At 56.9% G+C, this 62,405-nt stretch overlaps 3 protein-coding genes across 26 annotated transcripts in view; all 3 read right to left on the bottom strand.

Annotated features, from left to right (window-relative positions):
- The window catches only part of CELF5 (CUGBP Elav-like family member 5), a 77,756-nt gene extending 72,295 nt beyond the window's left edge, over positions 1 to 5,461 (bottom strand). For 21 of the 23 annotated variants that reach the window (XM_030936005.1, XM_030936016.1, XM_030935999.1 and 18 more), the window contains exon 1: positions 5,133 to 5,277. In XM_030936005.1, coding sequence (XP_030791865.1) covers positions 5,133 to 5,277 — 145 coding nt within the window. Of the gene's footprint in view, positions 1 to 5,132 lie in introns of all 23 variants that reach the window. The other 2 variants (XM_030935998.1, XM_030936014.1) reach the window with 1 other exon arrangement.
- A 13,504-nt stretch (positions 5,462 to 18,965) lies between these two features.
- NCLN (nicalin) lies at positions 18,966 to 44,538 on the bottom strand. 2 transcript variants are annotated; one of them, XM_030935169.1, is made up of 15 exons: positions 43,184 to 44,538; positions 36,848 to 37,038; positions 36,145 to 36,289; positions 33,262 to 33,356; positions 30,106 to 30,186; positions 27,333 to 27,436; positions 25,119 to 25,207; positions 24,807 to 24,946; positions 24,276 to 24,454; positions 23,051 to 23,138; positions 22,699 to 22,737; positions 22,462 to 22,625; positions 21,293 to 21,346; positions 21,076 to 21,154; positions 18,966 to 20,915 (listed from the first exon to the last, which is right to left on the bottom strand). In XM_030935169.1, exons 1-15 carry the CDS (start codon positions 43,365 to 43,367, stop codon positions 20,856 to 20,858), a joined length of 1,692 nt encoding a protein of 563 aa, XP_030791029.1. In that variant the 5' UTR covers positions 43,368 to 44,538; the 3' UTR covers positions 18,966 to 20,855. The 2 variants fall into 2 exon arrangements, with proteins under 2 accessions (XP_030791029.1, XP_030791030.1); XM_030935170.1 differs by having other exon boundaries at positions 22,462 to 22,622.
- A 4,566-nt stretch (positions 44,539 to 49,104) lies between these two features.
- On the bottom strand, positions 49,105 to 51,169 carry S1PR4 (sphingosine-1-phosphate receptor 4). Its single transcript, XM_010367302.2, has one exon. The coding sequence runs from the start codon at positions 50,637 to 50,639 to the stop codon at positions 49,485 to 49,487; it is 1,155 nt and encodes a 384-aa protein (XP_010365604.1). The 5' UTR covers positions 50,640 to 51,169; the 3' UTR covers positions 49,105 to 49,484.
- Positions 51,170 to 62,405: the final 11,236 nt, after the last annotated feature.

Here is a 62,405-nt window from a genome sequence, read left to right as displayed (position 1 = left end):
TGCCAATGTCTAGCTCTGGCCTCAGACCTCTCTTGCTCAGTACGAGGTAAGGCCACAAAGGGTTTTCAAGAAGTGTTGTGTGAATGAATGAATGAATGACTGTGGTCCTACCAGGTGTTTCCAATGGCCAAGGGCTCACTTGCCAATTTGAGGGGTGAAAGAGAGAGACACACCCCACTTCAGAGATAACCTCCTGGGTCCAGCCCCAAGCTAAGTCCCCTCAGAAGAGCCCCCGCAGGTGAGCCCCATAGAAGAAGGGGACTCTGGGACTCCCAAGACCCTTTGCTCCTTTCGTACCAGGGCAAAACTTCCATCCCCCCTGCACCTGAGCTCCTTAGTAGTTAGTGCCCCTCTGGGCCCTTGCACATTGTCAGGGACACCTTTCCCCATCAATGCATCCTCCTCATGCTTCGGGTCTCATCATAGTCACATAATAAGCCCGTTCCCACTGACCAAGCACATACTCTGTGCCCAGCCCCATGCCAAGGGCCTCTTCTGTTCTCTGCTCTCCCTGCTACTTCTGCTGTCATCTCCCTCATTTCCTCTGAAACGGGAAGACCCACTGCAGCTTGGAGGGATGAAGACACCTGCCCAAGGCCACAAGGTGCAGAGAAACCAGACTCATCTCAACTCCAAGCTCTCAACGACTCTCCTACACTAACTGCCTCCTCCAGGCAGCCCTCCTGGCCTCCACTTCTGTGGGGGCAGGACCCTCCTCTGGGTTGTCACTGCTGGTGTGTGTTTTGCCATGACATTCCTGAGTTCCGTGCCTTGTAAGCCCAGTTCCTCAGCTGTCTCTCTCCAATAAACTGGAATCTGGCGGGAGGGGAACTCTGGGTGGGGAGTAGGGATGGCAAATTTTACCTGTTTTGCCCGACCCAGTAGCCCAGGGTCTAGAACAGGGCCTGGTACACAGCAAGCACTCAATAAATATTGGTCATACAGGTAGACGGATTAACATCTAGACCACTCTATGAATCCTACAAGGAATTCTGTTCACACCAAATGCCCAGCTCTGCATAAATACTGGAAAACAGTAGGCGTTCAATAAATGTTGAAGGAGTGGGGGGGGGGGGCGGCGGGGGGAGGGAGGTGCAGAAACGATGTCACAGTCACAGGTGTGAGGCTCCGGGGCCTCATGAAAGTCTGTTAAATAAATGAGAAAATGGGCAGCAGGGGAAAACGAGGCACAGAGAGGGGCGCGCCCAGCTTGAAGCCACACAGCACCCTGGCAGGGGTTCCTTTCCAGGCACGTGCGCGCGCACACACACCGGCCAACCCTGCCAGCCGCCCCCAGCCCCCTGCCACTGTCCCCGCCACCACCAGGAGCCAACTGCTCCGGCAGTCCCCCCGCCAGGCCGCCCAGCCCGCCTTCTCCCTGGGGCTGGTGCGTCACACGCGGAATCTCACGCCTCAGAGCTCAGCCTGCTACAGCCTCCTCCTCCCCCCGGCCCGAGCCGAGCCGGCAGCTGGTGCTCCCATGGAAACCATGGGCCCCCACCCGGGCCCCTGCCGGCCCCCCCCACCTGCACCGTCCCCCAGCACAACCTCCGCTTTAAGACAAATATTGTCATTAACATGCAAATGTATATGCGATTACCATAAACGGGGGCCCAGTGGCAGCGGCGGACCAGCACCACAGTGGGCACCTTCCCCTGGCAAGGTGGGCACCCAGGCAGCCACCATCCGTAGACAGGGGAAGCCGCAGCTCCAGAGGTGCCTGACTTGGAGGGAGGGTCCCTGGGGCAGAGAACTGCAGGGGGGCCAGTGGGAGGCCCAATCCCAGCCTCCAGTTCCTGGCCTGAGCCCCTGGCCTGGGGTGGGGGTCCTTCCCGGGGGAGGCCCCCTCTCTCTGGATGAGAAGTTCCGGCAGGAGAAGGCTTGTGGTCTTCCTGTGGGCCTCCATCTCTCTGCAGCCCCCTCCCTGTCTGTGTCTCTCCATCTCTGTCTCTCTGTGGGTCTCTCCATCTCTCTTTCCCTGCATATTTCTCTCTCTCTCTCCTCTCTCCCTATTAAAAACAAACCCAGCGACCCGGGGCCTGCCCTCTTTCGGAGGACCACCTTGATGCATCCCTCTCCCCCTACCCCTGCCCTGCTCCTGGGCTCCTGGATGAGGCCTCCTGCCTTTCTCTGGGTCTCAGCACGACCTCTAGGAATCTGACTGCCCCCAGGCCACCTTCGGCCAGGCCAGCTGTGGCTGTCAGGTGTCACAGGCCCCTCTGTCCCCAGCACTATCTTGAGGGACCTCACTCTCAGCTTCGGGGAACCTGTCACCCCTAATGTCACACAGATATAGGCACAGCTGCTCCCCCTGGCCTGGAAGGAAGGCAGGGGGGTAATGGGGACCTAGCTCTGGTAGGTGTGGGACCCAGGATATGTCTCTCCAGCCCTCAGTTTCCCAGAAATGCGCTGTCGCTTGGAGCCCACCTCCATGGCGATGCCTTCTGTGGGAAAATCAAGCCCCTGCGGCCTGGACGCCAAGGAAGGGCTGGAGGTGGTGCCAGCTGCACCCCTCCAGGTTTGTGTCAGGAGCTGGGTGCCCCTCCAGGGCGTTCTCATCCCACCTCACTCTGCTCCTTACAGATCTCCTATACCCAGTCTCATGGGTCCCGCCGGCATCCGGGGAAAGGGATTTCTCTCCAGGCGTGAGGTCCACACCCCACGGCCCTGCTGTTCTGAACAGGCACATGATCCCACGCCAGGGCTCCCAGAAACAGCCCTAATAAGATCAATGTTGGTGGCAGGTGTCTGAACTCACTCCTCTCCCCAAGAATCCTGAATTTCCATTCAACATTCCACCTCCCTTTGGCCAAGGCCCAGAGACGGGCAGTCACTAGCCAGAAGTCACACAGCTGAGCCCCAAACGCAAGCCTGGATCACAGATGCTGATTCTGAAGACACCCCCCACCACCTCCTCCTTTCCCCCCATCCCTTTGTGCCAAGCACCCACAAGCAAAGACCAGGTGAAGTCCAGCCAGGCCCCACACAGGTGGGGATTGACTGCCCTGATGGTACTGGGGGGCTGGACCCATTCTCAACACGAGGTGAAGCCCCTGTATCTCACACACAGACAGACCTGGGACCCCTAAAATGTGGAGGGTGACTGTCGGCTGTCGTGGACATGGCTTTTCAATTCTCACCCTCCAAGGAAAGCCCGCAGATGGGAAATACCCCCAAGGTACCCCCAGGGCACCTCAACACTCTCCAACCTGTAAAAAAATAACTGGGGATGTGTCATGGTCCTGCTCTGTTGACAGCAGGGAAACTGAGGCTCAGGACCAGGTGAAAACCCAGCCCCAGCCCCTCCCTCACCCCTCACTTCTCCTGTGCCCAGGTTTCCCAGAGATTTAAATATAAGAAGAAAAAAAAAAAGATGAAGAAGAGTCAACCAGGACTCTCCAGTCCCTGCACCCCCAACTGTCTCTCCGACCTACAGCTCAACCAGAGGCCTTTCAATGCAGCTGTTTGGGGGGCCACGTGGACTCTCCCATTCCCATGGGAATCCTTCTAGAAATGGGTGCTCTGGGTGTACCAGGGGTTGGGGGCATGTGGGAAAAGCCCACCTATCACCTCTGGATTCCAGAGATTGACTTACGGGGACCGCATGGGAGCCCCTCTGCCCTCCTAGGCCACAGGGAGGAGTTAGATTTTTCAGGCCCAGTGTGTGTGTGTGTGTGTGTGTGTGTGTGTGTGTGTGCGTGTGATGGTTGGTTTTGAAAAGAGATGGGGAATGGGGAGGGGTTCTTTCCTCTCCCTCAAAATAACCAGCTGGAGGGTCTAGCTGAAGTGACAGGCCTGGGCTCCATCTCACCAGACCCTCCCTAGGGCCTTCTTGAACCCACCATTCATTCATTCATTCATTCATTCATTCATTCATTCACTCAATAAACATGCCTTCACGCTTACCGGGCACGCAGCGCTGGGGAAAAAGTGGGTCTAAAATAGGTCACCGCCCGGTCCTTCCCCAAGGCCTCTCCAGGATCTTCCTGGAGGGTGGGGTGGGGGAGGCCGGGGGTGTCCAGCACAGAGCCTCTGAAGTGCCACCCCCAGTCCCCAACACCTGACGGGAAGGCTGTCAAAGCCACCCCAATTCAGACGCTGGGCCCATGATGGGAACCAAGGGCTGGGAACACAATTGCTGGACACCCCCACCCGGGATGCCATCGGAGGGAGAATCCGGTGGGAGGGAGGCAGACAGGCCTGAGGCCGCCCACGCCTCCCTCCTCCTCCCTGTCCACCCCAGAATTTGGGCTCTGCCCAGATGGACACGTCCAAGCTCATTGTCTTGGACCTGAGACCCCAACACATTGCTAAGAGGCTTGGCCAATTTCAACTTGAGCCCAAGGTGGAGGCGGGGGAGGGGGAGGGCAGAGAAATGGAGGAGAGAATGCTGATCCACGCGGAGGTGGTGGGGCCAGGGGGTGGGCAGAGACGGGAGCCTCTCCGCCACCCAAGGCAGGCGAGGCGGGCGCGTCCCCCCCGAGCCGGGCGCCCCCAACCCGTCTTCCTTTGTAGTTACCGATTAGCCTGGGGTCCTGGGCATCCGTGTCCCCCGCGGCCGGACCTGCCCCGCCGGCCTGGCTTTGTGAAAATAACCAAAGCAATGGAGTCCGCAGGTGCAAACTTCCCCGACGGGGCCTGGGGAAGCTGAATGAATGGGGGGGGGGGGGGCAGGGAGGGGTGCCGGCGTTCCCGAGGCTCCCCTGGCAAATGGGCAGGAAAGAGTGGGGTGAGGGAGGGAGGAAGGGGTGGGGGTCTGGGGGATGGAAGGGTGAGGGAGGGAGGGAGGGAGAGAGAGGGTGCTGTGGGGGGAAGGATGAGAGGTCGAGGGAGATGGGAGAGAAGAGAAAAGGAGAGAGAGAGGAGAGAGAGAGGGAGAGAGAGAGGAGATGCCGGAAGGTGGGGAGGGAGAGGGGGCGGAGGAGGGGAGGGGGCCCGCTCGGATCTGTCAGCTGCACCCCCAGAGCGGGGAGGAGGGGTGGGTGGGAGGGAGGGGGTAAGAACCGATGCTCCGGCAGAGGCAGGCAGAGGAGGGAGGTGAGCAGAGGAGGGATGGGGATGGGGGAGAGAAGATGCCGGAAGGTGGGGTGGGAGGCGGAGGGAGGGGGAGGGGGAGGGGGCCGGACGCCCACCTTTGTGCATCCCCGTGTAGGGGTCTTTGAGCACCGTGAGCTCGTAGATGCGGCCGAACTGCTCGAAGAGCGGCTTGAGGTCCTTCTCGTCCAGGTGCCGCGGGATTTGGCCCACGAAGAGCTTGATGGCGTCCAGGTCCTTCATGCCGTCGGGCTGCCCCCCGGGGGGCTCGGGCCCGCTGCTGCCCACGGGCGAGGGCCGCGGCTGCAGGAGCTGCTGCTGCTGCCGGCGCGCCTCGCTCTCCGTCAGGCGGGCCATGGCGGGCGCGGGACCGAGCCGGCGGCGGCGGCGGGCGGCGGGCGGACTCGCAGCTGGAGCGGCGGCCGCGCCTCCCGCCTCCCTCCCGGGCCCCCGCGCCCTCCTCCCGCCCGCGCCCGCCCCGGCATCGGGACCACAAAGGCGGCTCCGCAGCGGCCCCTGGCGGCCGCGCCGCGCGGGGCAGCCGGCGCCTCCCCGCATCACCGGGCCGCGCGGGGAAACTGAGGCCGGCAGGCCCCGGGCCCCGCCTACAGGTGGGCGAGGGCGGAGCTGCGGGCGGGACGGGCCTTGGCCGGCTTCCCAGGGGGCCCCGCCGGCTCCCGCAGGAAGAATGTCAGAAGTTGCTGGAGGTTTTGTAGGGGACTTGCCCGTAGAGAGCACCCGTGATCCTTAAAGTAGGTAACTCATCAATAATATTAATAACACTAATAATATGGCTGGGCGCGGTGGCTCACGCCTGTCATCCCAGCACTTTGGGAGACAGAGGTGGGTGGATCACTTGAGGTCAGGAGTTCGAGACCAGCCTGACTAACATGGTGAAACCCCCGTCTCTAATAAAGAATACAAAAATTAGCTGGGCTCAGTGGCAGGCGCCTGTAATCCCAGCCACTCGGGAGTCGGAGGCAGGATAATCACTTGAACCCAGGAGGCGGAGGTTACAGTGAGCCAAGATTGTGCCATTGCACTCCAGCCTGGGCAACAAGAATGAAACTCCATATCGGAAAAAAAAAAACAACAACAACTAATAATAATAACATTAATAATAATGAATCAAGAAGAAGATGGAAAGTGCTCCCACTAATCATGACAGCACAGGAGAAATGCTAAAAGTATTTCCAATTCTATAGGGTGCTCACACATAGAAAGTGTCCTTGGCCCTTGAAGTATGTAACTCATCAATAATGCCATCAACAAGAAGGGATGCTGGCTCTCACTGCTAATGACAGGATAGGAGAAATACTGAAGTATCTCCCAGCTCTAAAGTGCCCGTGATCCTTTATGTATGAAACTCATCAATAGTATTAATAATAATAATAAGTGCTGGCTGTGGTAGCTCACACCTGTAATCCCAGCACTTTGGGAAGCAGAGTCAGGAGGACCACTTGAGCCCAGGAGTTGGAGACCATCCTGGGCAACATGGTGAGACACCATTGCTACAAAAAATAAGAAAACAGGGCCAGGCACGATGACTCACACCTGTAATCCCAGCACTTTGGGAGGCTGAGGCGGGGGGATCACCTGAGGTCAGGAGTTCAAGATCAGCCTAGCCTAATCAACATGGAGAAAACCCCATCTCTACTAAAAACACAAAATTAGCCGGGCGTGGTGGCGGGTGCCTGTAATCCCAGCTACTCAGGAGGCTGAGGCAGGAGAATTGCTTGAACCTGAGAGATGGAGATTGCAGTGAGCCGAGATTGCGCCACTGCACTCCAGCCTGGGCAACAAGAGTGAAACTCTGTCTGGAAAACAAACAAAAACAACAACAACAACAAAATTAGCCGGGGTGGTTGGTGTGCACCTTTGGTCCCAGCTACTCGGAGGCTGAGGTGGAAGCATTGGTTGAGCCCTGGGAGATTAAGACTGCAGTGAGCCAGGATCACACCACTGCCACTGGTCTGGGCGACAGAGTGAAATCTTGTCTCAAAAAAAAAAAAAAAAAAAAAACTTCCCAAAGACGTCCTAAAATCAAAGCCCGGCCGGGCGCGGTGGCTCAAGCCTGTAATCCCAGCACTTTGGGAGGCCGAGACGGGCGGATCATGAGGTCAGGAGATCGAGACCATCCTGGCTAACACGGTGAAACCCCGTCTCTACTAAAAACTACAAAAAACTAGCCGGGCGAGGTGGCGGGCGCCTGTAGTCCCAGCTACTCGGGAGGCTGAGGCGGGAGAATGGCGTGAACCTGGGAGGCGGAGCTTGCAGTGAGCTGAGATCCGGCCACTGCACTCCAGCCTGGGTGACAGAGCAAGACTCCGTCTCAAAAAAAAAAAAAAAAAAAAAAAAAAAAAAAAAAATCAAAGCCCAAGTCCTCCTTGAGGCCCACAAGGCTCTGCGTGTCCTGTTCTGTCTCGTCCCCACCTTCCCCTGCTCCCTCTCTCCCCCTCCTCACTGCTGCAGCTACACAGGCCTCCTCGCTGTTCCTCTAACTTGTCAGGTGCGGTCCTGCCTCAGGGCCTTTGCACGGGCTGTGCCCGCTGCCCTGGATGCCCTCTCCCCAGACGACGTGTGGCTCATTCCTTAATTCCCCATCTACCTTATCTAAAACCACTCACTAACCATTACCTCCTTTCTCAGCCTTCTTTTTCCCTCCATGGAGTTACACCCATTTAAAATTTTATTTTCATTTTCATTTTTTTTTTTTTCAGGATGGAGTCTCTCTCTGTCACCCAGGCTGAAGTGCAATGGTGTGATCTTGGCTCACTGCAACCTCCACCTACCAGGTTCAAGTGATTCTCCTGCCTCAGCCACCTGAGTAGCTCCCCAGCTAGTGTAACATTTTATTAACGTATTTATTTATTTATTTATTTATGAGACAGAGTCTCACTCTGTCACCCAGGCTGGAGTGCAGTGGCGTGATCTCGGCTCACTGTAACCTCCGCCTCACGGATTCAAGTAATTCTCCTGTCTCAGTCTCCGGTGTAGCTGGGATTACAGGCGTGCGCCACAACACCTGGCGAATTTTTGTTTTTTGAGTAGAGATAGGGTTTCACCATGTTGGCCAGGCTGGTCTCAAACTCCTGATCTCAAGTGATGTGCCCGCCTCAGCTTCCCAAAGTGCTGGGATTACAGGCATGATGAGCCACCGCACCAAGCCTAAAATTTAATTTTTAATCTTTATTTTATTTATTTTTTGAGACAGGCTCTTCTTGCTCTGTTGCCCAGGCTGGAGTGCAATGGTGCAATCTTGGCTCACTGCAGCCTCCACCTCCTGGGTTCAAGTGATTCTCATGTCTCAGCCTCCTGAGTAGCTGGGATGACAGGCACCCACCCGCCACCATGCCTGGCTAATTTACAATTTTATTTATTTATTATTTATTTATTTATTTTTAAGGCAGGTTATCGCTCTGTCACCCAGGCTGGAGTGCAGTGGCATGATCCTAGCTCGCTGCAGCCTTGACCTCTTCGGCTCAAGTGATCCTCCTGCCTTAGCCTCCCAAGTAGCTGGGACCAGAGATGTGGCATGCCATCAGGCCTGGCTAATTTTTAAATTTTTTGTAGAGATGGAGTCTTGCTATGTTGTCCAGGCTAGACTCAAACTTCTGAGCTCAAGCGATCCTCCCACCTCAGCCTCTCAAAGTGCTGGGATGACAAGCATGGGCCACCACGCCCAGCTTTAGAGGACATTTTGTGGTCCTTCCAGCCAATGGAACACGACTCAGCCATGAAAAAAAACATAAGGCTTTGACCCAGGCCATAGTGCAGGTGCACCTTGAGGACATCATGCTTGGTGAGAGACGTCAGACACGGAAGACCACACAGTGTGTGACGCCATTTGTATGAAATGTCCACCCGCGTTAGACGAGGAACTGAGGCCCAGAGAGCTCCAGTGGCTGGTGCAAGACCACACGGTAAGAGAGCTGGGATGTGAACCCGGGAAGCCAGACTCTGGAGCACACACACCTCCCACCATCCCATACCATCTCCCCACGCACCAGGCAGCTGAGCCTCAGTTTCCTTGCCAAGCAGGACTGAAGAGAAAGGAGAGGGGCTGGGCACGGTGGCTCATGCCTGTAATCCCAGCCCTTGGGGAGGCCGAGGCAGGCAGATCATCTGAGGTCAGGAGTTCGAGACCAGCCTGGCCAACATGGCAAAACCCTGTCTCTACTAAAAATACAAAATTAGCTGGGCGTGGTGGCGCGTGCCTGTAATCCCAGCTACTTGGGAGGCTGAGGCAGGAGAATCACCTGAACCCGGGAAACGGAGGTTGCAGTGAGCCGAGATCGCGCCACTACATGCCAGCCTGGACCACCAAGTGAGACGCCATCTCAAAAAAAAGAAAAAGAAGATATGGTGAAGGCCCTGGTCTGGTGTGGATTCATGAGCTAAAATGCAGGCTTAGCAGAGAGTCTGGGAGCTCCTTAGCACTCAGAGAATGGCTATTTATTATTGCTATTACTGGCAGCCTGCTGGCCGCCCCCAGATGAAACAGAACATCAGGACTCGGTGAAGAGTAGAGCTGGGCAAGGGGTCAGGGGTCCTCCCACAACATCCTGCCACTCGGCCCAGCACAGACGCAGGTGCTTAGACTCAGCTGAGACTTGGCCGGGCACAGCGTGGCACTGGGGCTGGTGGAGTCGGCCAGGAGACACAGGCTTCGTCTCCATGGAGACTCAAACAGGATGCTCAGAGCCCCATGAGCCTCCAGCGTTCTGGGAGAGTCTTTAATAAGAATTTTTAAAAATCACGCCTGGCAGGGCACAGTGGCTCATGCCTGTAATCCCAGCACTTTGGGAAGCCAAGGGAGGTGGATCACTTGAGATCAGGAGTTCGAGACCAGCCTGGCCAACATGGTGGAACCCCGTCTCTACTAAAAATAAAAAATCTGGCCAGGCGCGGTGGCTCACACCTGTAATCCCAGCACTTTGGGAGGCTGAGGCAGGCAGATCACGAGGGCAAGAGATTGAGACCATCTTGGCCAACATAGTAAAACCCCATCTCTACTGAAAATACAAAAAGTTGGGCATGGTGGTGTGTGCCTGTAGACCCAGCTACTCGGGGGGCTGAGGCAGGAGAATCGCTTGAACCCGGGAGGCGGAGGTTGCAGTGAGCCGAGATCGCGCCACTGCACTCCAGCCTGGGCAACAGAGCAAGACTCCATCTCAAAAAAAAAGATCATGGCTGTAATCCCAGCACTTTGGGAGGCCGAGCTGGGAGGATTGCTTGAGCCCAGGAGTTCCAGACTAGCCTGAGCTGTAACATAGCAAGACTCCATCTCCACAAAAAATACAAAAATGAGCCGGGTGTGGTGGCATAAACCTGTGGTTCCAGCTACTTGGGAGGCTGAGGTGGGAGGATCGCTTGAGCCCAGGGAGGTCCAGGCTACAGTAAGCCAAAACCGTACCACTGCACTCCAGCCTGGGCAACAAGAGCAAAACTCTGTCTCAAAAATAAAAGAAAATCAAAAGAAAAACTCACAAATGCCTAGGAGCCAAAGAGGCACTTTTTTCAGCCTCTTCCTCCTCTTTCTTCCACCCAAAACAAGAGCCTAGTTGAATTCGGGTCTGACTTCTGGGCGCTTAAATCCAGCATTCTGCCTCCTGAATTTCCTCCCTCGCAGGGCTGAGGGGGTGGGTGAGTGCGGAGAACAGCGAGGCCGTGAGCCTGGGTACATTTGGATACCACAGGCCGGCTCCCTGACTTGTTAGTGGATGCAGTCTGGTGAGCACTGGTCACTGCAGGATGCCCGTGCCACGGCTGTTACTGAGGAAGTAAAGAGCATGGGAGTGGCAGGGCGCGGTGGCTCACACCTGTAATCCCAGCACTTTGGGAGGCCCAGGCGCGCAGATCACCTGAGGTCAGGAGTTTGAGATGAGCCTGGCCAACATGGTGAAACCCTGTCTCCACCAAAAATACAAAAACTAGCTGGGCGTGGTGGTGGGTGCCTGTAATCCCAGCTACTCGGGAAGCTGAGGCAGGAGAATCGCTTGAACCTGGGAGGTGGAGGTTGCAGGGCTGCAGTGAGTTGAGATGCAGCCACTGCACTCCAGCCTGGGTGACAGAGCAAGACTCCGTCTAAAAAAAAAAAAAAAGAAAAGAAAAGGAATCTGCAAGCCTTTTGTTCTTCTTCCCTCTCCTTGGGTTTTTCTTTCTTCTTCGTTTGAATTTTTCTCGTCTTCCCACGACAACCGTGAATCACTTTGGAATCGAGAAAGTCTAAAACTTGAAAACAGGAAGGGAAGCAGAGCTGATTTAGCAGTCCCGGCTGTCAGATGGAGGATTTGGGCATCGAAGCCAACATAGTTTATTCTTCTCTGTTCGGTGCTCAAAGGAATTCAGAGTTTCTCAAAGCCAACTGGGCTCACCGGCTGCCTGGTCTCAAACCCACGCCATGCGGCGTCACGGAGTCTCTGCCTTGCCGGCCAGCACATGAACCCCTCCCAGGCCCCCAGGCCCATACAGCTCATGTTGACACTTGCCATGTACAAGGCACGGTGTCCTCCATACACACAGCAGGAACTGTCATCCCCATCTCTCAGAAGGGCAAGTCGAGGCACCCGGAATTTCACAGGATGCAGCTCATGTTTTCTACCTTCACAAGTTTTGCCAGAGCTGTGGACCCCGGGGGCTATTTTTTTTAATTTTTGAGACGGAGTCTTGCTCTGTCACTCAGGCTGGAGTGTGGCGGCGCCATCTCGGCTCACTGCAACCTCCACCTCCTGGATTCAAGCGATTCTCCCACCTCAGCCTCTTGAGTAGTTGGGACAACAGGCGTGCATCACCATGCCTGGCTAATTTTTGTATTTTTAGTAGAGATGAAGTTTCACCACATTGGCCAGGCTGGTCTCGAACTCCTGACCTCAGATGATCCACCCACCTCAGCTGCCTAAAGTGCTGGGATAATAGGCGTGAGTCACCACTCCTGGCTTATTTTTTCTTTTTAAAACAGTGATAAAATACACGTAAAATAATACTTAATCATTTTGTATTTTATTTTATTATTTTGAGACGAGGTGTCGCTTTGTTGCCCAGGCTGGAGTGTAGTGGTACAATCACAGCTCACTGAAATCTCAACTTCCTGAGCTCAAGTGATCCTCCCACCTCAGCGTCCCAAGTAGCTGGGACTACAGGCTCGAGCCACAATGCCGTCTAATTCTTTTATTTTTTGTAGAGATGGGGTCTTGCTATGTTGCCTAGGCTGGTTTTGAACTCCTGAACTCTAGCAGTCTGCCTGCCTCAGCCTCCCAAAGTGCTGGAATTACAAGGATAAGCCACTGCACCTGGCTTCCTTTTTTCTTTTTCTTTTTTTTGACAGAGTCTCGCTCTGTCACCCAGGTTGGAGTGCAGTGGCGTGATCTCAGCTCACTGCAACCTCCACCTCCCGGGTTCAAGCAATTCTCGCCTCAGCCTCCTAAGGAGCTGGGATTACAGGTGCCCACCAGTGTGCCTGGCTAATTTTTGTGTTCTTAGTAGAGATGGGGTTTCGCCATGTGGGCCAGGCTGGTCTCGAGCTCCTGACCTCAGGTGATCCATCCATCTTGGCCTCCCGAAGTGCTGGAATTACAGGCGTGAGCCACCGCGCCCGGCCTGACCTACTTCTAAGCACAGTTCAGCGGCATTAAGCACATTCATGTGGCTGTGCAACCATCACCTCCACCTTCTCTGTAACGTTTTCATCTTCCCAAACTGAAACTCTTTGAGTCTATGAAATACTTACTCCCCATCTCCCTCCCCAGCCCCTGGCATCCCCCATCCTACTTTCTATCTCTGTGAATCTGACGACTTCAGGGACCTCCTAGGAGTGGACTCACTCAGGATTTGTCCTTCTGTGTCTGGCTTCTCTCACTGAGCCCGAGGTCTACAAGATGCCTCCACACTGTACCTGTGACACAATTCCCTTCCTTTTCACGGCTGAGTACCATTCCACTGTGTGAATGGACCACAGTGTGTTGATCCATTCTTCTGTCCACCGCCCCTTGGGTTGTTCCCACCTTTTGGGTTATTGTGAGTCGTGCTGTTGTGAACATGGGTGTACAAGTATCTCTTTGTGTCCCTGCTCATGGTGACGCTGACTGTTCATTTGCCATGTACCAGGCACGGTGTCTGCCATACACACAGCAGGAACTATCATCCCCATTTCTCAAAGGGGCAAGTCGAGGCACCCAGAATTTTGCAGGATGCAGCTCATGCTTTCCATTTTGTTGGGAATATGCCCAGGAGTGGGAAGGCTGGCTCCTATGGCAATTCTATTTTAAAATTTGTTTTCGTTTTTGTTTTGAGAGAGTCTTGCTCTGTCACCCAGGCTGGAGTACAGTGGCACGATCTCGGCTCACTACAACCTCCACCTCCAGAGTTCAAGTGATTTTCCTGCCCTCAGCCTCCTGAGTAACTGGAATCACAGGTGCGGTGTGCGCCACCATGCCTGGCTAATTTTTGTATTTTTAGTAGAGACGGGGTTTTATCAGGCTGGTCTCGAACTCCTGACCTCAAGTGATCCACTTGCCTAGGCCTCCCAAAGTGCTTGGATTACAGGCTTTTTTTTTTTTTTTTTTTTTTTTTTTTTTGAGACGGAGTCTCACTCTGTCGCCCAGGCTGGAGTGCAGTGGCCCAATCTCAGCTCACTGAAAGCTCCGCCTCCCGGGTTCACGCCATTCTCCTGCCTCAGCCTCCCGAGTAGCTGGGACTACAGGCGCCCGCCACCTCGCCTGGCTAGTTTTTTGTATTTTTTAGTAGAGACGGGGTTTCACCGTGTTAGCCAGGATGGTCTTGATCTCCGGACCTCGTGATCCACCCGTCTCAGCCTCCCAAAGTGCTGGGATTACAGGCTTGAGCCACCGTGCCCGGCCTTTTTTTTTTTTTCAATGGTAGCCATCCTAATAGGTGTGAGAAGCATCAGTACTATTTGATGTTTTCCTTGATATCAATCAGCTCTTTTAAAAATGCTTAATTTGGCCAGGTGGCTGGCGTGGTGGCTCACGCCTGTAATCCCAGCACTTTAGGAGGCCAAGGCAGGAGAATCGCTTGAGCCCATGAGTTCTAGATCAGCCTGGGCAACAAAGAGAAACCCTATTCTACAAAATCACAAAAATATAAAAATAAGCCGGGAGATCGAGGACAGCCTATGCAAATAGCATGACCCCATCTCTACAGAAAATATAAAAAATGAGAAAGATACATAGAGTGGACAGCACCTCTGGAGAGAAACCGTGCTGGTTTCCAGGGACATTAACTGATGTTTTACCAACTTAAAAGACCTCCAGGAAGAGATCCCGGCCCCTGGACCTGGCCTCTTTGGGGTCTTGGGAGACGGCACAACGTCCTTGTTGGAGGGACATCTCTGTCCTCCTCGTTCACTGCTGCCCAGGGTTGAGGGGGGCAGGTGAGGCCTGAGGGCACCGAGGGAGCCTGGGAAAGAGGCTTCACATGTGCCCGACAGGGGTGGCTTGATGTCATTTAATTTTTTTTTTTTTTTTTTTTGAGACAGAGTCACGCTCTGTCACCCAGGCTGGAGTGCAGTGGCACTATCTAAGCTCACTGCAACCTCTGCCTCCCAGGTTCAAGCAATTCTCCTGCCTCAGATTCCCCAGCAGCTGGGATTACAGGTATGTGCCACCACGCCCAGATGATTTTTGTATTTTTAGTACAGACGGGTTTTCGCCATGTTGGCCAGGCTAGTCTCCATTTCTTGACCTTGTGATCTGCCTGCCTCAGCTACCCAAAGTGCTGGGATTACAGGCGTACGCTCCCGCATCCAGCCTCATTTCATTTTCCTAACTGTCCTCTGGCTACAGGTGACCTTTCCAAATTCAGTGAAGGTCAGACACCATTTCTGCTCTCCTTGCCCTCCCCTTCCCCCAGGAGACCCTACATGGCCTGAAACCTCCTGGCTTGGTCCCTCGCCCTCCTCCTTCTCTCCCCTCCTCCCTCTCTCCCCCTCCTCCCTCTCCCTTCTCCCTGTCCCTTTCCTTTCCCTCTCTCCCTTCTCCCTCTCCCTTTCCTTTCCCTCTCTCCCTTCTCCCTCTCACCTTCCTTCCTCTCTCCCCCTCCTCCCTCTCCCTTCTCCCTCTATCCTTCCTTCCTCTCTCCCCCTCCTCCCTCTTCCCCTTCTTCCTCTCTCCCCCCAACCCCTTGGTTCACTCTGCTTCAGCCACACGGGCCTCCTCGCTGTTCCTCCAACACGCCAGGCGCGATCCTGCCCCAGGGCCTTTGCACCCGCTGTGCTCGCCGCCTGAATCACTGTCCCCAGATTTCCACATGACGTAATAATCCTTGTCATCCCAATTTCACTCAAAAGCCCCCTCCAGGCCGGGCGCGGTGACTCACGCCCATAACCCCAACACTTTGGGAGGCCGAGACAGGGGGATCACCTGAGGTCAGCAGTTGGAGACAAGCCTGGCCAACACAGTGAAACCCTGTCTCTACTAAAAATAAAAAATTTAGCTGGGTGTCTGCAGTCCCAGCTACTGGGGAGGCTGAGGCATGAGAATTACTTGAACCCAGGAGGAGGAAGTTGCAGTGAGCTGAGAACACGTCACTGTACTCCAGCCTGGGTGACAGAGCGAGACTCAGGCCGGACGTGGTGTCATGTCCGTAATCCCAGCACTTTGGGAGGCCGAGGTGGGCAGATCTTCTGAGGTTAGGAGTTCGAGACCAGCCTGGCCAATATGCCAAAACCCCATTTCTACTAAAAATACAATATTTGGTGGCACACCCCTGTAGTCCCAGCTACTAGGGGAGGCTGCGGCAGGAGAATCGCTTGGACCCGGGAGATGAAGGTTGCAATGAGTCAAGATAGGACCTCCGTACTCCAGCCTGGGTGACAGAGTAAGACTCTCTCAAAAAAAAACAAACTAACAACAACAACAACAAAACCCTCAAAGCCCCTCCTCAGGGAGCCTCCAGCGTGGACTCAATTGTAAAACAGTATCCATCCACTGATCACCATCTGAAGGCAGCCCACCCACTTAACCGCTTATTATCCATCTCCCGCAGTGGACTGCGAGCCCCATGGCATCCGGGCCAGCGTCTCTTGCACACGCCTGCATCCCTAAGCCTGGCACAGGACCTGGCAGAACAGAGTTCAAGTATTCACTGAATCAAGAGTTGAATGAAACTAATCCGGCTGGGCGCAGTGGCTCATGCCTGTATTCCTAGTACGTTCAGGTGGGAGGATTGCTTGAGGCCAGGAGTTCAAGACCAGCCTGGGCAATGTAGCAAGATCTGATCTTTATAAAAATATTTTAAAAATTTAGTCGGGCCTGGTGGCATTTGCCTGCAGTCCCACCTACTTGGGAGGTTTGAGGCAGGAGGATCACTTGAGCCCAGGTCAAGGCTGCAGTGAGCTATGACTGCACCACTGCACTGCAGCCTGGGGGACAGAGCCTGGGGGACAGAGCAAGACCCTCTTTTATTTTTTATTGTTCTTGAGTCAAAGTCTCGCACTGCCACCCAGACTGGAGTGCAGTGGCATGATCTTGGCTCACTGCAACCTCTGCTTCCCAGGTTCCAGTGATTCTCCTGCCTTGGCCTCCCGAGTAGTTGGGACTACAGGTACGCACCACCACCCTCAGCTAATTTTTCTATTTTTAGTAGAGATGGATTTTCATCATGTTGGCCAGGCTGGTCTCAAACTCTGACCTCAAGTGATCCTCTCGCCTCGGCCTCCCAGAGTGCTGGGATTACAGACGTGAGCCACCATGCCCGGTGTGAGACCCTGTCTCTAAAAAAAAAAGGGAAAAAGAATGACCTGTGTATGTTAACAGGGAAGATGACAGGCTGGCTTTTCCTCTGAAAGGGGTTGTGCCTGAGTCCACAATGGAGCCAAAGCCACTTTCTGCCTGCACAGACGGGGGCAGCCACTGTCCACTCTTAGCCTTGCTAAGCTCCTGGAGGATCACGTAGGACCCTGAGAAGGTCAAAGCCCTGGACCCTAGAGCCTCCTGAGCTGGTAAAATTTGGTCCAGGGAGGCACAGCCCCCATGCCCCAGGGCCACGCAGCATATGGGGGCCAAGCCTGGCCTCCGTCCACTGCCCAGGGAAGCCCGAGTACTGCCCCCAACCATTCCATCCCCAGTGGCCAACGGCCCAAGCTCCGGGGTCAGGTGAGCCTCTCTCCTGCCCTGCAGCCCTGCCCTGCCTTCCTTTCGTTCTGGGTCCATCCCATCCCTCCCCTCCCCTCCCCGCTGAACAAGCTTCTCCTGCCTTGTGTTTTGGGGAGGCAGAGACCCCATGCTGGGTTTGAGGCTCTGTTGCTGATTCCTAGGGACCGTGGCCCCTGTCAGTCTCTGAAGTTCCCTGGTCTGAGAAGTGGCAGCTTTGACTGCAGGGATGTGGGTCTTGCTCAGGAAGCCCCCAGCAGTCCAGGTCTTGGTCCAGGCCACACACTGGTTCTGGAAGCATCTCTGTAGCCCCTTCTCTGCACTCCAGGAACACAGCGGTGGAGGGGGAACAGGAGGAACCCACCCTTCTCTGCCTCCACCTGGCCCAGCCCCAGCATCGCCCACCTGCGCCAGCCCAGTCACCTCTACCTGGTACTAGGCTAAACCCTCGCCACCACCTTCTCTCCTCCCCGAAGCAGCTGTCAGAGGGTGCCCGGGAGCACCCAAGTCAGGGCCTGTCCCTCCTCTGCCCACAGCCCTCCATGGCTCCCACCTGCCTCGAGGTCAAAGCCCAAGTCCTCCCTACGGCCCATCAGGCCCTGCACAACCTGCCCCGTCCCCTCCCCTCCCCATCCTCACTCCCTCTGCTTGAGCCACATGGGCCTTCCTGCTGTTCCTCCAACATGCCAGGCCCCGTCCTGCCCCAGGGCCTTTGCACAGGTGGGCTGTGCCTCCGCTTGGAATCCCCTCCTCCAGGTTTCGCCCTGGCTGCCTCATCGTTCAGGTCGCAGCTCAGACACCGTCACTTCTAGCCACAGTCCACAGGCTCCCACCTCCCTCGGGGCCACTTCCTCAGCTGCTGCGGCCTCCCCACGCCACCTCTCCCTGCTTCATCTTCTCACCGGCACATCTCTGCCTGTCCTCCTTCCCCGAGAGCACGGATCTCAGGCCAGGGACACATGGCAGCTCCACCAGTGTTTACTGAGTCCGACAACTGGGCAGGCCAGGAAGGGGCCTGGACACCAGGCAGAACCTGGGAAGGTCCCCAGGGCTTCTGACCAGAAGGGACCAACCCTAGTTCTGCACCTGCTGTGGAGGCTCTCAGTAAAACTCTGAACCTGGAATTGGGGTTGGAAGCCGACTTCACACAGCCCACTGCCCGTGGTCCAGGGTTGCAGAGTTCCCTCAGATTCACGTCCAAAAGAACCTCAGTCTTTAGCCTCAATTGGAAATGGGATCTTGGCAGAGGTCATTAGTTAGGGGGGAACATCCTCCTGGAGCAAGGTGGGCCCTGATCCAACACGAAGGAGGTCCTTGGAAGACAGAGACAAGGCAGGGGCTGGAACGATGTGGCCACAAGCCGAGGACGCCGGGAGCCCCAGAAGCTGGGAAAGGAAGGAAGGACTCATCCTGGGGGCCCTCCCCACGCCGTGACTTTGGATTTGGGGCCTCGGAGACGCTGAGGGTGGATTTCTGGTGTTCTGAGCCCCATAGTTGGTGGTGTTTTGTGATGGTGGCCCAGGAAACAGGTCCACCCATCACCCACAAGACCCTGCACACAGGCCCTCCTGGGGCAGGCGGGAGGAGGCGAGGCTGTGCGGCCCAGCAACAGCGGGTTCGGCCAGAGCCTCACTCTCCCGCACGGCCCAGCAGCCTTGGGCACAGGCCTGACCCACGACAGGCTGAAGCCTCACTCCAGGAGAGGGCAAGTCGGTGATGCGCTCTCCACACAGCCCTGCCCCTACGGTCATCCCCTAGAGGAACAAGAACTCCCAACAGTTGTCACAATACAATCCTCGCAGCCCCCAGACCAGACACTGGTGGTGATCATTCGATATGGCTTTATTTTCTCATTGGCCGGCTGCATCCCACAGCAGCCTGAGCCCCAGACGGTCAGTCAGTGCATCCATCCTGACGACCTGTCCGGGAAGGAAGGAAGGAAGCTCCCTCCGAAACGCTGGCCCGGCGGCACCCAGACAGAAGCCTGCTGGCTAGCACGCAAGCACTCCCCAGATTCTCTCATGGTGACAAGGTGGCAGCTGCCTAGGTCCCAGAGTCCCAGCACAAGTGCCCAGGGGCCAGCGGGGATGGGCCCTTGGGCAAGTCTCTGGAGGAGGCGGGCAACCCGCAGGGCAGACAGGGGAGAAGAGGGTCCCCTGCCAACCTGGAGGAAAGAGGGGTGGTTATCTCCTCACCCCTCCAGGCTGCAGGTTCAGGAGGGCAGAGGTGTTGGCCGAAGAACTGGTGGCCAAAGTGAGAACCCCTGGTCCTATCTGGACAGAACCGCAAGTTCCCATGGGCCGGCCCAGGTCCCTCAGACAGCACACACCTCCCTGGGCCACGAAGGCAGATGGCTGTGGGTGCCCAGGCCAGGACTCGCCCAGCTCAAGCCCCTTCTTCCCCAAGTCTGCTCGGCACGCCCTGCGTGGGTTATATTGCTAAAGAACGGACACACCGGGGTCTCCCTGAGCTCAACACGGGCCTCCTTCCCTCCCACGCTCACACACGGCGCCTGGTCTGCGGGCTGGAGGGTTCTGTCCAAGGCTTCCTGGGGGCCCGGACCATCCTCTCTGAGTTCCAGGAAGGGTGGCCCCAGAGGCCATGCCCCAAGTGTCTCCTTCCCAACAAATGCTCTCACCTGACGCCCCAACCCTGAACACGTCCTCTCTATAAATGAGGAAGCTGAGGCCCAGGGCAGGGAGTGAGGATAGGAGCCAGCAGGCCTCCCCAGGCCACCTCCTGCCTCCCAGTCCTCCACCTGCACCCAGTTCCCCAGGGAGAACCGGTTGGCCGTGCAAAGCCTGGAGGGCCTGGGGGCCCAGCACCGAGCCCAGGAAACACCAGGCACTGGCTCAGGACTCAGGGCAGGGAGCTGGGCTGGGGTCAAGCAGGTGAGGCTCCTGGGAGCCGGGCTGGGGCCGAAGAGGCACAGGGGACAGCGGGACAGGCTGGGAGGAGAGGAGCGCGGGGGAATGGGGGTGTGCAGTGTGTCAGGGGTCGGGGAGGCAGGGGCCCTTGCCAGCCCCCCATGAAGCAGAGGCTGTCAACTATGGCGTCAGACCCTGCAGTCGGAAAAGGGGAAGGCCGAGTGGTACAGCTCCCCGAGAGCCCACTGTGGAGGGGACAGGTCACTGAGACCACATGGGGGACAAAAGGCTCCAGCGGGGCTGGAATCCTGGAACCCCAGGGCTGGCACCGCCCTCCTCCAGGCAAGAGGGAGAAGAGATAAATAACCATGTCCACGCCGCCATCGGGGAGCGGGAGGGGACGTCCAAGGACAGACGCGGAGCAGGGAGCAGGTTGGGCCTGCAGTCCAGGCCCCCCGCGGCAGGAGGCAGTGGGCGGAGGCTGCGCGCGATCGGGCAGGGGGTCCCGGCGTCTCCTCTTTAATCGTGCATGTGTGCTTACACCGGACCAAGGGCGGCCGGCTCCCGGGACTGCGGGGCTCGTTCGCAAGTCCGTAGCCTGCCCCCGGGATGTCTCCCAAACTCTCCTCCGAGGAAGTTGAAAGACAAGGAAAAAAAAAAGAATCCCCCCCAGTTTTGGAGAGCAACAGAGAAAAGCTCTGTAATTCAGTGTTTCAACCACCGCCGGGGAGGGAGAGGGCCCCTGTCCCCGCGGGGCCGCCTGGGGCGGGGCAGCATCCACTCACTCATGCTCGGCCCCAAGGACTGGGGAGCGGCGGGGGCTCCGGCTGTGGGGGTGGCTGTGTCACTGTGTCTTGGCCTTCACGAGCAGCCTCTGGACGGTCTTGTAGAGGAGGCTGAAGTGCTGGGGACACAGCAGGAGGGAGTGAGGACGTGGGCGGGGCTGGGGCCCCAGGCCATGTGACTCTAAGCTGAGCCAGGGGACAGGATGCACTCAGAGACATCCAGCCCAGCTCCTCCAGGCGGGCGGCCCCCTGCCCCGCCTGAGCCTGGGCACTGCTCACCTGGACAGCCACATAGGCCATGCCGAGGTAGGCAGCAATGCCAACGGCCAGGAGCAGGTCAAAGACGGCTGGCTTGACTCTGCGGAGAAAGCAGGGTCCCTGTGGTTGAGGACGGTGCAGGCCAGCAACGTGGCCCCCTAGACCCCCGTGGGCCATGGTCCCCTCCGCTGTAACCCATAGGGGTGAAGGGCTCCAGGCCCCGCTGGCCGCCACTCACCTGTACGCATTCATCACTTGCTTCAGCTGGTCGTAGAAGACAAACTCGGGGTCCCTGAGGAGAGAGCAGTTTCTCAGGGGGCACCACTCTGCCCAGCTAGTTCTTAAAACAGGGTGTGTAGAGATAGAGACTGGGTGTGGTGGCTCACACCTGTCATCCCAGCACTTTGGGAGGCTGAGGCAGGCAAATCATTTGAAGTCAAGAGTTCGAGACCAGCCTGGCCAACATAGTGAAACCCCATCTCGTACTAAAAATTTGAAAAACTTAGCCGGGCATGGTGGTGGGTGCCTGTAATCCCAGCTACTCAGGAGACCAAGGTCCGAGAACCACTTGAAGCCGGGAGATGGAGGCTGTAGTGAGACAAGATCACGCCACTGCACTCCAACCTGGGTGACAGTATGAGACTCCATCTCAAAGACAAATAAATAAATACGGCCGGGCGCAGTGGCTCAAGCCTGTAATCCCAGCACTTTGGGAGGCCGAGACGGGTGGATCACGAGGTCAGGAGATCGAGACCATCCTGGCTAACACAGTGAAACCCCGTCTCTACTAAAAAAAAAAATACAGAAAACTAGCTGGGCGAGGTGGCGGGCGCCTGTAGTCCCAGCTACTCGAGAGGCCGAGGCAGGAGAATGGTGTAAACCCGGGAGGCGGAGCTTGCAGTGAGCTGAGATCCGGCCACTGCACTCCAGCCTGGGCGACAGAGTGAGATTCCGTCTCAAAAAAATAAATAAATCAATAAGTAAATAAATAAATACATAAATAAAAACTTAAAGCTTTAAGTTCATAGAGACGGCGTCTTGCTATGTTGCCCAGGCTGGTCTCCAACTCCTGGGTTCAAGCGATTCTTCTGTCCCGGCCTCCTAAGTAGCTGGGATTACAGGCATCCACCGCCAAACAGGCCTCCTTTTTGTATTTTTAGTAAGAGACGAGGTTTCACCATGTTGGTCAGGCTGGTCTCAAACTCCTGACCTCAAGTGATCCACCTGCCTCAGCCTCCCAAAGTACTGGGATTGCAGGCGCAGCCACCACGCTCGGCCCTCGTCCCATTCTCTCTTTGTATTTGCTCCACCTGGCATCCCCCAGGGGTGAGAGGGTGGGAGATACAGTATGGGGAGGTACCCCTAGGCCCCAGGCTGAATGGGGCCAGTGCGGAGTCCCAGCCTCACCGCTTGTCGGCCTTGACGTGGTGCTGCTTGACGTCTTTCAGGTAGCGGCTCAGGTGGTGCTCCAGCGTGCTGAGGAAGGTGCTGTCCTTGTCCACCAACTGCGCGGCCCGGGGCTGGTTGGTGAGCCAGTCCATCACCGAGTCCAGCTGCTCCTGCTGGATCTGCTGTAGGGACGGCAACAGTGGTCACAGCCCGGCCCGCCCGCCTGTCCGCCCACTCGCTAGCCAGGCCCCTTACCATCTGCTCCGTGAACACTGGCATGTCTGGCGGCGTCCCCTGCGGAGAGAGGAGGGGACAGCCCTGAGTCCAGGTACCTGGGGCGGGGCTGAGGCTGGGACTTGGGCGGGGCAGGGGTTCGGGCGGGGCTGGGCTGAGATGGGCTGGGGCAGGGCAGGGGCTGGGCGAGGAAAGGGGGCGGGGCTGGGGGCGGGGCTGAGCTTGGGCTGAGGCGGGGCTGGGGCGGGGCTGGCGCTGGGGCACGGCTGGGGCTGAGCTCTGGCTGCCGCTGGAGCTGGGGCTGGTGCTGGGGCCTGGGGGGCTGGGGCTGGGGCTGGGGCTGGGGCTGGGGCTGGCGGCAGCAAAGGCTTACCTTCTCCGTGAGGTTGTAGATGACTCGAGTCAGGGCCTCCGCAATGATCCTCGTGTTACGGGTCAGAGTCTTAGAATCCACCCGGGACCTTCACAATTCAAAAACAGTAATTTAAAATGTGGACTTGGAGCTGAGCATGGTAGCTCTCACGCTTGTAATCCCCGCACTCCAGCTAGAAGATAGAGTGAGGCTCTGTCTTTCTTTTTTTTTTTAAATTAAGCTTAGCTTTAACTACTCAGCTGACATGCAGACGCAGGTTCACCGGGGGCTTCCCACCTCCAGGCCCCCCACACCCCGACCCGCCCCTGTGCGCAAGTGAGGCTCGCGCCCTGAGGCCTTGGTTCCTACTGACTCCGTTTTCTGCTCTTCTGGGATTTAAACAGGACTATTCTGTCCTGGTGGAAGAATCCATTCCTGGGACCCTCTAGAAATTAGAAATCCCAGGTGGCCCTCCTGGGCTGACCCCTGGTGGTCTTGAGAGAGCTCAGCACAGTTGGGACAGCCATGTGCCCACCCTCACTTCCTGGCACTCTTTCCCGGTTGGTGGGCGACCGCCACCTCCATCCTTTCCAGGACTGAGATCACACACGGATGTGCCCCTCCCTCCCGCCACGGGCTTCTGCAGGCCTCCAATGGCCGAGCTCACACCACTCCTGAGGGCCCAGTGACCTCAGAGCAGAGCAGATGAATGGGAAGGGTCTATGCCAGGCCTGCAGGCGCTGGGGGAGGAGACGGCGCCCACCTGCTGGTGCCAGGACTGGCCGGGGTGGCCAGACTGTTTCAGGCTCCACAAAAGCCTGCCCAGGGGCTCACATGATAGCAGGGAGACAGGCAGGACTCAGGGTCAGAGGACACAGGAAGCCAGAGAGACAGTGCCCAAGAGGGAGGCTGGGCAAGGAAGGGCTGGGGTGCAGTAGGGGGCCAGGCTCCCCGAGACAGTCGCCAGGGCCCTGAAGAGGCCCAGAAGCAGGAGCTGCTTGCTCCTAACTCAACAGGTGATGGGGTCTGGGGGTCCCACATAGGGCCATGACCCCAGGCTGCTGGCCTCGCCCTCCCTAGCCCCGGTAAGGAAGAGCTTGCGAATGGCCACGCACCAGCCTCTTCCCCACAGCCTGTGGGGGGGGGGGGGCGCTCCCTCCAGGCTCTCATGGCCCCTGGAGTTGCGACCTGTGGCTCGGCCCCCAGGAAAGCTCTAGGAGGGGCTGGGCGGCACTGCCGTGCTCACCGCACGTCCATGATGCTGCTGCGCTGACCGTCGCGGTGGCTCTCCAGGTGGGACAGCGTGAAGGCGGGCAGTCGGCGGATGGCGAAGCGCTCGTGCTCCCAGGCCAGCACATCCTCCGCCAGGTTGATCCGCTTGTGCACCATGGAGAACCGTACCTCGGGGAACTGGTGTGCGGCCACCTGCAGCCGGAGGTGCCATCAGCAGAGGGCAGGCAGGGGTGGTGGCCACCCAGGTCCACTCCCCAAATGCCCCAGGGGCCTCCCAGAACCCCCGAGGGTGCAAAACAAGGAGAAACCCACCTGCCCCCGGGATCCCCCGAGGCCAGCTAGAGCCCCGGTGGACGGTGAGCACTGGGTAAGGAGGGACAGGGGAACACCCCGGGACAGAAGGCCCCAGCACAGCCCCGACGCAGTGTGCCCCTCAGAGCCCCAAAGGCAGACAGCAAGGACACCCCGGGACAAGACGCCGCAACCCAGCCCCGCCGTGTGTGCCCCGCAGAGTCCGGGGTCCATCCGTCAAAGGGGCACCCACCGTCTCCAGCTCCCGCAGGAAGGCGTGCTGCAGGGTGCCCTCCCGAGGCGGCTTGGACACGTGCAGGTGCAGGCTGCTGCCTCGGCCCACGGTGTCCAGGCACAGCACGAAGGCCACGTTGTCCTGAAGCAGGCTGGAGTCTGCAGGGCACCGAGAGCTGGCGGGGCGGGTGGGGACTAGGAAGTGGCCCCCGGCCCTCCCTCCGTGCCTCCCCACAGCACCACCCCTGCGGCATCCCCACCCCTCCACCATCCGTGCTTCCCAACCACCTTTGCGACACCCCCACCCCCACCCCCACCCGGGGCCGCTCACCTGTGTGGTCCAGGTTGTCTTCCAGCCAGCGCTTGGTTCCCTGGTAGTTAAACTTGCCTCCTCCAGAAGCAAAGAACAGGAGGTTGTACCTGGCGGGGGAAAACCTGGCGTTAGCTTTGACAGGCACGCACCTGGGGTGGAGAAGGGACCAGGCCAGGTCACAGGTCCCTTAGGAGGGGTATGAAGGCCTCCCCAAAGTAGGAAATCCTGACCAGTCCCTTAGGGCAGGGCATGACCCCTCAGCCCTGTGGACACCAGGGCCGGATGGTTCTCTGGGGCAGGATTGTTCTGGGCACTTGAGGGTGCTGAGCTGCATCCCTGGCCTCGCCCACCCCACACCAGGAGCTTCCCTCAACGACAACCACAAATTACGCAGTGTCTCCCAGAAGCAGGGCCTCCCCACATTAGACCCCAACTCTAGAGGCTTCTCTGAGCCCAGGAGGAACCAGGGTGACCAACCAGTCAACAGACACCAGGAGGCCAAAAAAATAAAGTCTATTCACTTAAAGAAGAAGAAGAATTTTTTTCTTCTTTTAGGACGGAGTTTCGCTCTTGTTGCCCAGGCTAGAGTGCAATGGTGCGATCTCGGCTCACTGCAACCTCTGCCTGCCAGGGTTCAAGCGATTCTCCTGCCTCAGCCTCCCGAGTAGCTGGGATTACAGGCCTGCACCACCACAGTCAGCTAATTTTGTATTTTCAGTAGAGACAGGGTTTCACCATGTTAGTCAGGCTGGTCTTGAACTCCTGACAGGTGACCCACCCGCCTTGGCCTCCCAAAGTGTTGGGATTATAGGCGTGAGCCACACAGCCGGGCCAGTAATTCTAATGGAACACAGCCTGGGCTGTTAGAAGGGTCGCCAGGGTCAGAGAAGGAAACTGCTCAGCATGTCCCCTGCCCTCATCCTCCCATGTCCGCCCCGGACTCTCTCCAACCTAGTCCCTTCTGCCCCGGAAACCCAACCTCTGCGCCAGCTGCCAGGAAGCCCCCGGGCCTGGCAGAAACCAGCCCTGTTCACGCGTGTTTGAAAGCATGAGCTTCTCAAAAGGCGTCAGTGGGGGGCTGCGGGAAGCGGTTCTGCAGCTTAAATAAAAAAAAGTTTTGGCTGGACGTGGTGGCTCACACCTGTAATCCTAGTGCTTTAGGAGGCTGAGGCAGGAGGACTGCTTGAGGCCAGGAGCTCGAGTCCAAGTTCCTGCCTAAACCTGGACGTGACTCCCGGCGTCTTGTGACTGTACGAAGGCTGAGAAACGTCTCAGCCACAGTGGCCCCGGCCTCTCTGAGCTGCTGACACAATGACGACAGCAGTACCGGCTCGGAAGCGGGCGACTGTCTGGGCCAGGCTCTCACCTGGAGGTGGCTCTACCCACCCCGCACAGGAGACACAGTCATGTCTGGAGACATCTGTGGTTGCTACGTCTGGGGACGCTCCTGGCACGGAGCAGGTGGTGCCCAGGACAGAGTCATCCACAAAAGACGTCCACAGGGCCACGGGGGACGAAGCCTGCATTCATGATCTGGGGAAAAATCGAGTCTGCCCCCTGCTGACACCAGACACCAGGATAAACTCCCGACGGGGCGGATGGTATAAACCAGGGGGCCCCAGCTCCTGGGATTCTCCTCCTCTCCCCCTTCCCACTCAGGGTGTGGATTTCAATGTGTGCAGCCTCCTGCGACCTCAGCGGGGCACATGAGCATGGGACAGTCTCTTGGGGGTCCGTGGAATCCCCTAACCCAGGGGGGTCTCAACCAGGGGTGATTCTGCCCCCAGCAGAGTGGGCGATGTCTGAGGACACCTGTGACTGCCACAACTATGGGGTACTGCCGGCATGGAGTGGGTGGGGGCGGGACGCTGCTCAGCACCCTGCAGTGCCCAGGATGGCCGCAACCCAGCAAAAAATCCAGCCCTGCCCGCACAGGGCTGAGGGGATCCCCCGGTTCCAGGGCCCTTAGCCAAAAGTCTCTACCATTTGCAGCTGACAGCATCCCCAGCAGGTTCCTGGGGCGAGCAGCAGCCGGGCCCCGTGGGCCTCCAAGAGACGCAACCTGCGAGGCCTCAGCTTAGCCCTTGATAAACAAGGCACCCCAATTCCTGGGCTAAGGCCCACTTTGGGGCCAGGAGGCTCCACAAAAACAGCTGCAGAGGCGCCCAGTGGGTGGCACTGTCCGGCAGCGCGGCACCCGTGCCCGTCCCCCTGCCCGCCCCTGGCACTCACGCAGCGTGCGTGCGCTTGTAGGTGTAGAGCCGGGAGAAGAGGCGTGCCAGCTCCAGCAGCACGGAGACGCCGCTCCCGTTGGAGTCCGCACCCAGAGACAGCCACTGCAGGGGCAGGAGAGGCACGGTCACGGTCACCCCCGCCCCGCTCCCGCAGCCCCACCACCTCACTGCCCACAGCAGTCGCGGTCATCTCTATCACCCCCACCCTGCTCCCGCAGTCCCACCACCTCACTGCCCACAGCAGCCGCGGTCATCTCTGTCACCCCCGCCCCACTCCCACAGTCCCACCACCTCACTGCCCACAGCAGCCGTGGTCATCTCTGTGGTGTCCCCCAGCCCCTCTGCCATGTCCAGCGGGCAGCTGGGATTGTTCCCCTCCTGTATTCAATCACCAACTGATGGCCTGGGATCTGCAGGGCCCCGCCGAACCCAGGACTCTCCCCGTCCACCTCAGCTCGGCCCGCGCCCAAGAGAAGCTACATGCAGAGTTTGGAGCCCAGAGCCGGGCCGGATTCGCTCACGGAGGGCAGCGTCTGTCCAGGCCCAGTCTTTGTGCGGGATCCCCTCCATGGGACCAGCCCTTCCACCCTCGAGCCGCGGCCGCAGGGAGACCTGCACAGCCCGACCACATGCCTTTCCTGCCCTCGGATGCACCTTTGTGATCTAAAGCAGCCTTCTCAATAAGGCCACACTGCGTCTTGGACATTGCAAGGGCTTGGGACCGTCCCAAGACCACAGCATATAAAGGGGACCTTGGTGACACTGAATTCAGGGGGACAAAAAACACCCTCCTCAGTGCGAGAAGCCAGATCCAAAAGGCTTTGTTCCCAGTGTAGGATCCAGTTCACAGGACCCATCCAACAGGCCAACCCACAGGTGCTGGGACGGACGTGCACGTGCCGGGGTTCCGGGGCTGGGGAGGGGACCAGGAATGACAGCTGATGGGGCAGGGCTGCTTTCTGGGGTGATGGAATGTTCTGGAATTAGAAAGAGGTGGAGACCGTACCACTTTGGATGTACTAAAACCCACTCGTATACTCTAAAATGGTGAACTTTATGTTTTATGATTATCTCAAAAAATAAATTTGGCCGGGCGCGGCGGCTCACGCCTGTAATCCCAACACTTTGGGAGGCCGAAGCGGGCGGATTACCTGAGGTCTGGAGTTCGAGACCATCCTGGCCAAAATGCTGAAACCCCATCTCTACTAAAAATACAAAAAATGAGCCAGGTATGGTGGCGGGCGCCTGTAGTCCCAGCTACTCGGGAGGCTGAGGAAAGAGAATTGCTTGAACCCAGAAGGCGAAGGTTGCAGTGAGCCGAGATTGCGCCACTGCACTCCAGCCTGGTGACAGAGCAAGACTCCGTCTCAAAAAAATAAATAAATAAATAAATAAATAAAATTTAAAACAAAAAAAGCTTCACAGCGGACAATGAGGACAGAGAAAGGCAGCAGGCGCAGTGGCTCATGCCTGTAATCCCAGCAGGTTAGGAGGCTGAGGCTGGTGGATCGCCTGAGGTCAGGAGTTCAAGAGGCACTGCCCTGAGCAGCTTGAGTTTCTGTGTGGGCCCCAGCGGGACCAGGCATTCTCAAGGCTGGGGACATAGCCCTCCAAGGAGTTGGGAACACAGCCAGGTAGCAGATCTGCCCTGACCCTCCACACTCTGCCTGGTTCAGCTGATTTGTGTTGGGAGGAGGAGACAGGGCCGGGTGTGGTGGCTCACGACTGTAATCCCAGCACTTTGGGAGGCTGAGGTGGGTGGATCGCCTGAGGTCAGGAATTCAACAGGCACCGTCCTGGCTAACATGGTGAAACTCCATCTCTACTAAATATACAAAAAATTAGCCGGGCGTGGTGGCAGGCACCCATAGTCCCATCTACTCGGGTGACTGAGGCAGGAGAATTGCTTAAACCTGGGAGGCGGAGCTTGCAGTGAGCTGAGACTATGACACTGCACTCTAGCCTGGGCAACAGAGCGAGACTCTGTCTAAATTAAAAAAAAAAAAAAAAAGGAGGCAGGGTGCTGGTTGACGCCCCCGACCCCGCTCCCACTCAACCTGCGCTGAGCAGAACAGAGTTTGTGCCGCAGGCCTGAGACCAGGAACCTGCACCAGGGCCCTTGACCCTCGTTGACAGGACAGGCTCTGTCTGGGGCCACAGCTGGTCCTGCAGACACCATGGTTCACGCACACGCCCTGCTTCCCTCTGGAGTCTGGAATCCCGGCATGGGCCAGGCAGCAGGGCCCACAGAACCAGCCCCCATAGGAACCAGGTGCTGGGTCTCTGGGAGCCTTGCTGGTGACGGTGCTTTGGGCTGTCGTCCCAGCTCACTGCTGAGGATGAGGCGTGTCCCATGGGACACACGGGGAGAAGGCCTGGAAGCCGGGCCTGGCCTCCCCGACCCACTGCATACGCCTTTCCCTTCGTGGATTCTGCTCCTTGCTCTGTGGCCTCTCGCTGGGACAAACCACAGCCACAAGGAGGCCTCGTGCGGAGCCACGGCACCCAGCGCTGGCCTGACTCAGACTCCCTGGGCTCAGCCTCTGACACAGCCATACCGAGACCTGGGACTCCAGGGCAAGAACCAGGCTTGTTTCAGTCCCACGACACCCACCCTAAGGCCCTTGTGGGGACCGGGATGACTGGCAAAGGCCGTCACAGGGTGAACCACTGACCCCGACCGCCATCCCCCACAGGCGCTTTGCCTCAGCACTGCCTGGAGCCAGAGTCCAAGCCCTGTGGGGTGGGGGGGATGGGACACTCATACGTACGGGGGCCACTCCGAAGGCATCGTAGTGGGCCACGATGACGATGGTGGGAAGGTCCTCTCCGCCCAGCCCCGTCAGCCGCCCCTGTGGAAAGACAGCGGGGGAGTGGCCTGGCTGCTCCTGGGGCAGGTGACCCATGTGTGGGGCTTGGAGACCCCTCCCCTCTGGACCACGTGGGGCCCGTCCGCTGGGTGCCAGCATCGGCCTCAGCACTGAGGCCCACAGGAGGTGCTAGCCTCTGACTCTGGGAGCCCCAGGGAGCTCCTCCAGGGAGGAGGTGGAGCTGGGAACAGGGACCCACCCATGCTCTGGCCCTCAGGTTGAAATCTTTAAAAATCGAGTTGGAAGGCCGAGGCAGGCAGATCAAAGGTCAGGAGATCGAGACCATCCTGGCTAACATGGTGAAACCCCATCTCTACTACAAATACAAAAAATTAGCCGGGCGTGGTGGCAGGCACCTGTAGTCCCAGCTACTCAGGAGGCTGAGGCAGGAGAATGGCATGAACCCGGGAGGCGGAGCTTGAAGTGAGTTGAGATCGTGCCACTGCACTCCAGCCTGGGCAACAGAGCGAGACTCCGTCTCAAAAAAAAAAAAAAAAAAAGGCCGGGCGCGGTGGCTCAAGCCTGTAATCCCAGCACTTTGGGAGGCCGAGACGGGCGGATCACGAGGTCAGGAGATCGAGACCATCCTGGCTAACACAGTGAAACCCCGTCTCTACTAAAAAAATACAAAAACTAGCCGGGCGAGGTGGCGGGCGCCTGTAGTCCCAGCTACTCGGGAGGCTGAGGCGGGAGAATGGCGCAAACCCGGGAGGCGGAGCTTGCAGTGAGCTGAGATCGGGCCACTGCACTCCAGTCCGGGCGACAGAGCGAGACTCCGCCTCAAAAAAAAAAAAAAAAAAAAAAAAAAAAAAAAAAAAAAAAAAAAAAAAAAAAAATTGGGGAGAGCAGGAAGATAAGTTTTTATAGGAACGGGGCTAATCCCCTCAGCCAGGCATTCGGATTCCTTCAGGATCTGTATGCACCCATCCCTGCCTCCTACCCCACCAAAGTCGGATTCCACTCTAGCCCAGGGGCCGACAGACTTTCATAAAGGGCGAGAGGGGTATTTTCAACCTCGGGGATCAGATGGCGTCTGTTACAACTACTCAGAAACTGCCATGGGTGGTCTGCACATGCATCGGCTTGGCTGTGAGCCATAAAACTTTATTTACACAGCCGGGCACAGTGGCTCACGCCTGTAATCCCAGCACTTTGGGAGGCCAAGGCGGGTAGATCACCTGAGGTCAGGAGTTCCAGACCAGCCTGGCCAGCACGGTGAAATCCCCTCTCTACCAAAAATACAAAAATTAGCCAGGGCGTGGTGGTAGGCACCTGTAATCCCAGCTACTCAGGAGGCTGAGGCAGGAGAATTACTTGAACCCAGGAGGCGGAGCTTGCAGTGAGCTGAGATCACGCCACTGCACTCCAGCCTGGGCAACAGGAGTGAAACTCCGTCTCAAAAAAAAAAAGAAAAAAGAGAATTACAAAAAATTAGCAGGGCGTGGTGGCACATGACAGTAATCCCAGCTACTCAGGAGGCTGAGGCAAGAGAATCACTTGAACCCAGGAGGCAGAGGTTGCAGTGAGCAGAGATCGCACCACTGCACTCCAGCCTGGGGGACAGAGAGACTCTGTCTCAAAAAACAAAAACAAACAAGCAAAAGCTTTATTTACAAAAGCAGGCAGAGGGCCGGCGGCGGCCTGAGGACTCCCCGTCTGGCTGTGGGAGTCTACCTGCCGTTTTTGCAACAAGCTTTTCCACTTGGAAATCCTTCAAGGCTGAACTCAAAGCCCAGCGGCCAAGAGGGCTCTGCTCATAGGAGAAAGGGCACAGCCAGGGGAAAGGGAGTCGGCATGGCTCCATGGGATCTGGAGCCCAGTGCGCATGCCACTGTGCAGCGTGATGCAGGCCAGGCCACAGGGTCTCATCGCGTACCAACTGGCACTGTGAACAGGACCTGCCTCCCGGGCCCACAGTACAATCCAACAGGAACAAACAGAACAGCCGCCCTCAACAAACCCCAGGGCTCCTCCGCCAAGGCCTGTGTATGGGGAGCCAGGGCCTCCAGGACACTTTCCCCACTCCCGCCTAAGCCAGTGCTTTTCCACTCAGGCCCCCCTCCAAGGCCTGGGTCCCTAAAACAGCAGGCATGTCTTGTTCAGGGCTCCCCCAACAGTGAGACAACTCCACATCTGTGTGGACTCCTCTGCGCCCTTCACCGGCGCTGTCCTGTGGGGAAATGCTGGGGGAGTCGGTGCTTTCTCGGGTTTTTTTTTCTTTTTGAGACGGAGTCTCGCTCTGTCGCCCAGGCTGGAGTGCAGTGGCCGGATCTCAGCTCACTGCAAGCTCCGTCTCCTGGGTTCTCATCATTCTCCTGCCTCAGCCTCCCGAGTAACTGGGACTACAGACGCCCGCCACCTCGCCCGGCTAGTTTTTTGTATTTTTTAGTAGAGATGGGGTTTCACCAGGTGAGTCAGGATGGTCTCGATCTCCTGACCTCGTGATCTGCCCTGTTTCGGCCTCCCAAAGTGCTGGGATTACAGGCTTGAGCCACCGCGCCCGGCCTTTCTCGGGTTTTAAGGCCCCTGCCGGTGCTGCAGCAGCAGCGACGTAGGCTTCACCCTCTGCATCTGCCTGGATGATCTGCGTAGCTGCTTCCACACTGGCAGCTCCCCACCTTCTCTCGCTCTGCTGACACCAGGGGGTGCTTGGAAGGGTCTGTGAGGACGCAGTGTCTGGGCTGACGGGTGAGGTTCTGTGACGAGGGGAGGCTGGTGACGCTGCAGCCTGGAGGGGGCTTCCTGGGAGGGGCAGCTGGTGCAAAGGCCCTGGGGTGGGAGGAGGCGGCTTGGTGTGTGGGGGCCCACATGGAAGGAAGGAGATGGACCGGGGGCTGGCAGGGGCCTGGGCACTCCACAGAGTGACTCCCCAGCCATGTGTGAAGTTTGGGTTCTTTCAGCTGCCAGCGGAGCCACAGGTTTTCAGCCGGGCGGGGTAGAGATCTGACCCCAGTTTCCCATCAGAGGCTCCCCTCTAGTATGGCTGAGCCCGGGAGCCAGGCGGATGGCAGGGACCCCTGGGGACGCGGGGCCAACTCCGGGGCGGGTGGCACTCACCTCCACGCTGGCGATGAGCCAGTCACTCACGGCCTTGCTCTGTACCCCGCTGGTGACCATCTGGAAGCCGTTGGCAGTGGCTGTACGCAGCAGTACTGGGGAGAGGGAGAGGGCGCGTCAGCCTCGGCCCAGCCAGGGTCCCAGCCAGGGGACGTCCCCAGCACCGACACCGCAGGTCGGGGGCTCGGGTGGAGCCAACCAGCTGGGTGTGGGGACGTGACCAGCAGATTTCGATACCACGTGATACCCGTGCTCCCCCTAGCACAACCTTCTCTCAAAATGATTCACATCTCCTTTCTGGAACGTTCTGCTGGGGAATTTCTCCTCCATGCCATTCTGATCATTTCCTCCCAGGCCCTCAATAACAGCTGTTCACTTAGAGACTTAGGGTCAGGGCCTGCCCGATAATGCCTGTGAGTTCACACAACTTTGAGTCTGCACTTCTGTGCTTTAAAGCGTTTTAAAAACACAACTTTATTTTTCTTTTTGAGACAGGGTCTCATGCTGTCACCCAGGCTGGAGTACAGTGATGCAATCATGGCTCACTGCAGCCTCCACCTCCCAGGATCAAGCAATCCCCTGTCTCAGCCTCCCAAAGTGCTAGGATTACAGGTGTGAGCCACTGCGCCTGGCCTAAAAACACAATCGTTTGAAATAAAATAAGGGATAATAAAAAAATAATAAAACAAAAATGAAAACGCAACTGTCGTGGGTATGTAAAAGATGATTGGCCGTGTGCGGTGGCTCACGCCTGTAATCCCAGCACTTTGGGAGGCCGAGGCGGGCGGATCACGAGGTCAGGAGATCAAGACCATCCTGGCTAACACGGTGAAACCCCATCTCTACTAAAAATACAAAAATTAGCCGGGCCTGGTGGCGGGCACCTGTAGTCCCAGCTACTTGGGAGGCTGAGGTAGGAGAATGGTGTGAACCCAGGAGGCGGAGCTTGCAGTGAGCTGAGATCGCACCACCGCACTCCAGCCTGGGCGACGGAGCGAGACTCCGTCTCAAAAAAAAAAAAAAAAAAAAAAAAACAAGAGAGAAATATGATCACTGGGGGAAGCATGCTCCTGGGAACTCTCTGTAAAATATATATATATATTTTTTCAAGTCAGAGTCTCGCACTGTCACCCAGGCTGGAGTGCAATGGTGCGATCTCAGCTCACTGCAACCTCCTCCTCCCAGCTTCAAGGGATCTTCCCACCTCAGCCTCCTGAGCAGCTGGGACTACAGGCAAGCACCACAGACCTGGCTAATTTTTTAAATTTTCTGTAGAGACAGGGGTCTTGCTATATTGCCCAGGCTAATCTTGGACTCCTGGCCTCAATCGATCCTCCTGCCTCAGCCTCCGTAAGTCCTGGGACAACAGGCGTGAACCACCATGCCCAGCCCTCAACATCCTTTTTACCAGCTGCATAATACTCCACCAAGTAGATTCCTCGTTCAGGTTGCAATGAGCCAAGATCGTGCCACTGCACTCCAGCCTGGGCAAAGGAGTGAGACTCCATCTCAAAAAAAAAAAAAAAAGAAGAAGATTTCGCTTTCCTTCTTCTCTAACTGGATACTTAAGTTTTTGCAGAACTATACTCTTCTGTTGCCACAACAAAAATGGCCATTGTCAAGACTTTTAACCTAGACCAGGGGTTGAGAACGGTTTCTGAAAAGGGCCAGATAACGCTTTCGGCTTTGCCGGCCAGATGGTCTCTGTTGCAGCCGCAGCAATTCAGCTCCGCTGCTGGGAATGCCACCCTGGACCGTGCATAAATGAACGTGGCCCAGTACCAATAAAACTTTATCAACAAAAACAGGTGGCCCCTGGGCCGGCATTAGCCAACTCTGGATCTAGAATCCCACTGATCTGGCTGTGTAGGATGAACCTTTCTTTTTTTTTTTTCTTTTTTGAGATGGAGTTTTGCTCTTGTTGCCCAGGCTGGAGTGCAATGGTGCGATCTCAGCTCACCACAACCTCTGCCTCCCAGGTTCAAGTGATTCTCCTGCCTCAGCCTCCCAAGTTGCTGGAATTACAGGTGGTCGCCACCATGCCTGGCTAACTTTCTGCATTTTTTTAGTAGAGACAGGATTTCGCCATGTTGGCCAGTCTGGTTTCGAACTCCTGACCTCAGGTGATCCACCTGCCTCGGCCTCCTTTTTTATAACTTGAAACCACAGCACCAAACTGCTTTTGCTGGGGCTGGGCCGGGACACGCCTGCCTGTCGTGCCCTGTTCTCTGCCGCCCTGGGCTCTGGGGCCTCCCTTCTCAGCCCTGCTACCCCAATAGCTGACGACTGCCCTGGGCAGGCCCCTCAGCTGCCTCCTCCAGTTCCTCTTTCTCCTCACTCTCCACAGCGGCCACTCCCATCCTTCCCCACCACAGGTCCCACTACAGAGCTGCAGGCTCCTGCTCTGAGCTCGCTACCAGCGCCCCCGTTCACAGGGCTGGAGGAAAGAAAGGTATGGGCCCCTTCTCCGTAAGAACACCGCCGGCACACCCACACCGCCGGCACACCCACACCGCCCACTCGAGATGTGATGCTGAGAATGTCTTCGGCAGGTAGAGAACTGAAAAGATGGCCGATGTCTTTCATCAACCCTGAGCCCCTGAGGATGGGAAAGGCTTCCCCTGAGTCCGTGGTTCTGGTCTTTCGTGTGCACAGAGCCAGTAGCTGGGTGGGGGACAGGGGACTGCAAAAATGTGGAGTCCCAGGTCCCAGCCCGGAGGTGGTAATGCAGCAGGTCCATGCAGGGCCCAGGAACCCCCACTGTTAACCCCGGCGAAGGGATGCCTCACACTGAGGGTGGAAACAGCCCAGGGTGACCATAGCCCTTGGGATGGGGACGCCTCCCCATGCCCATAGCTTCCGTCCCTGTAGCCCGGAACCCACCTTCAGCAGCAGAGGCGGAGCCCTGGGAGGCGGAGGCGGCCTGGGTCTGCTCGTAGATGGACAGCAGGGCCTCGTCCTCCACGGCAAAGTACACGGGGACGATGGTCTCCATGGCCAGCATCTCGGGCTCAATCTCCATGAATTGCTGTGGAGCAGACGCATGCTTAGGGAGCTGCTGGACTGGCGGGGGTGGCAAGGTAGCAGGGGGCCCAGTGGCTGTCCCTGGAGAGCAGGCAGGTCCTCAGAGCACGGCGTCAACCATAGGACACTCACAGGAAACCAGGGCTTCCCCCTATCCCACCTGCCGCATCTCATCTGCAAAAGCATCTTCACCCAGGGCACCTGCTGGATTCTACCAGCTCCTGTTCACTCAAGGCAGGGTCTCTCGCGCAGCCCTGTGGACCCTGGGGCCAGACCCCTCTCCGGGGTGGGGCCGTCCTGGGCACTGCAGGGTGCTGAGCAGCATCCCTGGCCTCCCCCCACTCCACACCAGGAGTGGCCCTCCCTGAACACTTCCGGTCATCACCCAGCATCCTCTGAAGACAGAATCGCCCCCGGGGGAGATCAACGGTGCAGGGGAACAGTCCATCCTACTTTCCAAAGGGCTCAGAGAGGCGAAGCGACCTGCCTAGGCTCACACAGTTGCCTCCAACTCCTGCCCCAGCTCTGGACCCAAGCCGGATGGGGCAGGGCAGACGCTCACCCGGACAACGTCCTGGGGCACGGCGGCCATGGCCCTGGGCAGGATGATGACCACGGCGCCCGCCGACTGCCGCAGGGCCTTCTGGTACTGCTCATAGGAGAAGTCCAGTAGCCGCATGAGGACACAGCGGCGGCTCAGCACCTCCGCCGCCATGGTGCGCGCCTCCGTGTTCAGCACTGCGTTCCGCGTGCCTGTGGGGACAGGGGCGGGGTCATGAGCCTCAGCAGGTGGCCAGGCCAACGGAAGGGGACAGATCCAGGCCAGGGACCCACCCAGTAGCCCCAGCCCCAGCCCAGAACCTGGAAGACCTCCGACTCGAGAAGCTCCCAGGGTCCCCCAAGCCTGCACCCCGCACACCGGGTGACGGGCGCTGTGAACGTGTGCCAGGCCCATGCCCACGGGTTCAGTGCCACGCTAACCCTGAGACACTCTGGGATTCTCAGACCTCTTGAGAATCTTTGTTTTTTGGTTTTGTTCTTGAGACAGGGTCTCCCTCTGGCGCCCAGGCTGGAGTGCAGCAGCACAGTCTCAGCTCACTGCAGCCTCCATCTCCCAGGTTCAACGGACTCTCCTGCCTCAGCCTCTCGAGTAGCTGGGAATTACAGGCGCCTGCCACCACGCCAGGCTAATTTTTGTATTTTTAGTACAGACAGGGTTTTGCCACACTGGCCAGGCTGGTCTCAAACTCCTGACCTTAGGTGATCCGCCCACCTTGGCCTCCCAAAGTGCTGGGATGACAGGCGTGAGCCACCACGCCTGGCCCCCTTTGAGAACATAATAAAAGCAGAGCCCCTCTCCCAGGAGAAACCCACACTTCCCCACCCCCATACCGAAGTCCACACAGGATCCTACACCAGGGCTTGGCAAACCTCTTCTGCAACAGACCAGAGAGTATTTCTGGTCTGTGTCTCGACCACTCAGCTCTAAAACAGCAGGGTGAGTGCAACCATGTACAACAGGTGGAGCTACGTGCCAATAAAACCCTATTACATAGGCCCAGGGCGGGCCGGATTCGACTCCTGTTACGGGGGTCCCGGCTGGGGAATGCTCCCCTGAAGCCTATTCATGGGCCCCAGGTTAAACCCCTGCACTGAGCCACGAGACTGGAACAGAGCCCCTCTCGGGCTCGCCTGCTCTGGGTCTACCCTACACGCCTTGGACATTTGAGCTTTCTAGAAGTCCAGGGGCTGGGGCGGCAGGAGGCTCAGCAGCTCAGGCTGTGGTGCGTCTGAGGCGAGGTGGGGCTTCCCCAGAAGGCCGGGCCGTGGCTGAGAGCCTGGGGCTGTCACCCCCTCACAGGCTTCTTCATTTCCGCGGTGGTGGTCCCCGCAGTCGCCGCTCTGGAAACGCGCCAGGGCTCCTGGTTTTGCTGCTGCTGTTTGCTTCCTGGGACTGCTCTTCCCTCCTCTCTCAGCAAAACGTCCTCCACCCAAAAAGACACAGCTCAGGGGTCCCTGCTCTGTGCACCTGAGCTGCACGTGCACCCCCCACTTCCTGCCCCTTCACCCCTGCAAGTCTCAGCACCGCGACGATCTACCTGCTGTCCGCCACACTCCACGATGGCCACCTGAGTGGCCCTGGAAGGACCCTGGAGAGCGCCGGCCCCTCTAAAGGGGCCACCCGTGTTCAGCTGGGACACAGGCCTCAGTGGACCACACGGGAAAGCTGGAAATCCCGATTCTTACATCACATCACCCAAATGTTAAAAGACAAGCAATGATCTAAAACATCTCAGCGCCGCACAGGCCAACCCGACGCCACGCAAAGCACGGAAACAGACCTGACGCAGGTGGCCCGGGTGCGGGCCTGACGCGGGGGTGGGGGGGCCAGGGGCGGGCCAGCGGGGCCTCCCATGTGAGACCCATGCAGGAAGCACTCAAAATCACGATGCCCAGAGCCAACTCCAGCGTCCCCGTGGGAGTCCAGCCCCACTCTGAAGGTGGATGCCGGATGCTGGGGAACCCTCATTCTCTCACCTCCCCACAGACGCAGCTCTTCCCAGGGCCTGCGCTGAGCCTTGGGCTTGGGGCCAGGGGCGTGCATGAGTCCCCAGCTCTGCTGTCCAGCAATGTGCTGTCTGGGAAGCAGCGGGAGGGAAGCAGCCTGCTCCAACGGGGCGTCCAATGGGCTGAGCTGGGTGCGTGGGGGGGGACAGGTGGGACACGGAAGGGACACAGATCCCAGGTGGGAATGGGCAGGGTCACAGGTGCAGCACAAGGAGGTGGGCACAGAGAACCACCTCCAAGGCCTGGGACGGAGGAGCCACAGGGGGCCACGCCGCCAGGCCCGGCAGCCTCACCCCTGTTCCCCTCTCAGTCTGATGTCACCAGGCCTGTTGGGGGCCTTTCCTCTTCCCGTGGGAAGCCCCTCAGGGAGGTGGCAGCAAAGCCCTCAAGGGAGTCCTGGGGGGCTCCTGCAGTGCTAGGAGCACCCTCCCCTGCACCCCACCTGTCCCCACATGCCCTGGCCTCCCGGGGCAGCTCGAATGCCACCTCTTTGGGGCCAGAAGATGAGGCCCACTGGCAGGCACCCCACTGTTCTCCGGGCCTCGAGTTCCTACAAGTGGGACGCAGGACATGCTTTAGGGAGCGAGTGAGGCCGGAGAAGGGAAGGAGAGCGGCAAGTCAAAGGAATGGGGGTGGACGCCAGCACGCAGAGCTCCCGGAAGGCCACCGCCTCCCCTTTAGGATGAAACCCCGCCCATCTGGGCCCCGCCTCGTGTCAGCACCAGCCAAGGCCATGCTGCCCTCCGGATCCCAGCCTCCGCTCACTTGGGGCCCAATGGCAAGGGCTCTCTGTGACCAAGGCCCATCTCCCCAGGAGCACAGATGGCCTTGGGTGGCCCCAGCCTCCCTCGAGGGCCAGGGTTGGGCCAGGTGGCCACAACCTAGTATGGACACGGCCCTCTGTGGAGGTGAAACCAGCTCCAACTCCCTCAGACCTGTGTATGAATGGGCAGAGGCCACTTGTGGTGGATGCCATGGAGGGCACCGGGCATCCTGAGAAAAGTCACCAGTTCACGTGACAGGACTGGACCTGAACAGCGGCCTGGGCACCTATCTCTCTATCAAGGGCCAGACGGCCAACCTTTCCCCTCTCCGGCCACAGGACTCTGGCACAATCACTGAGCTCAGCTGTTTCTGCGTGAAAGCAGCTAGAAACAAGATGCTAATGGATGGGCATGACTGCATGCCAATAAAACTTTATTAACAACAATAGGCAGAGGGCCAGACATGACCTACAGGCTGCAGTTAGCTGGCTCCCAGATGAAGGCGTTCTGGCAAGTCTGACGGACTTGACGGATCCTGGGAGCTGGGCACTCCAAGAGGTGCTAAGGTTCCCACCTCACATGGGCCATGAGCTCCACGAGCCCCCCTGCTGTGAACGGCAGCAGAGCCCAGAAAGCCTTCACCCAGCAGGGCCAGAGTCCACTCACAGGAGAGGGGCGCTGCGTACCTGGCCAACAAGACCCAGATCACACCCAAACACAAAGGGCACCGCCCCACCCTGCGTCTCTCAACAGCAGCAGGAAGGAAGCTGGGAAAGGAATCTCCAGCGAATAAGGGTTGCAGCTCCTCCCGGTGGGGCGCCCAGGGGTAAAAGCACACCAGGAAGATGGTGGTGGAGAGTGGCCTCAAACGCAGCACACCGGGGCATCTCAAGGGCTGTCCTCAGCAGGGCTCTGGTCCAAACCACCCCCAGTCTCTCAGGGGCGGCCACAGCGACACAGAGAGGTGTGCCGGCCGGGCTTTGCCTACCCTGTGAGAGCTGGGCTGTGCTTCCCCGGGCGCAGATGAGGAGCACGAGGCTGAGGCAGGGCGGCTGCCCCACGGGCTCCTCCACTCACCTCTAGAGCCCACGGACCAGCTGGGCGAGTGCCAGATACAGGGGAAGCTGGGCCCAGCTTCCTCACCAGGAGAGAGAAAAGCTGGGGGCCAGGGAGGAGGGTACAGGGGAGAAGAGGCCAATGAAAAGGAAGACTCAGAAGAACCCAGGATTGTGGGCAAAGGCTCCAGGGAAGCGAGGAGAGAGACAGGACTGCAGGGGAATGGGAGGGAGGCGCCGCCAAAAAGGGGCCGAGAGAAACGGGGAAGGAAATGGGGTGAACGTCGGGAGGCTGCGGAGAACAGGAGGCCACACAAGGAAATGGAAGGGACTCCAGGAGGCTGGAGAGGGTGTCCGTCCCGCTGCGGAATGGCGGGACACCTGCTCACTCAACAGCCAAAATGCATTCCCTGGGCGGGCGCGCGAGGAGAGAAAGGGGGCCCACACCCACCCACGGACACTGCAGGAGCCACCAGATCCCACCTGCCCGGGGGGCTGGAGGGAGGCCAGGTAAGCTGGGGGCCCAGGACAGGAGACGCCAGGAGTGTGAACAGGGCCTCCGAAGGGCCTGGAGAAACAGGGTATCTCCAGCTCTAGGAGTGGGAGCTCTGGAGTACAGACTGCCCTGGAAACCCCACGGGAAATGCTATGACAGCCACAGCCACGTGTGGCTACTTGGGTTTATGACCCTCAAGCAGCACTGGAAATTCTGCCCCTCAGTTGCACAGGCCACGTATCGGGGGCTCAGCAGCGTCCTGTGGCTGTTGGCTCCTGTGCCAGGCAGCAAAGATGGAGGCGATTCCACAGGATGGTGCCGGTCAGGATCTTCCCCGGGGGAAAATCCCAGCCAGCGTGGAAAAACGCGGTCATTGCATTAGGAGCCCCTGGCCTTCCACTCCAGTCCCTCCAGAGCCTGGGGCCTTGGGTTTACACCACCACTCTGCCCCACGCGCGCTTCCTCTGGACACTGTGGACATTAGGACCGGATCGCTCTCTGGGGTGAGACCGTCCTGGGCACTACAGGGAGTTGAGCAGCGTCCCTGGCCTCCACTCACTCCATACCAGGAGCACCTGCAGTCGTGACAACCACAGATGTCCCCAAACATCACCCAGCGTCCCCTGGGTTGACAACAATGGCTCTAAATGAAAACATCGTAACTCTCGGGCAAAACGGGACCTAAGGCCAAAGTCTGGTTCCATTTCCAGAGATGGGCTCCCCAAGGGCTGCAGAGGCTGGGGTGCCCGCACCTCAGGCTGAGTCTGAGATGTGACGAGAGGGACCAGTCCAGGAGAATCTGAGCTCGGAACTAAGGGGGCCGGGAGAACATGTGGACGGGAGTCCTTTACAGGAGAGGCCAGGCCTTGACTTCCAGGGACCTGAGGAGCCAGGCTGAAAAGACAAACCAGGGACCAGAAGGTTCTGGAATGCCAGGGACAGCTATAGCCAGGAAAAGACAAGCGAATGTGGAATGTCTGGACACTGGGGTCAGGGCCACGACGAGAGGGGGCGGGGCTATTGAGTAGGAGACTTGCAGAATACAAGGGCAACGGGGGGCTCTGCGGGTGCGAATTTGGAAGGGGATGAGAAAATCCTGGAAAGATGGAACAGGAGGGGTTCTGGGAAGGGGGTGAGGAGGCTGAGCTGAGGGGGTGGGTGTGCATCAAAGGCGGGACAGAAAGAGAGTCAAAGGGAACCCCAGGCGAGTGGACTGAACTGGGGACGTGGGAGGAGGCCAGGGAAGCTGGGCTACCAGATTCTGAAACATGACTCACGAACTGGGACCTGAGAGCGTCAGGTGTCTGGGAAGAAATGGGCCCCTGATGTGGGGACCGGTGACCAGAGCAAGAACACTCAGAGCGGGGTGGAATTTGGGCACTGGACAAAATGCACTTGGCACCCAGGGCCGTGGGAGGGGGTGGGGAATGCCGGACCACCGCGTCGGATGGCTCAGCCTGGCAGAAATCAGTGCGAGGACCTTCAACTCCAAACGCAGTCAGCTAAAGGCGGGAGGCCTGGGAACACGGACGTGACCCAGTGGATCCGGAGACCAACCAGATGGTCTCCAGAACAGGGCCCTGGGCGCTGGAGGTCAGGACGGGAGCGTCTGCTCAAGTGAGCCCGGACCAGGAAGCCCAGGGGGCCGAGGGGCCCCAGGAGGGAGAAACTCGGCAAGGCAGGTAGACGCAGGCCCGGCTGGGGAGAGGAGAGAGGGGACCTAGTGCTCCAGGGGCGCGAGATGCTTGGCCCGGCCACGAGTTCAGGGGCAGGGAGCCCTGGGCAGGGGCCGGGGACTGTGGGAGGGAGCGCGGGGGTTTCCTGGGCGCTAGGCAAGGAGAGTCGGGGTTCCAGGGCACCCGGGGGTCCAGGGCATCAGGGATCTGCCTCGCCTGGGGCCTGAGCATGGATCGGGCGGCCCAGGCCGGAGCTAGGGATCGGCCTGGGGCCGGCCGGGCCGGAGTGGCGTGGCCGGGGAGAGCGGGGAGCCCCGAGGGGGGGCCGGGGACACGCACCGTAGGGCTGGCCCTGCAGGTCGTACTGCTGCATGCGGTACACGGTGAACTCGTGCGCGGCGTCGGCGGCGGGCAGCGGCGGCGCCACCAGCAGTAGCACGGCGGGCAGGAAGACGATGAAGCCAAGCGGCAGGCACGACGCCTTCAGCATGTTCTCCAGCACCTCGCCCGCTTCCTCCAGCATCCTGGCCGGCGGCGGGGCCGCGCGGGGCGGCAGCGGGGACGGGACGGCGGCGGCGGCGGCGGCTCCCGCGGACTCACCTCGGCATGGGTAGCCGCCGGGGTCCTGCGGGCGCCGCGCCGGGCAGCCCGCACTAGCACTGAGGTCCTGCGGGCACCGCCGCGAACCGCCCCGCCAGCCGCGCTGCCTGTCGGGAATTGTAGTCCACCCGGCGCTCGAAGAGCCCCCATGGGAGTTGTAGGCCCACTCTGGGACTCCCGGAAGGTACGGCAGGCTGTTCGGGTAATACTGCTGAGGTTTCACATAAACTCCAAGTCAAAAATGCAATAAAATGCTTTTAAAAACTATTTCGCGATATCACTATCTTAACCCTTAACGTCTTTGCCGTGGGGGGAATTGGGGTGAGGGGCGAAAGGTGCGGACAGGACGTGAACTTCCGACCTGGAAGGAAGTTGAGGCTAAAGGGAAAAGGAAGTGCCCGTGTGGCGCGCTAGGTCTTCTGGGAGTTGTAGTCCCATCGAACAAACACAAAGGGTCACGGGAACTGTAGTCTTCCTGGCAGAAATTGCTGAGAAAAACAAAAATCACTTAACACTCCCAAGGATGTAGATGTCAAACTCCACGAGGGCAAAGACTTTTGTCAGTTTTGTGCATATGATGTATCCCCGGCACCTAATACAAGACCTGGCGCACGGCAGGTGGCCTATACCATTTTTGAATGAATGAATGAAAAATAAAAAGTCATGATAGTCAGTTCCTAAGGGAGGCCGCAGTGGGTTGTGGGACTTGTAGTCTGGAGCCTGTGGTTTGTGCGGGGATCGGTGGCAGGTGTTTATATTTATCTTTATTTATATTTGGGGCATACTTATACTAAAAAAGTATTTGTTATTCATCAGAAATTTAAAGTTAATTTCTGGGTGTTCCATGTTGGTCTTTTTCTAAGCTGCCAACCCTAAGAACCCAGTGTTTCAGGGCTGGAAGTAGCTAAGGAACGTCCCTTTGTACAGATGGGCAGACTGAGCCCCAGGGTGCAGCAGACAATAGCTCTGGCTCTCAGCACATTATCATCCCAGTCTCCGTACAGCTGCCTAAGGAGTCAGGGTTTCCTTTCTGCCCCGAGTGAGAAGTGGCATTTGTGCTGATTAAGAGCCTGGGCTCAAATCCCAACTCCTCCGTTTCCCAGCTGTGTGACTTTAGGCAAGTTGCTTCACCTCTCAGAGCCTCCGTTTCCTCACATATAATGATAGAGAATCAAGCACTCTCCCCGCCAGCACCGTGTGAGAATTCTGTTTATTTTTTTATTTATTTATTTTTGAGATGTAGTCTCTGTCGCCAGGCTGGAGTGCAGTGGCTCCATCTCAGCTCACTGCAACCTCCGCCTCCCCGGTTCAAGCGATTCCTGTGCCTCAGCCTGGCGAGTAGCTGCAAATTACAGGCGTGGGCTGCTGCGCCCGGCTGGAAAGGGAGTTTCTGAGCGTGCTGCTGGATCACTGAGCACCTACTGTGTGCCAGGCTCTGTGGTGGGTGCTGGGGACACAGCCAGGACCCCGGCAAAGTCACGATATCCACTGACACGGAGCTCGAAGTCCGAAGAAGGAGATGGATTGTGTGACCAGGGGCGATGGGAGCTGGGATAGAGGACACACAGGCAGCTGGGGGAAGCCCCGAGGAGGCCTAGGGAGGAGAGGAAATCAGGGAGGCTTCCTGGAGGAGGTGACACTTAAGCTGAAACTCAAAAGATGAGCCGGGGCAGTCGAGTGAAGAACGAGGGGAAGCTGTGCCCAAGTAAAAGCAGAGCTGTCATGCAGGGAACGCAGGCAGCTGTGGGAGCCTAGAGGAGACCTAGGGAGGAGGAGAAATCAAAGAAGGTTTCCTGGAGGAGGTGACACTAAAACTAAGGTACAAAGAATGAGCAGGCAGAAGTTGAGTGACGAATGAGGGTAGGTGCGTGCTAACAAGGCCACTCTATCAGGGGCAACAAAGGTCAAGCGAAAAGCCCGCAGATGGGAAGGACCAAGAAATAATTCAGCTCAGCCAAAGCAGGGCAGAGGGGGCAACAGCGTCAGCCAACACGGGACCAGAAGGCAGACAGAGAGCTCGGGTCTGCCCAGACTCCACTCATCCCAAATTCCACCAACACCGCACCTTGCCTGCTGTGGTCCCCACTACACACACAGAGAGCAGGAATCAGGAAAAGATAAGAACTACCCTGGCTCATTCGTGCCTGTAGAGGGGTGTTTGGGACTTCACTGGTGAAATGGCCGGCCACAGTTCCATCTGTCTGCAATTAGCCAGCCATAGTAGCTCATGCCTGTAGTCCCAACGCTTTGGGAAGCTGAGGCTGGATGATCACTTGAGCCCAGGAGATCGAGACCAGTCTGGGAAATATAGCAAGACCCTGTCCCTCTCTTTTTTTTTTTTTTTTTTGAGATGGAGTCGTGCTCTGTCACCCAGACTGAAGTGCAGTGGCACAAACTCGGTTCACTGCAACCTCCGCCTCCTGGGTTTAAGCAATTCTCCTGCCTCAGCCCCCCAAGTAGCTGGGATTACAGGCATGCACCACCACACCTGGCTAGTTTGTGTATTTTTAGTAGAGAAAGGGTTTCACCATGTTGGCCAGGCTGGTCTCAAACTCCTGACCTCAGGTGATGCCCCTGCCTCGGCCTCCCAAAGTGCTGGGATTACAGGGGTGAGCCACGGCGCCCGGCCCCATCTCTCCAAAAAAAATATAAAAGTTAGCCAGGTACAGTGGTGTGCACCTGTGGTTGCAGCTACTCGGAAACCCAAGGCAGAAGGATCACTTGAGCCTGGGAGACTAAGGCTGCAGTGAGCCATGATCACACCACTGCACTCCAGCCTGGGCGACAGAGCAAGACCCTGTCTCTAAAATAGAAAAGAAAATAAAGAACTGTCCCCTCAAAATCTACGTGATCACATCATAACCCACAGGACCTCAGCATAAGATGTTATTTGGAAGATAGGGTTGAGGCAGATGGCATTAGTTAAGATGAGGTCATACTGGGGCAGGGTGGGCCCTTAACCCCATATGACTGGTGGCCTTAGAATAATGGGGAAATTGGCCGGTCGTGGTGCTCACGTCTGTAATCCCAGCACTTTGGGAGGCTGAGGCATGCAGATCAGCTGAGTCAGGAGTTCGAGACCAGCCTGGCCAACATGGCAAAACCCCATCTCCACTAAAAATACAAAAACGAGCCAGGCATGGTGGTACCTGCCTATAATCCCAGCTCCTTGGGAGGCTGAGGCAGGAGAATCACTTGAACCCCGGAGGTGGAGGTTGTGGTGAGCTGAGATTGCGCCACTGCACTCCAGCCTGGGCGACAGAGCGAGAGTCCCTCTCAAATAATAAAAATAATACATAAATAAATAAATTTAAAAATAGGAAAATGAGCCGGGCTTAGTGGTGGACTCCTGTAGTCTCAGCTAGTCAGAAGGCTGAGGTGGGAGGATCACTTGAGCCCAGGAGTTTGAGACCAGCCTGGGCAACTTAATGAGACCTTCATCTCTTAAAATAAAAAAGGTTGAAGGAGTTGGGGGAGTTTGGACACAGACCCAGGGAGGACACCTCGTGGAGATGGAGGCAGAGATGGGGGCGATACTTCTCCAAGCCAAGGAACATCAAGGATGCTTGCCACCAGCAGGACCTAAGAGAGGCCTGGGCAGATCGCCGTCAGCCTCAGGAGGACCCAGCCCTACTCACACCTTCATCTCAGACTTCCGGCTCCCATAATTACAACAGCAGAAATGTCTGCTTTTCAAGCCTCCCCATCTGTAAGACTGTCATGGCAGCCCTAGCAAATCGATACACTAAGAGGCTAAATTTTTATCTTTCATTTAATTTCCTTTTTATCTTTTGTCTTTTTTTTTTTTTTTTTTGAGACAGAGTCTCACTCTGTCGCCCGGGCTGGAGTGCAGTGGCCAGATCTCAGCTCACTGCAAGCTCCGCCTCCCGGGTTTACGCCATTCTCCTGCCTCAGCCTCCCGAGTAGCTGGGACTACAGGCGCCCGCCACCTCGCCCGGCTAGTTTTTTTTTGTATTTTTTAGTAGAGACGGGGTTTCACCGTGTTAGCCAGGATGGTCTCGATCTCCTGACCTCGTGATCCGCCCGTCTCGGCCTCCCAAAGTGCTGGGATTACAGGCTTGAGCCACCGCGCCCGGCCTGGTTTTTGTTTTGTTTTTTGAGACGGAATCTCACTTTGTCACCCAGGCTGGAGTCCAGTGGTGCGATCTTGGCTCACTGCAACCTCTGCCCTCCGAGTTCAAGTGATTCTTCTGCCTCAGCCTCCCGAGCAGCTGGGACTACAGGCGCCTGCCACCGCGCCCAGCTTATTTTTTGTATTTTTAGTAGAGACAGGGTTTCACCATCTTGGCCAGGCTGGTCTTAAACTCCTGACCTCGTGATCCACCCGCCTCACCCTCCCAAAGTGCTGCGATTAAAGGCGTGAGCCACCGCGCCCGGCCTAACTTTCATTTAATTTCAATGAATTTTCTTTCTTTTTTATTTTATTTTTTAGAGACAGGGTCTCACTCTGTCACCCAGGCTGGAGGGCAGTAGCACGATCACGGCTCCCTGCAGCCTCGACCTCCTGGGCTCAAGTGATCCTCCCACCTCAGCCTCTTGAGTAGCTGGAACCACAGGCACGTACCACCATGCTCGGCTAATTTTTTCAATTTTGGAGGATTTTTTTGTAGAGATGTGGTTTCACCATGTTGCCCAGGCTGGTCTCGAACTCCTGCGTTCAAGCAATCTTCCTGCCTCGGCCTCCCAAAGTGCTGTGATTACAGGCATGAGCCACCACGCCCAGCAATTTCCATGAATTTTTAATAGCCATGTGTGCCTCATGGCTGCTGTATTAGTGGGTAAATGGCCCCTACACACCGCATTCCCCATCGTGCAGTGGAGAAATCATGACTTAAAGCAGAGCTGTCTGAGCCCAGGAGGCGGGTGGGGTGGATTCTGACTGCCTCTGTCCAGACACTGGACTGGATGGGGCTGGCTTGGTCCTGGGAGGAGGTGGTCAAGAACTGTCTATCAGCTGCAAGTGCTGGAGGCTTCCGGCTTCCCATCTGCACTGAAACTGCGGCTACCCACCCCATGGGGCCACCGAAATATAAACAGATTCAAATTAAACACAACCTACAGTGCGAAATTCAGTTCCCTGCTTGCACCGTAGCCCCGTGGGGCTGGTGTCTCCCGTAGTGAATGGTGTGGAGCTGGCACGTCTCCACTGGAGTTTCACGGGACACGCAACCGTCAGCCTCTGTGGCTGGTGCTGAGTGCATACCGGCAACCTTGTGCTACGGCTTCAGTGATTAAACCACTTTACAGACCGGGAAAGCTGAGGCCGTTGGTGCTGAAGGGGATGTGAGGGAAGATCCCCCAGGCCAGGAAGCCAAGGCGGCTGCCTCTGACGGTCCCCAGACTGGGTTCCCAAAAGATGCAGAGGCCAGAGCCGCTGCATGGGCCCTGCTGTTTCTAAAGGGGAAGTGAACAAGAAAGAGGCGGGGTTAACTGTCACTGTTACCCCCACTTCCTGCAACGTCCAGAGGTTGTTCACACACGCACACTCTCCACCCTCACAGCCACGCCTCCAGGGCACTGGCCCGTGGCCCTCTCTAGCAAAGACACACCTAGCTGCCCCTAGATCCACAGCCCCCCTGAGCCACAGTCCCCGCACATGCACACAATGGGGAATAAGAGGCTGCAACATCACGTACCATGATCGAACTTCAATGTTGCCAGGGCATGCATCCCACAGTCCACCCCTTGCAGCCTGGGAGCCCTACGGAGGCCCGGAGAGGGGCTGGGACTTCCCAAGAATCACACAGAAGTGGGAGTGTGGGGAACCCACTCGCCCCCACACCAGGGCACTCTCTGTTCCTACAGGGAGGTGGGGTGGTTGCCTCCTTGTCCACGGTGACCATGGGAAGCCCATTTGGCGTCAGAAGGCCCAAGAGGCCACCAGGAAGACCACGGGGGGCCTGTCCCGTTCTCCGCTCCCCATCCAAGTGAGGCTCCGTGCACACGGCTTCCTGCACCCCAGGAGGGCCTGCCTGGCACGTACCCGGTGGCTGCACCGTCGGTACGCAAGGCTGTAATCTCAGATGCTCCGCACGCTGGAGATGCTGGACAGGGGCTCCCGCATCCGAAAGCTGAGTGACCGGGAGCCCCGAAAGCTGTCCCTCGGCCTCAGAGAGCTGTCAGTGGTGGAAGTTCCAGAGTGAGCCTCGACGGCCCGGGCCAGGCAGTCCCCAGGACCTCGCATGCCCAACCGGAGACACCCGCAGCAGAGGAAGCTGAGCACGGCTCTGCACACCTCCCTGCTGCGGAAGGAGTAGATGATGGGGTTAACCGCCGAGTTGAGGACGGCCAGGGCCAGGATCCAGTCCATGCCCCGCAGGTACTCCTGGGCCCAGAGGTTGGAGCCAAAGACGTCGGCCAGCAGCAGCCCAAAGAGCGGACCCCAGCACACCAGGAAGGCCAGCAGGATCATCAGCACCGTCTTCAGCAGGCGGCGGGCCTTGCGGCGGGCAGCCGGGCGTGGGGCCTTCTGCCCGCTGGCCTGCACCAGGCGGAAGATGGCCCCGTAGAGGCCCATGATGGTAGCCAGGACGCCGGCGAAGATCACCAGGCAGAAGAGGATGTAGTGCTTGGAGTAGAGGGGCAGAAGGCTGGAGCAGCGGTCAAAGGAGCACAGGCAGTTCCAGCCCAGCAAGGGCAGCATCCCCAGCAGGGCGGCCAGCAGCCAGCAGAGGCCGATGAAGCTGTAGACGCGGCTGGTCTTGGTGGCCCCGCTCTCGGCCACCGGCCGCACCATGGTGGCAAAGCGCTCCCCGGCGGTGAACAGCAGGCTGAAGGTGGAGGCGGCCAGGGCAGTGAAGAGCAGGCCCTCCCGTAGGAACCACTGGGCGGGCGCCAGGCGGAAGGTGCGGGCCCCCGACAGCAGCACGTTGGCCAGGTAGGCCGCGCCTGTGAGCAGGTCGCTCAGCGTGATGTTCACCAGGCAATAGTAGACCCAGCGTCGCGACCGCATGTGGCTCGTGATGGCCGCCAGCACCAGCAAGTTCTCCAGCACCACCAGGCAGCTGGCGGCCACTGACAGCCCCCGCAGGGCCCCCAGGCCGCCGTCCTCCGGTCCCCCGCGCCCGGCCAGCCGGCCCGAGTGATTGTAGTGCATCACGATGAGCCGGCTGTGCCCACCGGCCGCCAGCTGTTGGCAGGACTCGGGGACCACCGGGGTCCCCGTGGCGTTCATGGCCTCCCCCGGGGGCTGACTGAGGCCCCGAGGCAGGGTGGAGCCGCCCGACTTACTGGTCTTGGTTTCCTGTTATTTGAAATTTCCTGTTGTGTTCAAGGTACCCTCCAGGGTGGAGGTAAGGCCGAGGACAGGGAGGGGCACCCCAACGGTAGGCCCCCACCCAGGCTCCTGGAGACAACCTGCTGAGGCCGCCCCAGCTGTGAGACCACCCCCCGCCGACCTCTACCCCAGCTGCCCTCTTCCTGTCCTCGAAAGCCAGAGACCCACAGGGAGCCCCAGAGCTGTCAGTCACAGAGGGGAAATGGGTCTCCACTCAGGACGGGCCCCCCTCTGCAGCCGACGACTCCTCCCGCCAGCCCTGATCACCCCTGAAAGACTCGTCTGCCCCACTGAGGTCTCCCCAGATGCTCCAAGCATGCTCAGCACACAGCAGGTGCTTAATAAATGTCAAGTGCCTGCATGACCTTGAGCACCGACTCCTCCGACTTGATCCCCTCAACAGGGCCGGATGCATTATACAATATCGGCCCTGCTGCGTTACAGAAGGGGAAACTGAGGCTGAGAGAGCCTGAAGCATTACAGAAGGGGAAACTGAGGCCCAGAGATCCTGAAGCGTTACAGAAGGGGAAACTGAGGCCCAGGGAGCCCAATGCATTACAGAAGGGGAAACTGAGGCCGAGAGAGCCCGATGCATTACAGAAGGGGAAACTGAGGCCCAGGGAGCCCGATGCGTTACAGAAGGGGAAACTGAGGCCCAGGGAGCCCGATGCGTTACAGAAGGGGAAACTGAGGCCCAGGGAGCCCGATGGGTTACAGAAGGGGAAACTGAGGCCCAGGGAGCCCGATGGGTTACAGAAGGGGAAACTGAGGCCCAGGGAGCCCGATGCGTTACAGAAGGGGAAACTGAGGCCAAGAGAGCCTGATGCGTTACAGAAGGGGAAACCTAGGCCCAGGGAGCCTGATGTGTTACAGAAGGGGAAACTGAGGCCAAGAGAGGCAGCCCGAGGCCGACTTTCCGCCCATGGGAGGACATGCACCTCCAGGGAGAGGGAGACCCAGGGACAAGCTGGTAGGGTCTCAGGGGCAGGCCCCCATTTTGGGATTCATGGTTGCCTCTCCTGCCCCTGAGCTCAGCCTGCTGGGAGCAGAGCTGCTGGCCCCCCAGGGCAGCCCCCCGCCTGGATTGAGGTGCATAGGAAAAGTAGGGACTTAACTCGCCCTGCCCCCATGGCCTTGCTGAAGCCGGCTCACCATGACTCAGCCTGAGGTGGGGTGGCTGTGGGTCTAAGTGGGAGACACACCCTGCCCTGGTGTCTGAGGGAGGAGGCAGGCTCTGCCCTGCGTCTGAAGGGGGAGACTTGGACGTACCTGGGGTCTGAGGGGGGAGGCTTGGCCTTGCCCTGGGGTCTGACCGGGAGACTCAAACCTGCCCTGGAGTCTGAGTGGAAGGCACTGTCCCTATCCTGGGTCTGAGGGGGGAGGTGAGGTCCTGCCCTGTGGTCTGAGGGGGAGACACAGCCTGCCCTGGGTCTGAGCAGGGAGGCAGGCCCTGCCCTGAGGTTTGAGTGGGGAGGCTTGGACCTGCCTCGGGTCTGAGTGGGGAGGGTTGGCCTTGCCCTGGGGTCTGAGGGGGGTGGCTCAGACCTGCCCTGGTGGCAGAGGCAAGGTCCTGCCTTGGGGTCTGAGCGGGGAGGCATGGCCCTATCCTGGGTCTGAGGCGGGAGACGAGGCTCAGACTTGGGGTCTGAAGAGGGGAGGCGAGGCCCTGCCTTGGGGTCTGAGGGGAGAGGTGAGGCCCTGTTCTGGGGTCTAAGGGAGGAGGCAAGACCCCACCCTGAGGTCTGAGTGGGGATGCATGGCCTTGCCCTGGGGTCTGAGGAGGGAGGCTCAGCCTTGCCCTGGGATCTGAGGCATGTAAGGGCTTGGACATCATCTGTCATGGATGGACAGTGGGGTCTCTGCTCTCCAGCTCCCCCAGTGTCTGTGACACCCCACTCATCTTCATCCAGAAGGCCTTGGGGTGTAGGGTGGTTTGGGAAATAATGCAGGCCCCAGAAGTGTGAGCAGGATCCAGGATAAGTCCCTGCTGGGCGCCTCCTCCCACCCGCAATCACCCCCAGGCCAGGCCCACTTACCACCAACCAGGGTCCTGAGAGACCCCACCTGCCCCCTGTGCCCCCAGGAGCCTGTAGTCTTCAGCCTTTCTGAGACAGCGGTGTCCTTGGCCTCAGGGTGGGGGCAGCTGAACTAATTCTACCAGTAAAGTGTCCTGGAAGGGTCACGAGTGTACCATGAGGACAAAGGCGTCCCATGAGGGGCACAGATGTCCCATGAGGGCTCAAGTGTTGAAGGCCGAAAGAATGAGGGTCGTGATCAACTCAGTGTACATAGGATCAATATGAGTAAACAGCAAACTGTTCTCATGAAAGCAGGATGTTGGCAAACTGACAAACTGCGTCTGCCGCCCACAAGGAATGCTGAGGGCAGTTGCGCCCCAGGCACAAGTGTTTCTTGCAAATCTGGAGCCTGTTAGCAATAATGTGAACGTGTGATCAGTCAAGCAGCTGATCAATCGTTTCCTCCTCCCTGCTCTTTCTACCCAATAAATACGAAGGGCTGTAGAAGCTTGGGGGGCTGCCTTTGCTCACTAGAAGCAGGGAGCTCTCTTCTTCTTCCCCTGGCCTCTTCCTTTAAAACAATTTCTTTTGTCTTAAGTTTTCATTTCTACATTTGTGCCTTCGTTCAGTCTTGTAATGATGGTCTCAAGTAGTCACAGTAGTAACTGTCGTGGTGACAGTCTCAAGTAGTAACCGTGGCAGCCACACACAGGCGTCCATGATGGCACAGGTGCCCATGAGAACACAGACATCCCGTGAGGGCACGGGCATCCCATGAGAATGCAGGCATCCCATGAGGGTACAGGTGTCCTATGAGAACACAGGCGTCCCATGAGGGTCACAGGTGTCCATGAGAACGCAGGCGTCCCATGAGAACGCAGGCGTCCCATGAGGGCACAGGTGTCCCATGAGAACATAGGTGTTCCATGAGAACACAGGCGTCCCATGAGGGGCACAGGTGTCCATGAGAACGCAGGTGTCCATGAGAATGCAGGCGTCCCATGAGGGCACAGGCATTCCAAGAGGGTCACGGGCATTCCGTGAGGGTCACAGGTGTCCCATGAGAATACAGGCGTCCCATGAGAACACAGGCATCCCATGAGGGCACAGGTGTCCCATGAGAACATAGGTGTTCCATGAGAACACAGGCGTCCCATGAGGGGCACAGCCGTCCCATGAGAACACAGGTGTCCCATGAGGGACATAGTATCGGCCCTGAGAAGCGGGGGCACCCCAGGGAGGGCAGGGCTGGCAGGAGATGGGGGTTGACGGCAGCAGGTGCTGGGGCCCCACGGCCCTTCCCTTTGCTTACAGTTCAGTTCTGAAGCAGGATAGTGTCGGGAGGCTCCATGCGAGGCACTGACTGGGGAGACGGCTGCCTTTTGTCACTGGAGGTCACCAGGTAGAAAGGGGATCTGGAGAGGGATGTGGGGCTCAGGGAGGAGGGCCCGGCAGCTGGGAGGTGAGGTCAGGAGGTAAACAAGCAGCCAGGTCTTGCCCAGGCAGTGCCCTGACCACTGAGCCTCAGTCCAGCCTCACATGACGCAGGCACCTACACAGAGAGAAAGTGTGTGTTCTGAGGCTGAGTGCCTCATGATGGACTAAGCCCTGATCCCAGGCTAAGCCCCCTATGCTCGACTGAGCCCTGATCCTAGGTCCAGCCCCTTACTCTGCACTGAACACTGATCTGCGGCTCAGTCCCTCATCCTAGACTGAGTCCTGACTGCTGAGTCCCAGGCCCAGGCCCCTGTCCTAGACTGAGCCTTGAACCCAGGCCTAGCCCCCCACTCTGTACTGAGACTGGATCCCAAGCCCAGTCCACATCCTAAACTGAGCCCTAATCCCTGGACTGAGCTCTCATCCCAGGCTTGGTCCACATCCTAGACTGAGCCCTAATCCCTGGACTGAGCTCTCATCCCAGGCTCAGTCCACATCCTAGACTGAGCCCTTATCCCAGGCTCAGCCCCCTACCCCGGACTGAATGCTGATCCTAGGCTCAGTCCACATCCTAGACTGAACCCTAATCCCAGACACAGACTCCAATCCCCGACTAAGACCTCCAGGACCCAAGCCCAGCCTCCATCCTAGACTGATGCCTGACCCCAGGCTCAGCCCTGACTCCAAGCTGAGCCCTGATCCCTGGCTGAACCCTGACCCTGACTGAGCCTATGACGATGGACAAACCCAGACCTTGACCCTTGATCCTGGTTAGAACTTGCTCCTGGACTGGGCTGGGCACAGTGGTTCACACCTGTAATCCCAGCACTTTGAGAGGCTGAGGCAGGCAGATCACTTGAGGCCAAGAGTTGGAGACCAGCCTGGCCAACATGGCAAAACCCCATCTCTACTGAAAATACAAAAAAAAAAAAATAGCAAGATATGGCACAAGCCTATAATCCCAGCTACTTGGGAGGCTGGCTGAAGCATGAGAACTGCTTGAGCCTGGGAGCCGAGATCATGCCACTGCACTCCAGCCTGGATGACAGAGCGAGACTCTCTCCAAAAAAAAGAAAAAGAACTTGCCCCTGGAGTGATCCCTGATCCCAAGCTGAGCCCCAACTCGGCCTGAGTCCTAAGCCTGATTGAATCTTGACCTCAGCTGATCCCCAGACCCCAGGCCCAGATAGCAAATTAGGACCAAAGTAAAGCGTTATCAGAGAGCAGGGTTTAGCCTAACTTCAGGCCAAGCTATCTGACCAACCACCTTCTACCATGAGTTAATCACCTGCCTCCTGGGAAAAAGGCTTTATGTGCATTAAAACTTATTTAATCTGGCCAGGCACGGTGGTTCACATGTCATCCCAGCACGTTGGGAGGCTGAGGCAGACGGACCATCTGAGGTCAGGAGCTGGAGACCAGCCTGGCCAACACGATGAAACCCCGTCTCTACTAAAAATACAAAACTTAACTGGGTGTGGTGGCACGTGCCTGTAATTACAGCTATTCAGGAGGCTGCGGCAGGAGGATCGCTGGAACCCAGAAGGCAGAGGTTGCAGTGAGCTGATCGAGCCCCTGCACTCCAGCCTGGGAGACAAGAGCGAAACTCTGTTTCAAAACAAAACAAAACGTAATCTAACCATTATCCCCACCTGCAAAAGGGCAGGCCCCTCTTCTAGAAATTCACCCTGAAGACAGAGCTCTAACAAGACCAAGTACATGTGCGGAAGGTCATTCCCTAAAGTGCTATTCGTGAATGCACAATGCTGGGTTCAACTCGAATATGTATACACAGGACAGAAGTGGATGAATGAACTATGCCCCAGCCCAGAAAAGGAGGACTTCCCAGCTGTGCAAAAGAACAAAACACAGCTCCATAAATGGAATGCAGTGCTTGCCAGGACATGTTGGGATTTTTAAATTTTTATTTATTTATTTATTTATTTATTTATTTATTTATTTATTTATTTATTTTGAGACAAAGTCTCGCTGTGTCACCGGGGCTGGAGTGCAGTGGCCGGATCTCAGCTCACTGCAAGCTCCGCCTCCCGGGTTCCCGCCATTCTCCTGCCTCAGCCTCCCGAGTAGCTGGGACTACAGGTGCCCGCCACCTCGCCCGGCTAGTTTTTCGTATGTTTTAGTAGAGCTGGGGTTTCACCGTGTTAGCCAGGATGGTCTCCATCTCCTGACCTCGTGATCCGCCCGTCTCGGTCTCCCAAAGTGCTAGGATTACAGGCTTGAGCCACTGCGCCCGGCCTATTTATTTATTTATTTAGAGACGGAGTCTCGCTCTGTTGCCCAGGCTGGTGTGCTGTGGCACGATCTCAGCTCACTGCCACCTCCGCCTCCCGGGTTCAAGCGATCCTCTCAACCTCTCTGGTAGCTGGGACTACAGGTGCACTCCACCTCGCCCAGCTAATGCTTTTTTTTTTTTTTTTTTTGAGACAGAGTCTCGCTCTGTCTCCCAGGTTGGAGTGCAGTGGCACGATCTCAGCTCACTGAAACCTCTGCCTCCCAGGTTCAAGCAACTCTCCTGCCTCAGTCTCCTGAGTAGCTGGGATTACAGGTACCCGCCACCACACACGGCTATTTTTTTTTTTTTTTTTCATTTTTGGTAGAGATGGGGTTTCACCAGGTTAGTCAGGCTGGTCTTGAACCCCTGACCTCAGGCAATCCACCTGCCTTGGCCTCCCAAAGTGCTGGGATTACAACCGTTGTCTTGTTTTGTTTTGTTTTGTTTTGTATAAATGAGGTCTTGCTATTGCCCAGGCTAGTCTTGAACTGCTGGGCTCAAGCAATCAGCCCACCACAGCCTCCCAAAGTGCTGGGTTTACAGACGTGAGCCACCATGCCCGGCCTTTTGTGTAGTTTTAAGCCCTATTCTTGGTTTCTATATTCAAAGATAAAATTGATCAACAAGGATGGAGGGAAAAGCTTTAGGATGGAATAACAGTAGAAAACAAATGAACCAAACTGTATTTCAAATGAAAAATGTAACCACAGAGAGACAGAAAAGAACCAGCCCGCAGAACTTGGATACACAGCACTCACTCTAAAGACGAAAGGAGGCCAGGTGCTGCGGCTCACTCCTGTAATCCCAGCACCTTGGGAGGCCAGGATGGGTGGATCACGAGGTCAGGAGTTCAAGACCAGCCTGGCCAACATGGCAAAACCCCGTCTCTACTAAAAACACAAAAATTAGCTGGGCGTGGTGGTGCACACCTATAATCCCAGCTACTCGGGAGGCTGAGGCAGGAAAATCACTTGAACCCAGGAGGTGGAGGTTGCAGTGAGCCGAGGTTGCGCCACTGCACTCCAACCTGGGTGACAGAACAAGACTCTGTCTCAAAAAAAAAAAAAAAAAAAAAAAAAAAAAAAAGCCAGCTGTGGTGGTGGGCGCCTGTAATCCCAGCTACTCAGGAGGCTGAGGCAGAGAATTGCTTGACTGTGGGACGCGGAGGTTGCAGTAAGCCGAGATTTTGCCATCGCACTCCAGTCTGGGTGACAGAGTGAGGCTCTGTCTCAAAAAAAAAAAAAAAAAAAAAAAAGAGAGAGAGACAAAAATAATTGCAAAGAAACTTTGACCTTTATTTAGCAGATTTGTCATTGGGGAACATATGGGTGTAGCAATTTTGAAACTATCATGTGTTTTACAGAACTGAGCAAAGTAGCAAATACAGAGATATTATTAGGAACCAGGGTCTTGGCTGGGAGAGAAAGATGTAACTATGACCTGGGACAATGCAAGAAAGAACGCTTGCCGGGTTGAATAGGACTTCAAGTTTCCCAGCCTGTGCAACACGGCAAGACCCCATTTCTCCAAAAAATAAAAATGAAATAACCCGGGTGCAGTGGCATGTACCTGTGGTCCTAGCAACTCAGGAGGCTGAGGCAGGAGGACTGCTTGAGCCTGAGAGGTTGAGGCTGTGGTGAGCCATCATTTCTCCACTGTACTCCAGCCTGGGTGACAGAGTGAGATCCGGTCTCTTAAAAAAAAGGGGGGGGGGGGGCGGGGCTGGGTGTGGTGGCTCACGCTTGGAATCCCACCACTTTGGGAGGCAAAGGCGGGTGGATCACGAGGTCAGGAGTTCGAGACCTGCCTGGCCAAGATGGTGAAACCCTGTCTCCACTAAAAATATAAAAATTAGACTGGGCGCAGTGGCTCACGCCTGTAATCCCAGCACTTTGGGAGGCTGAGGCAGGTGGATCACAAGGTCAGGAATTCGAGACCAGCCTGGCCAATATAGTGAAACACCATCTCTGCTAAAAATACAAAAAATTAGCCAGGCATGGGGGTGCACCGCTGTAGTCCCAGCTACTCAGGAGGCTGAGGCAGGAGAATCCCTTGAACTGGGGAGGCGGAGGTTGCAGTGAGCCGAGATTATGGCACTGCACTCCGGCCTGGGCGACAGAGAGAGACTCTGTCTCAAATGAATAAATACAAAACTTAGCTGGGCGCGGTGGTGGGTGCCTGTAATCCCAGCTACTTGGGAGGCTGAGGGAAGAGAATCGCTTGAAACCAGGAGACAGAGGTTGCAGTGAGACGAGATCTCGCCGCTGCACTCTAGCCTGGGTGACAGAGCAAGGCTCTATCTCAAAAAAAAGGATTGCAAATATCAGTGTAAATTCAGGATCTCATGATTTATGCAAAACAAACAAACAAACAAACAAAAAAACCCCTGTCCTACTTCTCCACTGAGACAATCCCAGAGCAAGGAGCCCCTAACACCCAGCTCTTGGCTTCTAATGATCACCTCTCTCCCCCTACAGCCCCTTGCTGAAAGGATCCAGGGAACCTGGGAGAAAGGGCTGATTCCAAGAGTAGGGCAGGAGATAGCCTGGAACATCTCAGTGTGCCAGAGAGGCAGGGCGTGATCACAGAGGGAGGAGGACCTGGCAAAGAACACGGGAGTCAGCTCGGACGGGCTGCTGCTGGCCCACCCTGGGTTAGAAATGGATGGATGACCTCAGCACATGAACCAGCAGTTCGCTGCTCGGGTCACACTCAGGAGGAATGCAAACAGGTCCACTCGAAAACTCACACCTGGCCAGACAAAGGGGCTCAGTGCCTGGTATCCCCGGGGAGGCTGAGGCAGGAGCATCCTTTCAGTCCAGGAGTTGGAGGCTGCAGTGAGCTGAGATTGCACCACTGCACACCAGCCTGGGTGACAGAGCAAGATAACAGGGGTAAAAAAAAAAAAAAAAAAAGGGCCAAATAGTAAATATTTTTGGCTTCTGGGGCCAGAGAGTATCTGTAGCAGTTACTCAATTCCACGGATGTAGCAACAGCTTGCATAGACACAGGTACATGAATGGACATGACCATGTTTCAATAAAACTTTACAAAAACAATTGAGAGGCTCTGACATCCCTTTGAAGAACAGCTCAAGAAACAACCAAGCAGAACTCCTCCGACATGTCACAAAGGAAACCGAGGCACTGTCCCAGAATGAGGAGAGGAAGAGAAAGGCAGCTCACGGCGATGTGGGATCCCGGATTAGACCCTGGCCCAGGAAAGGAAGATGGAAGCGTGAACTTGCCATATTCTTTTTCTTTTTTTTTTTTTGAGACGGAGTCTCGCTCTGCCGCCCAGGCTGGAGTGCAGTGGCACGATCTCGGCTCACTGCAAGCTCCGCCTCCTGGGTTCACGCCATTCTCCTGCCTCAGCCTCCAGAGTAGCTGGGACTGCAGGCGCCCGCCACCACGCCTGGCTAATTTTTTGTATTTTTTTTAGTAGACACGGGGTTTCACCTGGTTAGTCAGGATGGTCTCGATCTCTTGACCTTGTGAACTGCCCGCCTCGGCCTCCCAAAGTGCTGGGATTACAGGCGTGAGCTACTGCGCCCGGCCTGAACCTGCCATATTCTAATAAGGTCCACACACAGCTTTGTTCATAGGATGCTCGCTTTATGTGAATTTCCTGGGTTGTACTAGGGTTACATAAGATGTAACAGGAAGCTGGGTGGAGGGCGTTTGGGAACTGTGTACAACTTCTGCAACTTTTCTATGAGTCTAAAATTCTTACAAAACAAGAAGAGCCGGGCACGCTGGCTCATGCCTGTAATCCCAGCACTCTGGGAGGCTAAGGCGGGCGGATCATGAGGTCAGGAGATCGAGACCATCCTGGCTAACACAGTGAAACCCCGTCTCTACTAAAAAAAATACAAAAAAAACTAGCCAGGCGAGGTGGCGGGCGCCTGTAGTCCCAGATACTCGGGAGGCTGAGGCAGGAGAATGGTGTGAACCCAGGAGGCAGAGCTTGCAGTGAGCCGAGATTGCACCACTGCACTCCAGCGTGGGCAACAGAGAACAGAGTGAGTCTCTGTCTCAAAAAAAAACAAAGAACAAATTTTTACAAATTATTATTTTTTAATTTTTTTTTTTTTTTTTTTTTTTTTTTTGAGACGGAGTCTTGCTCTGTCGCCCGGGCTGGAGCGCAGTGGCCGGATCTCAGCTCACTGCAAACTCTGCCTCCCGGGTTCACGCCATTCTCCTGCCTCAGCCTCCCGAGCAGCTGGGACCACAGGCGCCCGCCACCTCGCCCGGCTAGTTTTTTGTATTTTTTTAGTAGAGAAGGGGTTTCACCGTGTTAGCCAGGATGGTCTCGATCTCCTGACCTCGTGATCCGCCTGTCTCGGCCTCCCAAAGTGCTGGGATTATAGGCTTGAGCCACCGCGCCCGGCCACCAATCATTTTTGTAAAAATAATTTGTAAAATTTATTTTCCAGATAATTTATAAAATATTTACAAAATTATTACAACAAAGAATTTGTAAAATTTCATAAAATTATTGGTAAAATTTAAATAATTTGTAAAATTATTTTATAACTTTTACAAACAATTTATAAAATTATTTTGTAACATTTATTTTACAAATAATTCATAAAATTATTTTGTTAAATTTTATTGAAAATTTCTAAATTTTATTTTACAAAAATTGGCCAGGTGTGGTGGCTCACACCTGTAATCCCAGCACTTTGGGAAGCTGAGGTGGGTGGTTCATTTGAGGTCAGGAGTTTGAGACCAGCCTGGCCAACATGGTGAAACCCTCCCTCTACTAAAAATACAAAAATTAGCCAGGCGTGGTGGCGGTGCCTATAAACCCAGCTACTAGGGAGGCTGAGGCAGGAGAATCACTTGAACCCAGGAGGCAGAGGCTGTAGTGAGACAAGATCGTGCCATTGTACTCCAACCTGGGGGACGACAGAGGAAGACACAGTCTCAAAAAACAATAATAATAATTAGTAAAATTATTTTGTAATAAGGCTGGAGTGCAGTGGCACAATCTTGGCTTACTGCAATCTTTGCCTCCCGGGTTGAAGCAATTCTCATGCCTCAGCCTCCCAATTAACTGGGATTACAAGCATGCACCACCACGCCCTGGCTAATTTTTGTATTACAAAATATCTTTTATAGGTTGAAATGTGGCTCCCCTAAAAAGATATGGTCAAGTCATAACCCCTGGTATCTGCGAATGGGACCTTATTTAGAAATACAGCCTTTGCAGATGTAGTCAAGTTACCATGGGGACAACAGGCTGAATCCTGATCCAGTGTGACTAGTGGTTTTATAAGAAGAAAAGTTAGGCCAGGCATGGTGGCTCATGCCTGTAATCCCAACCACTTCAGGAGGTCGAGGGAGGCGGATCACTTGAGATCAGGAGTTTGAGACCTGGCCAACATGGTGAAACTCCGTCTCTGCTAAAGAATACAAAAATTGGCCGGGTACAGTTGCTCACGCCTGCAATCCCAGGACTTTGGGAGGCCGAGGCGGGCAGATCACGATGTCAGATCAAGATCACCCTGGCTAACGCAGTGAAACCCCATCTCTACTAAAAATACAAAAAAATGGCCAGGTGTGGTGGTGGACGCCTGTAGTCCCAGCTATTTGGGAGGCTGAGGCAGGAGAATCGCTTGAACCCAGGAGACAGAGGCTGCAGTGAACCGAGATCACATCACTACACTCCAGGCTGGGCGACAGAGCGAGATTGTCTCAAAAAAACAAACAAAAAGCCACAAATGTGTTCAACGTAGGAATAGGCTCCTGCCTCTGTCCATTGCAGATGTGTGAGCTTAGTCAAGTTACTCCATGCTCTGTGCTCCAGATTCCTCATCTGTAAAGTGGGGTGCTATGGCTTGCACCACAGAAGACGGCCCTGAGAATAGTAAGAGGACTTCTCAAAGCTGGGTGGTGGCTGCTGCTGGAATTT

The sequence above is a fragment of the Rhinopithecus roxellana genome, chromosome 8 (assembly GCF_007565055.1).
Source record: "Rhinopithecus roxellana isolate Shanxi Qingling chromosome 8, ASM756505v1, whole genome shotgun sequence".
NCBI lineage: Eukaryota > Metazoa > Chordata > Mammalia > Primates > Cercopithecidae > Rhinopithecus > Rhinopithecus roxellana.
This window is presented reverse-complemented; position numbering and strand designations above follow the sequence as displayed.

Bases quoted from the DNA above. Each gene is read 5' to 3' on its own strand.
- NCLN (XM_030935169.1), bottom strand. From the start codon at position 43,367: ATGCTGGAGGAAGCGGGCGAGGTGCTGGAGAACATGCTGAAGGCGTCG. The intron at 37,039-43,183 runs GTGCGTGTCCCC...CTGTCCCCACAG, and splicing joins CCTGCAGGGCCAGCCCTACG to GCACGCGGAACGCAGTGCTG. The intron at 21,347-22,461 runs GTGAGGCTGGGA...CTCTCTCCTCAG, and splicing joins CACGTCAAGGCCGACAAGCG to GGACCCCGAGTTTGTCTTCT.
- S1PR4 (XM_010367302.2), bottom strand. From the start codon at position 50,639: ATGAACGCCACGGGGACCCCGGTGGTCCCCGAGTCCTGCCAACAGCTG.